Below are 72,089 nucleotides of genomic sequence, written 5' to 3'. Positions count from 1 at the left end.
AATTTTATTGTTTTTTTTTTTTTCCTAAAAAAAAAAAAAAAAAAAAAAAACAGTCACTCAATGTGAAGTTTGAAGGGTTTTTGGGGCAATTGGCCCTAGACCAATTCTTTACCCTAAACTTAACTAGACACGGGTATTGTAGATATTGCGAAAACTAGATAGTAACCTCTGCTATGTGTGGAAGTCATTTAATGTTGTGAATCCAACGTTAAAGTTGTTAAAATTGCTTACGATACTACATTATTCCCCCTTTGTCTACTTTCGACATGTGTAAGTTTTAAAACTGTTTAATCATTTAAAGATAGATTTAAGTCAATATTTTTCCGATTTAGGAGCATTTTAGATAAAAAGTTACTTACGTAGGTTTGCTAGGAAGGTTCTCTACAACAGAGCCTTCCTGAGAGGTCTGCTGCTTTAAGATGACGGCTGTTTACTAACGCATCTAGTTCTTTACACATGTTGCTAATGCTGCCGTGTCTGCCATTTGCATCAAGTTCTATAATATGTGATATCTACCATAGCATCATGTGGGCGTAGTTTGAAGGCTATCGGCTATAGTCAGGAATATTGGAGCCACCAAGCATCGCGTTTGCAACAGCGTCACAACTCCCTCTCCTCCTCACCACTCCTGCTCTGCTCTCTCGTCTCCGTGAGTCCGTCTCTCTACAAACTTTTCTCGCGTCATTCAACCAACATAGTAACGCACACCAAGAACAGAAAAGTAATTAATTAGATTACTCACTACTGAAAAAAATAACGCCGTTATTAACAACTCTGCATATATTGCACTACCCTCCCCACACAATCCCATCATGGTGCTGGTAATGGCTGCCAGTTGGGAACCTGGCAGCCACAGTAATAGGGTGGTAGGTGGGTCCCACACTTTTTCTCTATGGCATGGCTCCTGGGGCATGGCCTCCCCTCTGTCTGGGCTGCCGGCTGCGGGAGCAGGGGGAGGTAGGGGCTCCGCTCTCACGTCCCCCCGCGGCGGCTCCTCAGCGCTCTCCTGCCTCCGCCTTCCCCTCCGTTCTCTGCTTGGGTATCCGCCCTGCGCTCCGTAGCGGGTTTCTGGTTTTCTGGGTTTCTGATGTCGCCTGCTCCGGCGGGGAACCCTGCCCTGCCCTGGGCTTGGTGGGACCCTGGGGGTCCCGTGGCATGCTGTGCCGGTTGGGGGGCTGCGGCTGTTGCTTATAGGCCTTGGGCGTAGGATTGGTAGTGCGTCCCCTCTTCCCATCCCTGAAGGCCGGTTGATGGGAGCGCAGGTGGCCCGGGAGACCACCCTGGATCCTGGGGGGGGGGGGGGGGACGATGGCTCCTTTTCTGGGCTGTGAGAGTAGGAATGGGCTGCATTGCACCCCCATCAGCCCTCCCTCCCTCCCCGGGCTTGCTGGGTGGAGGCTGTGGCCATGGGTTGGTGCGCATGGTCTGTGTGGCTTTTGCATGTTTGGTGGGGCTCGCGTGCGGCTGCATGTGATTGGGCGCGCTCGGGCGGGGGGGCACGGTGCCAGATTGGCGGTGGGGTGGTGAAGGGACGGTTGCCAACGAGCTTACACTCACAAGGGATTCACACGATTACTGGGTTCTAGATTACTGAGCTGATTTGTGTCCACTCTACCTCTCCCAATTACTTAGCTCATAGACTCCCCCACCCCCTCCCCTTCTTTCCCTGGTCAACAGGCCCCCCACATGGTGTCAAACGGAAATACATCTAGCTGACGATAGCACCAACATATTAATAGTGTAGGCATTCAATGTATTTCTTGTTGTTGTTTGTGTTTCTTTTCTTGGGTTTCTTTTCTTCTGTTCCCCCGTAACCCATTCCTGTTCGCTGAATTGTTATTATAAACGAGGTATGTTGAATGGTCACAATGGGAGTACGTGATACTCTCAATGTGAAACATAAACTGTTCAGACCAACCTGACACTTAGACTTCCATTCTCCGTGTCAAACAGCTGAACAGGACAGAAATGTGAGAATTTCAAAAAAGGTTCAGATACTCTTTCACACCACTGTATATATTAGGGGTGTCACGATACACACAAATCACGGTTCGGTACGGGGGTCACGGTTCAATGCTGGTTCAGTAAAACAGGAAAAACAAAAATGCTTTTTTTATCTCAAAGTTTGTATTCTATCACTCTCTATATAGGTGAATTTTTAAAAAATAAATAAATTTTTTAAAAATGTAAAAAGTGTGACCAATGTTTTATTTTATTTTTTTAGACTGAAAAAATTAAATGTTCAATTCAATCAGTTAAGATAAACATCTTTAAAGTGAAAGATGTTTTAGAATGTATCATGCAATAACGTGTAGAATGGGGGATGCCCAGGACTTGAACTTTATTTATTCATCTTTGTTTACGTCATTTGCTGTTTCTGACTGTGTATCATATTGCCTCTGCAAAGTCCTTTGAGACAACCTTGTTGTGATTTAGGGCTGTACAAATAAAATTGAATTGAATTGAATTGAATTACAACATGAAAAGTAACGTCAGTTACTTTGCTGAGTAACTAATTAGTTTTACAATGTGGTAACTGAGTTACTAACTCAATTACCTTTTGAGAGAAGTAATTTGTAACTGTAACAAATTACCGTACTTTTATTGAAAGTAAAATTAACAATACTGGACATCTTTCTCAATCTGGTTACTGCATAATCTGGGTATCAGTATATGGACAGGCATGTGTTCAAACCAACATTCTCTATTGAAAGGAAGAAAAAGGGCTTTCTGAGGCAATAGAGAAAGGAAGAAAAAGGGCTTTCTGAGGCAATCTCAGTTACAATGTGAGTACTATGTGTACTCATCAGAGCATTGGTGGAGCATGCACAGAGTAGAAAAGTTTTACATTAATACTGTGAATTCCATTTAGTACCTCTAAGGGTGTGATTTCAGGTGTTTTACTTTCTTTGAATTTTGAGATAAATTGCCACCAAGTTGTGGCAAGGCGAAAACAATTAATCAGCGTGTCAAGTTGCAATCTTCTTTTTTCAGCCTTGAAGTAAAAGTGTAATCTACTCAAAGATGTGGAGATATGGGAAATTGGCTCTGTTATAAATGACATGCTGTCAGTACAGCTGTAAAGAAAAAAAGTTAAGTTGGTTTGAGCCTAGCTGTATAGTGCGAGTTAATGGTATCAGCTTCTGCATCTTTCATTGGTGAAATTGTCGCCATGGCGGCAGAGGCTATTTGTGTTTGCTGTTGCACCACACACTGTTACACTGCAGTAATTGCCAATCACTATGAATCAGATGTCAGGTGTGCCACAATTCATTTTTCACTTCCACTGCAGTTTGTCAAAAAAATTTCATCTACTAGAAATGTGTCTTTGTTCACTTATTCATCAATGCCAATAATGTATAGTGACAGGCAGAACAAGCCCACATGATGGCCAAAAGTACAATTAAATGGAGAGATGGTAAATGGAGAGTACTTATATAACGCTTTATCTACATTGTTACAATGCTCAAAGCGCTCTACATTAGCACACACATTTACCCATTCACACACGCGTTCACACACCAATGGTGCTGCAACCATGCAAGGCGCTGCCAACCCATTGGGGGCAAGTTAGGGTTCAGTGCCTTGCCCAAAGGCACTTCGACAGTGGCTAGTCATGGCCGGGAATCGAACTGCTGACCCTTTGGTCCCAGTTCAACGAAAGTGCGAAGAACAAGAATTCGCAGTTCAAAGAGTCCTTCAGACATCCCTGCCTTGTTTGAGATAATTTGCATCCTCTTTGCTCTGATTGGCCGTTAGCGGAGAAGGTGTGTCAGTCAGAAGCTTGCGTGCATTAACAATGTGTGTAGGACTTACACATCACAGATCACAATCCTATGAAAAACTTCGTTATTTAGCAATGTACAAAAATATTCAGTCACGTCCAGTGGTGTTACCAGGATGCCAGGTGTGGGTGGGCATTAGTCTTACCTAGGGGGGGCAAAAAATAAATAAAAAATAAAAAAAATAAATGATAAAGCTACAAAGCTGAAGTTGGTCGAAATCCAGCGTAGGGCTACTGCACCTTAAAACATGTTTTGTTTTCTCTTTGAGATAACAGCTGTTGTGATTTGGTCTAAACAAATAAAAGTTGACTTGATTTTATTTTAGAACACATCCATAACTGAACTGTATGGACATGCAGGTGACAATGTTTTTTTTTTTACGTAACCTATTGTGGATCCTCAATTTTATTATTATAATCATAGTTATTCTTTGTTCCGCAGCCCATTTGAGCTCAATTTGACCCCTTTAGAATGCTTCAAAATTCACCAAAATTGGCAGGCAGGTCAAGACAGGTGCAAGCTTTGATACCATGTAAAGACAAATTCCAAATACACTATGTAGCACCCCCTAGCAGTCATTCTTTGTCCCGCCGACGCTTTGAGCCCTACTTTGACCTGCTCAGGATGCTTTAAAACTCACCAAACTCGACAGCCAAGTGAACAATGGTGAAAACTTTGATAAAATGTAAAAAAAATACAAATAAAATAAAGATATGCGTGAATGTGTGTAGCGCCCCCTAGGAGCAAAACCAACATTTCATTTCTTTTTTTAAATTCTTTTTTTAAGGTGAATGATGAGGTAACAACGCAAAGGTTAAAACTTAGAACACATCAGTACTATATGAATGGAATACCATACGTGGTGCCCAGACTGCCGTTAGTACTACATCCAGTTTTCGTATGGTGGGCAGAGCTTGTCCGTGGGTGGGCACATCACCCCCCTTCCCATCCATCCCGCTCCCACCAACCGCATTTAGGGATGGGAAGAGGGGACGCACCACCAACCCCACGCCCAAAGCCCATGAGCCTCAGCCCCCCAACCAGCACAGCACGCCACGGGACCACCAGGGGCCCACCAAGCCCATCCGTCCGTCCGTCCGTCCCTCCGTCCATCCATCCATCCATCCATCCATCCATCCATCCATCCATCCATCCATCCATCCATCCATCCATCCATCCATCCATCCATCCATCCATCCATCCATCCATCCATCCATCCAACCATTGCTTAATCTGGGGTGATGAAAGTATTGCACTAAAACACAGCAATCACATTTTGCAAATATTTTATTATATACTGTATATACCACTGGCAGCAAGTGGCAACCTCCAGATGGCTCAGTGCTCAGCGCTCCTAATAGTAGTGGGCGTGATAAATGAATGAAGAGGGCAGGTACTTGCATAAATGTGACATCACGGAGTGATTTCATATCCTAGCGTCTGTACAGGGATTTTTCTTCCAAACGCGATTGCAATCATCTAGAAAAATACTTGAATAACACTCTTCAACCATCGAATGCATGAAACAGTTCAAAATATTGGAAACTGAGTACGGTGCCTCTTTAAGTTGTGTAGCCACCTATTGCCATTCATAAAAACACCACTACTGTGGAATTACTATGGCGATCAAATAGTGCCAAAAGAATTGAAGTGCCATCCACCCATCCATTATCAACCGCTTAATCCGGGGTCAGGTCGCAGGGACAGCAGCTTTAGATGGGAATCCAGACTTCCCTCTTCCCAGCCACTTCAACCAGCTCTTCCAGCAGGATCCCAAGGTGTTCCCAAGCTAGCCGAGAGACGTAGTCTCTCCAGTGTGTCCTGGGTCATCCCCGGGGCCTCTCGCCGGTGGGAAATGCCTGGAACACCTCCAGGGAGGCGTCCAGGAGGCATCCGAACCAGATGCCCGGGGCATCTTAACGTGGAGGCGTAGCAGCTCGACCATGGTTCCCTCCCGAATGACCAAGCTTCTCACCCTATCCCTAAGGGAGAGCCCGGACAAGTCCCAGGTCCAGAAATTAGTGACTTCATTCTGACTCAACTCATGTGACCCGACCCACCTACCTCTGCTACAAAAGGTAAAATCCAAAGTGCCTGCTTTAAAGTTATTGCACAAGCTCGATGCCCTTTTGGAGCAAACATTCCGTCCCCAAAACTGGCACTTAATAACCCGACTAGCTGAATGAAGAAGGGCATGCTTCTAAATGTCATTCCAAGCTCAAGGCAAAAAGCTGCGTTGCGCGACAATCAAGGACGTGCCAGTAGTCAGGATTGTCTGTTAGCGCTACTGTGTGAATGCAAATGCATAATTAATCTCAAATGCGAGGACACACATCTGTTATTGTGAAGCCATTTTGCCAGTAGTGGGCAGAGAGAACCTGCTGCCAATATGCTAGTTTTGTGTGTGTATTTGTGGGTGCCAAGGAGAAAGCAGAAGACATTTTATGGATGTGGCCCAATATGTGTCCCACACACAATTTTAAACTATTCCTAGATGTTGTCTGTCAAACACCAACATTTATTGTAGATGACATCTCCTCATTTCAAATTTGAGGAAATTCAAGATTGTAAAATATGAAAAAAGAACAGTCAAAGAAGGTCAAGCATGTTTGCCTTTCAACAAAAAAAGGTGTATATACATATATATATATATATATATATATATTAGTGCTGTCAAACAATTAAAAAATGTAATCGAGTTAATCATATGTCAATTGTGTGATAATCATGATTAATCACATTTCCCTCGGGATGAATAAAGTTGCTCTTCAGGAAAAAAAATCTAGGAAAATACTATAATTGACTTAAAAATTGTTTTAAGATGAAATGTATGACGTGTGAATGAATTAATAATTAACCAAATAAAGTTTTAAAATTTTATTTAACAACTCAGCTCGTATAAAATAAAAAATAAAATAAATTGTATTATACAGCAAAGAGTTTTAACAGATTAAAGTGCCTCAGACTAACAATGTGGCTCAAGTACCGTTTGGCATATTACCCCAAATTGACTCCCAATTTAAAAAGCATACAAGCGCAATACAGTTACATTAGCTAGTATTTCAAAAAATGTGTAAACAACTTGTCTGTTAAATTCAACATTTGAAAACAAATAAAATCCAGCACTTGCAGTTTTACACTATATGGCCTGAAAGCTGTGTGAGATGATTTTTTTTTTTTTTTTTTAAACAATTTTCACACACTTAACTGAAAAACATTACACTAAACTGTGTGTAAAGGTGTTTAGAAAATTAAGTTAGCCATACTCTTATTATTAATTTTTTTTAACCAATTTCTCAGGCAAACTAGCTTGTTGACATTTTCAGATAACAGAGCAGATCTTTTCTTTTGAACAATGTCCCCTGTCAAAGAAAATAGTCTCTCGCAAGGAGGCAGGTGTGACCAGATACTTTTTTTGCAAGGTGGGCCAGCTTACTGTGGGCACTATTGTGCGCAGCCCACCACTGTAGTGGACATGAGTCCATGCTGGCACTGCCTTGTACCTGTCTAGTGGTTTGTCATTGGTTGTTGCTGTTTGTTGTCATTGGATTTTCAAGGCCCTCGTCTTCGACTATGTTAATGGGTCTACACTCTACAGTCTCTGGCTACCCATGTAGCGATAGCAGTAGTCAACCTACTTGGTTTCTTTTTTTTGGCAAGTCCGAGTCCGCACTCTGCCAGTGAAGCTTGATGACAGCGGCTTGTTCCTGCAGTGTTAGCATCATTGCTAACACTAGCGAAGATGTGCCTTGCCCGAAGGTGGTACTTTAGGCTGGTTGAGCTTCGATCCGAAGGACAGTTCATCACAGCAGTATGTGCACACAACTTTGGTTTTATCGAGGTTTCCATTAGGCAGCTTTTTAAAACGGAATTTGGTCATCATCCTCACTCATCATGGCTGGCTGCATTATGTCCTGCATTGCCGCGCGGAGAATGTAAACATCAGCATCTGGGACTACGGGAGGCAGTTGTGGCCAAACTTAGTGTGAGCGGTAAATTGCGTTATTTTTTTTTAATGCGTTAATATTTCCAGATTAATCATGGTCGTTAACGCGTTATTTTTGACATGCCTAATATATATATATATATATATATATATATATATATATATATATATATATATATATATATATATATATATATATATATGGCGGAAAACATGCAGTTGACTTAAAGTTCCACTCTGAGACCCCCAATTTGACCAGATTTCAAAATTGTCCAATATGCATGTGTGATACATCATTGGAAAGCTTAAAAACTCCATTTTCTGAGGGAAGAAAAAGTTTGAACAGGAGGGCTTTTTTTTTTTTTAAAGAAAAATGTTTTTTAAACAGCAAAACCCTATCTGGAGGCGAGAGCACACAAAAGCAGAATTACAGACGCCATGACTTTAACAAGATATTATCGCGGACTTACCTTGTTTCAATCCAAAAACTCTATGTAGCATGTATCACTGAGTGTCAAGACACAGTCGTGAATGCCCACAGCCGGATTTGGGGGGGATTTTATAGGTGAAACATGGCAATATAACAAGGGTCGCGATGCAGAAATCGCAGACATCAAGGAGTGGTCGAGATTTTCTTTTTCATATAATTACCCCTTTAAACGTTTTTTTTTTTTTTTCTTTGTTTGGATCAATTATTTATCATCTAACATGTCTGAGAAAATGCGACTGTAACAAAAAAAAAAATGCAATTAAGCAATAGTTATGAGGTAGATATCCGTGACTTTTTTACAGACGTTCATTTGTTTAAATGTTTAAAATATGCAAGTGAATAATTTTTTAAAGTCGTTTTTTTTTTATATTATATATTATTATATATTATGTATTAGACATCAAATAATGATTCTAACATAAAAATGACATTTTGAATAATAAATATAATTACTTACCTTCTTTTTATGGCTAGGTTGAAACAAAAGCGGTTGCGCGACGTCTGTAAACGGGGGTTTTCAGAGTAAAACGGACAAATTAAAATAGTTCGGGGGCTTAATGCGCCACAAATCTGCTATGGCAGCATATAGACATATTGTTCTATCAAACACAACAGTTGTTTTGGCTTAAGATACTACAGTTTCTTTTAAAGAGGAGTGCAAGAGCAGAAACTGATTTTTCAGTCTTGTCTGTGTTTTCCGCCATATATATATTACATACAGTATATCTATATAATGACAGTGTGTGTAGACCGGTACTACTCAAATAGTTGGGTGCGCCCCAGCCCCCAAGGGAGTGGAGAGTGATTTGACCTCGGGGAACATACTTTTTTGCAGTACAAGAATAAAGTTTAATTGCACATTCACTCATTGGGTGGCAGTGGCGCTCTCATTTTCAGAATGTGAGCAGTATTATTAAAACAAACAAGAGCACACAGAAAAGCGCGCTGGAGATATGAAGAGCTAAGATGAGGTAATATGATGAAGCGTAAGTAGCGTTAAGCTTTTGGCTTTGACTTTTAATACAACAGGAGACGAGGAAAGACCAGTCTGTTTACTGTGTCTAAAAATGTTTGCAGCGGACAGCAGGAAGCCAAATCAAGTCTGTCTGTGTTACATCAGTTAACCAGTGAGCACTGTTGGCATCATATAAGTTGGCATACCATGTCACTCAGTGCAAAATAACCCCACACCATATCAAAGAAGCCGGTACTGCCTGCACCAAAAATAAAAACTGTCCCTCTGTCCAATGACGCTGTCTTTTTTGTTCTATTATTTTTCGTTATTTCGGTGAAATTTTTTGGCATATTGTCCTCATGTGCTAATGTTGCTAATCAATTTGAATTCATTATCATTTATTTATTTATTCATGTATTTATTTATTTATTTTATTAAATGTTATTTTTCAGTATCAAATAGTCAAAAAATGTACCTTGAGTTATTTTTACAGTTTGGATTTGACTTTTTTTTTAATTATTATTATTGTTCAGGCAAATCGATGCGCTAAGTCTTTTCTGTTCCCCCCCCAAAAAATTAATAAAGTTATACTGTATTTTAAGTTGATGTATATTACTTTTCTCTTTAATACAGTGGTACCTCGATATACGATCACATCGACATAACATCCTTTCGACATCCGACATAAAATGCTACTCATCATTTCTCTCGACATATGACAACATGCTCGAAATACGACGATGTATGACAGCGTCACAATTTCATTGTTTTCCCTCAAGATGGACGCATGGCGGATTTTCTTGTGAAAGAAATCAACATGGGTCTCAAGAAGGTTAGTGTAGGTGGTGAAAAAAGGAAAAAGGTGACGCTTACAATTTAAATTGTCAAGCTTCACAGGTAGTGTGGACTCAAGTACAGGGAAAAGAAAGAGTTGAGGCAGACCAGGAGTGGAAAATGATTTAATTAAGTATCAACCAATATTGTGGGGATCCACAAAACACAGAAACAAACAAAACTCAGGTCACTAACAAATGCTTGATATCAAAAACTTACCTCGTGGAGCACAAGGGCTTTAACGGTGAAAACTACTGGGAAAAGACGCTGACGTGCACATGGACACTGACAATGACGCAAAAAGGTGTGAAAAGAAACTGGGAGATTATATACACACAGACAAGGGGTAACTAGACAATGAGGAACAGGTGGGTGACACAGAAGGATGCAGATTGGAGGATACACTAGGGGCAGGTACAACAGGTGAAATCAATGGGCAATTACAGGGACACACTAGGAGGGAACACAAACCCAGAAAAGAAAAGAAAAGAGAAATTAAGATGGAACTGATAGGAAAAATATAAACATGGTGTGCGCATCAGTGAACTGGCTCGACAATACAGCCGGAAAATGTTTATGATCTCGGTGGTCCTCCTCCTACCTCCGTTTGCCAGTCTTTATGAGTTAAGGTGACAATTATTATTATTGTAATAAAAAATAAAATAAAATTGCCAGCTTTGTTAGGTTTTTAATCATTTGTTTCAGAATTTCTGCAACACAACACGTCTACTGTCCGCCATAGCCGACGCCAACAACAACATGAAAGGAGAGAGTAAAAAATGTTACTGCACCTCTCTTACTCTGTCTTCAATCACATGGTGCGTTCAGGAACAGCATGCAAAAACCGTCACATTACCCTATTCAGTACATTATTATTATTTATATTATTATTAATATTATTTGTATTTATGCTATATTTGTTTTGCTATGTGTAATTGCTATTTGTAATTGTTCCAGCAGTATTAATGAAGGATTTAGCATAGGGTTTTGAGCTGTGGAACAAATTATAATGTATTCTTATGGGAAAATTCCGCCCGATATACGCAGAGGTGTACTTATAATAATAATAATACTTCTAAAGACAAATGATATTATTTTCAGTGGCGGAAGAAAGTTTGGGGGAGGTGTTTACGTCTTCCTTGGTGTAACAGAAAATCATTGAGAAGCATCCACTGGACACACTGCAATCTATGTACTTGTGCCTCAATTTGAACAAAAAAAAAAAAAGTACTTTTGTTCATACTCTAGAGCTATTCGCTTCCCACATTCTTGGCAAAAGAGCTGACTTTAGTTGTAAAGGACTCAAAAAAAAAAAAAAAAACTCAATCTCCAGTCGTCATAGAAACAAAAGCAGAATCACCGTTGGTCAATACAAAAATCAAACAGCATATTTCCTTCATCCCATCTGTGCATCTGTGGTACTTTGTGCATAGTAGACAGTTAAGAGAGGCACAAAGGTTCTGGCCTACATTGGTCAGCCTATGTGGTCATTCTCTTGTGCAGGCTGCAACTTGCCGCGGGTCTTAGAGACACAAAGTGGTGCTGGAAGAAAATGATTTATCTCCTTACCAATATGGGTCAATGGCAAGTTATTTTTGCGTCAGAACATGAAGGTTTGGTCTTTTGCTTTCTTTACAATGTAGAAAGCCTTTCTTTTCCTTTTTTTTTTTTACCATCTGTGGCTTTGTATTGTAGCAATTGTGTGGTTCAAATCCTTTGTCTAATGAAATTTATTTACAAAGGGGGCCTCTACTGAAAAACAATCACAGTACAAACACTCTAACCACTCTTTCCTTGTGTGTGTCTTGCAAATTGTTAATTAAAGATATTCGTGCAAATAGCATTGTGTCACTGAAGTGTTCACTGGACTGTCAATCATAATTGTTTTTCAGTCGCTTATTGTATATCTTATTAAAACATTAGTGACTTAGTTAAATGTTATACATTGCTGTTCAGTAACACTCCAGCATTTGATGCCAACTGCCGAAAAATGCTTATCATTTCTTACAGCAATCCACCCAGAAGTGGGTAAAGTAGCCCAAAATACTATTCTAGTAAGAGTAGCAGTCCTTCAAAATAATATTACCATTATATTCAGACTATAAACCACTGCTTTTTTCGTTCATTTTTAATCCTGCGGTTTATAGTCCAGTGCGGCTTATTTGTTGATTTATTTGGGTTAATAATTAACACTTTATTAGATAGCAGCGTCATAAGTCTGTCATAATTATGACATGACACTATCATGGGCATTAATGAATGCTTATAACAGATGTTATTAAGTGTCATCCAGCTAATTATGTCACTAACTCCATTTATGTCCAGCTTGGATCTTTTACATCCATTTAAAAGTGAGATGATTTGCCGGATGACACTAAATGACATCTGTTATAGGCATTCATTACTGCTCATGACAGTGTCATGTCATAATTATGACAGTCTTATGGTGCCACTGTCATACAAAATGCTACCACATACCATAACTAGCAATTAATGAAACAACTGGTGCAGTAACTGAAGAAATAATATGCACAGAACATTAATTTTGATTGTTATTTATATCTGTAGCAGTGCAATGCATGCTAGGAGGCATGTTGGACAACAACAGTGTTGACATCAGGTGGCAGCAGAGGTTCACTGTCTCCCCCAAGGGAGCAGTGATGGCCAAATGAAGCTTCTTGAAGCACTGATGCTTTGCACCCAATTGCCTCAAAGCTCCATGGTGGTTTGTTTGGTCTTATGACAGTCGTACGATGCCGCTGTCTAAGAAAGTGGTACCGGGTAATATCTGTTGGTGTAAATATCCCATAATACAGTGAGAACAGAGAGTCCAGTGCGACTTATCTATGAACAAATGCCGTTTTTGTGTTAAATTTGGTGGGTGGAGGCTTGTAGTCAGGTGTGCCTTATGGTGCAAAAATTACGGTACTCTAGTAAAAGTAGGCATCCAAAAAAAATTACTTAGGTACAAGTAAAAATGTATTCACTGAAATGATTACTCAAGTAATGAGTAACTGCTAACAATGTCTGACATATCTTCATACAATGGAATATTTTTTTCTCAGTACAAAGTCATCTAAATGAACTGGTATTATTATACTGTACTATAACCTATTCCGTGACCATAATAGGCCAAAAAAGAAAAACAAAAACAAAAAAAACACAAAAATCATTGAATTCCGACTAGAAAATTCTACAAAAATGAAACATCACGGAAAAAACAAATTTCCTACCATGAAATCAAACCGATTATATCTCCGGTTTACCCTGGTCTGTTGGTGCTAAGACTCAGTCTAAAGGTTAAGCTCCGCGCTTTCGGGCTACAGTGAGTTTATGTCAAATAGTTTATTTTTACCTGTGCTTTGAAGACGCCACGTGATTGAACAGACCGGTGTAACCAAAGGACGTCCGACTGCAAGCTGGTGTGTGGTCATGTCACTGTATTGTTACATGTGAATAATATAATACAGTCACATGATTATTGTTCAGACGTCCCACTGGTGAAGCTGGAAGAACAACTGTGGGCAACTCTGGCAAAAATAAAAATAAAAATCTAATATGTAGAATAAAGAGGGAAAATGTAGCAACTCTAGTGTAGCCTAAAGTAGCGGAGTAAAAGTAGTGTTTCCACTTCACAAATCTAGTGAGTAAAAGTAAAAATGTATGATGTGGTAAAACTGCTATTTGATGTACGTTTTTCCTCCGAAAGTTACACAAGTAAATGTAACGGATTAAATGTAATGTGTTACTACCCACATCTAAATCCACTACTATGCGCAAATGAGAGGAGCAGTATTCCAACCCAAAAAGTGAAAAAAACAAGGGTGTAGGTTTGCATAGCTACTGTAGAGACATAACACTACCAACTTTTCAGGATGCTCAAATTGTCCCCACCATCATTTAAGCAACCTTATTTGCATTATAAAATGAATTCAGTTATATACTGTAGATCATTTAGATTCTCTTCCCATACTGTATATTTCAAGGACAGAATAGACCCAACAGTTATTAAGTGAATAATTTTCATTATGTTCAGACTTAAATGTATCCATTTTCACTTGTCCTCAAACGCACGTTTGATTGGCTGATGACATGACCCCAACATCCCGCCTTCTCCGCCCCCTTCAAAGAGGAGGGATAAAACCATTTTTGAGGGGCCAGAAGCAGCTACTGTAAGTAATGTAAAAAGACATCAATGTTGTGGAGGTGATAAAACACCACTAATTTTGCTACTGAAAGTCAGATCTGTAGAATAACATTAAACTGTGTAACCTTCAAAACTACTGTGGTCAGGCCAGCTTCCACACGGAACATCAAAGTCAAGCCAGCCAGCTGGATTATTATTTGCATTAAGTGCATTACGGTAATGCAACATGGTAGCTTTAGAGTGCCTTAAGCAACCTTATTTGCATTATAAAATGAATTCAGTTATATACTGTAGATCATTTAGATTCTCTTCCCATACTGTATATTTCAAGGACAGAATAGACCCAACAGTTATTAAGTGAATAATTTTCATTATGTTCAGACTTAAATGTATCCATTTTCACTTGTCCTCAAACGCACGTTTGATTGGCTGATGACATGACCCCAACATCCCCACCTTCTCCGCCCCCTTCAAAGAGGAGAAAAATAAAAATAAAAAAAACGAGGAGCTAGCAAAGAATGGGCCCATTTCAGGGGGCCACTGACATTAAGGTGAACATGAACTGACATGAAAAAAAAAAATCTGTGAAATCAAATCTCGCATCAGAATTTCATGACTGTACTTTGGTTAGAGTCTTGAAGTAGTCTAGTATGCCTCATGTCAAGTCAATAAAGATTTATTTTGCCTTGATCATTAAGCCTATCAGTTAATTAGGTTCATATTCGTGCGAAATGTTGCCCTGACACTTGCTCAATAATCTTTTTGGTCCTATAAATGTAAATGTGTACATGCAGGTTATGCTGTTATACAGTATAGTCCCTACCAATCTTGAGACAAAACCTACGCTCTTGGAAAAAATGCGGACTCAATGAGGAACAGATTATCGTTTTTTTGTTTGTTTGTTTGTTTAGTTTATTATTTTAATACAATTTAACAATGCGACAGTACCGAATACGACTTAAAAATCCGCAAAAAGCTAACAAATAACATGAATTTGTTAAAAGGCTTGGGTTTACTGAATACACCGTGGATGAAAACCATGCCCCACTTGTCAAAAAAATGTGAAAACACCTCAAAGAGAGCCATGCACAATCTCATCTGCTGACTATTATTTAGGAGTTTTGACCTTCTGTTCAAAGATTTAACAAATGGCTGAGTGGAGCTCACAGTCTGACAGCATATGAATGTCCAATGATCCGCGATGAATATTTAATGGGATCCTGCCTGCAACATCTCTGCTATAAACGATCATCGCACCCCACGCATACACTCTCAGATTTCAGTCTTGGTACACAGACAACCTCGATTATACGCACCACTGGAGAGTCCTCGGCATATGAAACGTCTCAACTGATGGCACTGAAGGACGAATACATTGTTGAACCCCTCACTTTTCTTTACTTGATATAATTTGAACTCACGAAATACTCTGTCGCAACAGATTTGCACACGTTAAGGCTGGAGTTAAATGGTGAGTCATCGCACTGTTCAACAGTGTTCGGAATTCACTGGAAATAAAACGACAGGATGAGCGCAGCCATTTGACAGCACTTCCTCATTAGGGTTGCGGGGAAACGGAGCCTTAACTGACTGACAGAAACGGGGTGTAGCTAGCGTCAGAGTTCTGACCTTTTATCATCAGGTCGGGTTGCGGGAAAACCTGTTTTAGCGTTCACCTTTGAGTGATAATTATATTGATTTTAATCACATAATGAATAAAATGTATTATATAAGTGGGGGTTTGTTTGTTTGTTTCATTTGCGTATTTGTGAGTTTGTTTCTACGGTGGAACCAATATGCAGTTGTGGGGATACCAATTATTTATGCATTGCTACCAGCGAGTCAATAAGGTTGTCTTTAAATGTTGTTGTTTTAACTATTAGAAGATGAGTTTTTCCCTCCCTCTGTTATATGTAGCAAATAGAGGACCAAATTTACACTTTTCTGCTTGTAATTTAGTAAGTGCTTACAGTAACTAACTTAAGTAACTTGTAGTTTCTGTGCTATCTTTAGCATACTACCATGTTAGCCTGCTAGCAGGCCTCTTTAGCGAATCTAAGCAAGTCTGTAAAGCAAATGCAAGTTATACCGTAATTTTGGACTACAAGGCACACCTGACTGTCCACACTGTATTATGGGATATTTACACCAAAACATATTAACCGTTAACACTTTATTTGACAGCTGTTCATAAGACCGTCATAATTATGACATGAGAATGTCATAAGCATTAATGAATGCTTATGACAGATGTCATTTTGTGTCATCCGGCAAATTACTTAACTTTTGAATGGATGTAAAACATTCGAGCTGGACATATATGGAGGTAGTGACAAAATTTCCCGGTGGACACTTCTCTCTCAGCAGCTTCCTTCTCGATTTTTGCTGGTTATAAAGTTCAGTTTAATGTCATGATAACTCTAATGAGGTTGGACTTTCAATTCAATTCAATTCAATTCAATTTTATTTGTACAGCCCTTGATCACAACAGTGTTGTCTCAAAAGGCTTTGCAGAGGCAATATGATACACAATCAGAAACAGCAAATGAAGCAACAAAGATGAATAAATAAATTCAAGTCCTGGGTTTCCCCCATCCTTAGACCCTCCATGTCGGCAAGGAAAAACTCCAAAAACTCCTGAGTCTTCGGGAGAAAAATGAGAAACCTTGGAGAGTACCACAGTCAGGAGAGATCCACTCCCAGGACGGATAGACAGGAAGCCCCAGGACCGCTAATAGGAATTAGCAGGCGAAGTTACAGTCCGTAAGATGCAGTGGAGTAAAGGAACAAGAAGCGATCCATCTAGCCAGATGAGACGGGGGTAGCAACGAGGACGTCCATCCAGCGTGAGGTCCGGAAAGTCAGGAGGCTGCAGCTGAAAAATAGCTCCTCCCCAGTGGGGAGGGGGGAAAGGGGGCACCGGGTGACTATTGATGAAGAGACTAGACAACTAGATATTAACATTGGAAAATAGAAATAAAGTAAGATAAGTGGTAGATAGAGTGAGAAAAAGGAGATAGAACTCAGTGGCTGTACTTCCCCCAGCTTTATAGCTTCTAGTGCAGCTTAGACTAAACTTTGAGTCTACTCCGACTTCAACTAGCCTGACCATAAGCTTTGTTGAATAGGAACGTTTTCAATCTAATCTTAAATGTGCAGACTGTCTCGGCTTCTTTAATATTAGCTGGAAGCTGATTCCATAAAACAGGGGCTTGGTGGCTAAAGGCTCTAGCTCCGACTGTACTTTTAGAAACCATGGGAACTACCAGTAGACCTGCATTCTGAGAGCAGAGTGTTCTGTTGGGGCGGTATGGAACCAGAGCATCGGTGAGATAAGATGGCCCCAACCCATTAATGGTCTTAAATGTAAGAAGGAGGATTTTAAATTTAATACTAATTCTAAACTATAAGAAGTAAGAATGTCCCGATCCAATCAAGTGATCGGAAATCAGGTCGATCGCACAATAAAAGGATCATAATCGCGTGAAAGGGTTCTGGTTTTTAATTTAAAAAACTATATGTTTTTCTGCGTCATGCTCACAGGTGGGTCGAGTAGCCAAAGATTTTACTCAAGTATGAGTAGCGTTACTTCAAAATAATAGTACTCAAGTAAAGGTAAAAGTAGTCATCCAGAAAATGTACTCAAGTACAAGTAAAAAATATTTTGTCAGAATACTCAAGTAATGAGTAACAGTTTGTGAGTAACAGCTTACGCTGTCTGATTTTTTTTTTTTTTAAACAACGGTACTGTTATTATTACATTGTACTATAACCTATTTCATAACCACATTAAGGCAAACCAATACAAAAAAAAATTATATATATATATATATATATATATATATATTACATATACATATACATATATACATATATATGTTAGGGGTGTCAAACGATTAAAAATTTTAATCGAGTTAATTACAGCTTAAAAATTAATTAATCGTAATTAATCGCAATTAATCGCAATTCAAACCACCTATAAAATATGCCATATTTTTCTGTAAATTATTGTTGGAATGGAAAGGTAAGACACAAGATGGATATATACATTCAACATACGGTACATAAGTACTATATTTGTTTATTATAACAATAAATCAAGAAGATAGCATTAACATTATTACCATTCTGTTAAAGCGATCCATGGATAGAAAGACTTCTTTTAAGATAGTTTTTAAAAGAAAAATGTTAGTACAAGTTATATAAATTTTATATTAAAACCCCTCTTAATGTTTTCGTTTTAATAAAATTTGTAAAATTTTCAATCAAAATATAAACTAGTAGCCCGCCATTGTTGATGTCAATAATTACTTACACAATGCTCATGGGTGCTGAAGCCTATAAAATCAGTCGCACCCAAGCGCCAGCAGAGGGCGGCAAAACTCCATAAAACACAACAAGTGAGCGTTTCCCTGTACTGTCATTTAAATCTGTCTGAGCGGGGCATCTGCGTTAATTGTGTCAAATATTTTAACGTGATTAATTAAAAAAAAATAATTAATGCCCATTAACGTGATAATTTTGACAGCCCTAATATATATATATATATATATATATATAATTTAAAATTGAAGCATTATTCATCCAGAGAGCATAAGTGCCCTCTAGAGGAAAAAACACATTTCCTATTATGAAATTAAAAGGATCATATCTCCGGTTTACCGTGTTCAATCAGTGCCAAATAAAAACTGGGAAATAGATTAAAATCCGCGCTTTCGAGTCATGTTAACGGCCACGCTCTATGTCAAATACCTATTTTTTTACGGTGCTTTAAAGATGCCATGTGATTGAACAGGCCAGCGTGATCACAGAATAGCAATCCTGAGTCTGATTGGTATAATGGAGTCATGTGATTATTATTGTGACATCTCATTGGTGAAACCAGTAGAGCCACTGTTGGCGTCTCTGGCAAGAAAAAAAAGTAAAAATCTAATAGATTAAAGAGGAAAAATGTAATGAGTAGTGTAGCCCAAAAGCAGTGGAGTAAGAGTAATGTTTTTTAGTCACAAATCTACTCAAGTAAAAGTAAAAAGTATGGCATCTTAAAACTACTCTCAGAAACACATTTTTCTCAAAAAGTTACTCAAGTAAATGGAATGGAATGTAAATGTAAAGTGTTACTACCCACCTCTGGTCATGCTTGTACAGCCTCTCACTCTCCCTCCTGCTGCTTTTCCTGGTCAGCAGTGCACTGGAGTTTGCTTGTTGAAGTTAACGATAATTGACATCTTGCCAGAGAAGCTTGGTAGCGCTACCCTGAAAGCCGCCGGATGTGTCAATCATCATTTAGCTCGTTAAACACCAGCGGTAGTGTGCTATGGCAACTCATTGTGTGCGTGTAAGTGAGCGGCTGTTCTCAGCAACATGAGTGGATTTGAGTGGACTCACTTAATGAAACATTTTAAAAAAGACTAGCTTTATGTATTTATTTATTTATTTAATAGGGCCAGTGCACTTTGATGAACATCTAAAAGATGTACTGTAAATATGCCAGATTGTAGCAAAAATGCTAATTTACATCCGCAGTTCTTAGGCAGATAACACAAAGACACAAAAAAGACAAAAAAAGGAAAAAAAAGATTACAATAAAGCAACACAGTACCATGGGTTACTAAGAACTTAAAAGTCAGTGGTTGCAGGACTGGTTACTTTCAACCACTGCTGGAGCTGAGTTTTGAAGGTTCATATTGTGGGATACTCCCTGTTGGCGAGTGGTAAACTGTTCCCTATTTTACTGGCCTTTACAGAGAGATAATTGTGAACGAAGGCTGTTTTTCTGATTGGGACCTCACAGTTCCCTCTAGAGGAGGCCCTGGTCCTGAGACCGCTGTGAGCCCTTTAAAGTCCGACATAGGAGGTGGGGCGAGTCCATGTAAAACCTTGTATATTACACAAGCCGTTTGAAAAAAAATTAAATTCTCAAGGCTCAATAAAGAGTAATTTTTTAAAATGGTACAAACATGGAATGACATTGGTTTTCTGGCAAAGTCCTTTAACGATTTCTTGTAGAGTGATTCTACAGTGGGGAGAACAAGTATTTGATACACTGCCGATTTTGCTGTTTTTCCCACTTGCAAAGCATGGAGAGGTCTGTAATTTGTATCATAAGTTCTCTTCAACTGTGAGAGACGGAAGCTAATACAAAAAAACAGAAAATCATGTTGTATGATTTTTAAATAATAAATTTGCATTTAATTGCATGAAATAAGTATTTGATACATCACAAAAATCGAACTTAATATTTGGTACAGAAACCTTTGTTTGCTATTACAGATACCAAACGTTTCCTGTAGTCCTTGACAAGGTTTGCACACACTGCAGCAGGGATTTTGGCCCACTCCTCCATGCAGATCTTCTCCAGAGCCTTCAGGTTTCGGGGCTGCTGCCGAGCAACACAGACTTTCAGCTCCCTCCATTGATTTTTTATCGGGTTCAGATCTGATGACTGGCTAGGCCACTCCAGGACCTTAAGATGCTTCTTACCGAGCCACTTTTTAGTTGCCTTGGCTGTGTGCTTTGGGTCGTTGTCATGCTGGAAGACCCAGCCACGACTCATCTTCAGGGCTCTCACTGAAGGAAGGAGGTTGTCAGCCAAGATCTGGCGATACATAGCCCCATCCATCCTCCCCCAATACGGTGCAGTCATCCTGTGCCCTTGGCAGCGAAGCAGCCCCAAAAAATGATATTTCCTCCTCCATGTTTCACGGTTGGGATGGTGTTCTTGGGGTTGTACTCATCCTTCTTTTTCCTCCAAACACGACGAGCCGAGTTTAGACCAAAAAGTTCAATTTTGGTCTCATCCGACCACATGACCTTCTCCCATTGCTCCTCTGGATCATTCAGATGGTCAGTGGCAAACTTCAGTCATGTCTGGACATGCACTAGCTTCAGCAGCGGGACCTTGCGTGCGCTGTAGGATTTTAATCCATGACGGCGTAATGTGTTACCGATGGTTTTCTTCAAGGCTGTGGTTCCAGGTCTCATCAGGTCATTGACCAGGTCCTGCCGTGTAGTTCTGGGCTGATCCCTCACCCTCCTCATGATCAGTGATGCCCCACGAGGTGAGATCTTGCATGGAGCCCCAGAACGAGGCAGATTGACCGTCAACTTGAACTTCTTCCGTTTTCTAATAATCGCTCCAACAGTTGTTACCTTCTCACCAAGCTGCTTGCTTATTTTCCTGTAGCCCATCCCAGCCTTGTGCAGGTCTATTATGTTATCCCTGATGTCCTTACACAGCTCTTTGGTCTTGGCCATTGTGAAGAGGTTGGAGTTTGTTTGTTTGAGCATGTGAACAGGTGTCTTTTATACAGGTAACAAGTTCAAACAGGTGCAGTTACTTCCGGTAATGAGTGGAGGACAGGAGGGGTTGTCAAAAAAGAACTCAGAGCCGAAATATTTACTAGTTGGTAATGTATCAAATACTTACAAATTTATTATTTAAAAATCATAAAATGTGATTTTCTGGATTTTTGTATTAGATTCCGTCCCTCACAGTTGAAGAGAATTTATGATACAAATTACAGACCTCTACATGGCTTGCAAGTGGGAAAACCAGCAAAATCGGCAGTGTATCAAATACTTGTTCTCATAACATTGACGTCTTTTTATACTACTTAGAGTGGCTGCTGCTGCTGGCCTAAAAAGAACCTCTGATATCCTTTCTTTTGGAAGGGGGTGGAGGCGGCATGTTGTCGACATGTTGTATTTCTGTCAGGGCTGTGTGAGTGTGCATGTGTGGTGGGGGGGATGGCATCAAGTCATCAATCAATCAAACGTGCATTTGAGGGTAAAAAAAAAAAGGGCTGGCACATTCAGTTCGTGAAAAGGAATAAATGTAAGTCGGAACATAATGAAAATAATTTACTTAATAATGCTAGGTAATTTGACAACATATCGGAAGACAATCTAAATTACTTATTTAAATGAACGAATTACCAGTATACAGTGGGGCAAATACTGTAAGTATTTAGTCAACCACCAATTGTGCAAGTTGTCCTACTTTAAAAGATTGGAGAGGCCTGTAATTGTCAACATGGGTAAACCTCAACCATGAGCGACAGAATGTGGAAAACAGAAAATCACATTGTTTGCTTTTTAAAGAATTTATTTGCAAATCATGGTGGAAAATAAGTATTTGGTCAATAAAAAAAGTTCATCTCAATATTTTGTTATGTACCCTTTGTTGGCAATAACAGAGGCCAAACGTGTTCTGTAACTCTTCACAAGCTTTTCACACACTGTTGCTGGTATTTTGGCCCAATCCTCCATGCAGATGTCCTACATAGCAGTGATGTTTTGGGGCTGTCGTTGGCCAACACAGACTTTCAACTCCCTACACAGATTTTCTATGGGGTTGAGATCTGGAGACTGGCTAGGCCGCTCCAGGACCTTGAAATGCTTTTTACGAAGCCACTCCTTTGTTGCCCTGGCTGTGTGTTTGGGATCATTGTCATGCTGAAAGACCCAGTCAAGTCTCAGCTTCAATGCCGTTGCTGATGGAAGGAGATTTTCACTCAAAATCTCTCGATACATGGCCCCATTCATTCGTTCCTTTACACAGATCAGTCGTCCTGGTCCCTTTGCAGAAAAACAGCCCCTAAACATGATGTTTCCACCACCATGCTTTGCAGTGGGTATGGTGTTCTTCGGATGCAATTCAGTATTTTTTCTCTTCCAAAGACGAGAACCTGTGTTTCTACCAAAAGGTTCTAACTTGGTTTCATCTGACCATAATACATTCTCCCAGTCCTCTCCTGGATCATCCAAATGCTCTCTAGCGAACCGCAGACGGGCCTGGACTACTGGTCTACATTCTTCAGCAGGGGGACACGTCTGGCAGTGCAGGATTTTGAGTACCTGGCGGCGCATTGTGTTAGTGATAGTAGCCTTTGTTACTGTGGTCCCAGGTCTCTGTAGGTCATTCACTAGGTCCCCCCATGTGGTTCTAGGATTTTTGCTCACCGTTCTTGTTATCATTTTGACACCACGGGGTGAGATCTTGCATGGAGCCCCAGATCGAGGGAGATTATCAGTGGTCTTGTATGTCTTCCATTTTCTAATAATTGCTCCCACAGTTGATTTCTTTACACCAAGCGTTTTACCTATTGCAGATTCAGTCTTCCCAGCCCAGTGCAGGTCTACAATTTTGTCTCTGGTGTCCTTCGACAGCTCTTTGGTCTTGGCCATAGTGGAGTTTGGAGTGTGACTGACTGAGGTTGTGAACAGGTGTTTTTTATACCGATAATGAGTTAAAACAGGTGCCATTAATACAGGTAACGAGTGGAGCCTCGTTAGACCTCGTTAGAAGAAGTTAGATCTCTTTGACAGCCACAAATCTTGCCTGTTTGTAGGTGACCAAATACTTACTTTCCACTCTAATTTGGAAATAAATTCTTTAAAAATCAAACAATGTGATTTTCTGTTTTTTTTTTTTTTTTTCACATTCTGTCCATCATGGTTGAGGTTTACCCATGTTGACAATTACAGGCCTCTCTAATCTTTTCAAGTAGGAGAACTTTCACAATTGGTGGTTCACTAAATACTTATTTGGCCCACTGTATATTGAAAATAAGGTTGCTTGAAAGTTGGTGGGAACAATTTGAGCATCCTGAAAAGCTGCTAGTTGTTATTTCCCTACCATCCCTATGCAAACCTACGCCCTTGGTTAATATTTCATAGCACCTTTAAAGTTTTCCTGCTTAACACCACTGGAGTTGAGGCAGGAGCGCAGTGTTGTATGATAAGGGTAAGTCGATGCTATATGCTAAACAATAAAGTAGAAAGCAGTCTTTTACTGACAAAGGCCCAGTTTTACTGCAGATCTGGGACATTATAGATTAACGACTGAGAGACAGTGCTTTTCCGTGCAATTGTTAATCCCCCCACCACCTTACTAACATCACTCACTCAACCTGATTCTCCTCATTTCCCTTCCTCACAAGACGCTTTCTCTAACCCAACTTTAATTAGTTTCAGTGGGCGCTGCGGGAAAAAGTTGGTGCTCCTTCAGGTGATAAAACACGAGCTGCCACCGAGCTTAGTCGGGGTTAAAAGAGTTTAGGTCGAGTGTGGACTCCTGAGACCTTTTGATCAAACCGTAGAGGAAAGTAATGAGAAGGAAATGAAAGTCATGGCGGAGGGAAGAAAGGATTAAAAAGACGCAAAGTCAAACGTTTGCATCTTTGTTGGCACACACGACATTCTGACAAATGTTGGAAATAATGGAAAAGGTTCTGTATCGTTTTTGTTTGTTGCAATAATAAGTAATAAAGTAGATTGAATATTTTAATGTTTAATCCCCTTTGATTTTAATATAGTAAAATGACTTTTACCAACTATTTCATAACAGTCAACAATGTTATCTTTTTCAAGCAGACAATCATAGTATTTCATTTCACTGTACATGATGCACCAGCAGCTCAGTTGTGTTCCACTGCACTACATCTCCTTTTAAAACCTCATATTTAATTGGCAAAGACTGCCCATGATTAGCATATGCAAACATGTTTTGCATTGGCTCTTTGTAGCCAGTTACATCATTCTTAAAGGACGGTAATAACAAGCGGGGGCCTTGTCACAATGTGACATAAACTTACAAATCTTCAGGGATCCTATTAAACACCGCTGTCCCAACATTAGGTACACATCTAATGAGATCTAAAAAAGCAGCAGAATTAAAAATTCTGTCTTTGGACGGATATTCACGCAACAATGTTGTAATATTTTCTTATAATTTTTCCGACACTTCATGTAAAATACAACAAGTGTAGGGTACTTGAAATGAATGATCCAATGACTGAATCGGACATTTTCTATGGCGAATCCTTGAAATTTCTTCAAATTTTGATGCTTTGCTCTACTTAATTTACTATAGTTTGTAAAGACAAACATTCCATTGAAAGAGACTGTCATAATATTGACCGTGATTTCACCAAAATGGCTGCTTCAAATCAAAACACCCATTTTCTAGTTAAATTTCATGCATGGTATCTAGAGACTTTCGTGCATCCTGTTACAATGAATGTGTCCACCAATTTACAAATCAAATGGTGATACTGATATTGTTGGCTATTTACAGTAGTATGAAAAAGTATCTGAACCTTTTGAAATTTCTCACATTTCTGCATAAAATCACCATCAAATGTGAGCTGGTCTTTCTCAAAATCACACAGATGAAAAAAACAGTGTCTAGTTTAACTGAAACCACCCATACATTTATAGGTTTTCATATTTTAATGAGGATAGCATGCAAACAATGACAAAAGGGGGGGAAATAAGTAAGTGAACCCTCTGCCTAAAGAGACTTAAAGGGCAATTGACACCAATTTTTACGATATAAAACCATCTCTAAAAGTCTGGATGTTCATCAATCGAGAGTCAGAGAAGTTGTCTACAAATGGAGAGAGTTTGGCACTGATGCTTCTCTCCCAAGGAGTGGCCGTCCACCAAAGATGACGGCAAGAGTTCAACGCAGAATAGTCAGAGAGATAAAAAAGAACCCTATAGTGTCTGCTAAAGACTTACAGAAATCACTGGCACAGTCCAATATCTCTGTGCACACATCACCTATATGTAAAATTATGGCCAAGAATGGTGTTCATGGGAGGTCTCTACGGAGGAAGCCACTGCTGCCAAATAAAAACACTGTTGCTCGTTTAATGTTCGCAAAAAGGCACTTGGACACTCCACGGAATTTTTGGCAAAATATTTCACAACGTCATGTGTGGAAGAGAAATGGAACAGCTCACCAACATCAACACATCATCTCCACTGTGAAGCATGGTGGAGGGAATGTCATGATTCAGGGCTGTTTTGCTCCCTCAGGGCCTGGACAACCTCCAATCATTAATGGAATTCAAAAGTTTTGCAGGAAAACCTGAGGCTGTCTGTCAGACAGTTGAAGCTAAAAAGAGGATAGATGGTGCAACAAGACAATGATCCAAAACACAGACGTAAATCAACTTCAGAAAGGTTTCAGAAGAACAAAATACATGTTCTGGAGTTGCCAAGTCAAACTCCAGACTTGAACCCCATTGAGATGCTGTGGCATGACCTAAAGACAGCAATTAATGCCAGACCTTCCAGGAGTCTGACTGAACTACAGCAGTTTTGTAGTGAAGAATGCACCAAGAATAGTTCTGATCGATGTGCCAGACTGATCTGCCGCCACAGGAAGCCTCTAGTTGAAGTTATTGCTGCCAAAGGAGGGGGCACAAAATTTAAATGTCATGGTTTACTTGCTTATTTTCCCCCATTTTATCAACTCAAACGGCAGAAAGCTCAAGGTCTCATCATCTCACGAGAAACTAACATGTGCTGGAAATTCGCCTCTTTTTGTATGTGAAACCACATCTTACAGTCGGGCTTTTAAAGTCACCAATTATTTTTCTTAGCAGGTCTAGCTTACGTTACGTTGCAGGTCTAACCCGGGTAACACACCAGCAGTGTTGTCACGGATTACTTAAAAAAGTAATTTAATTACTGATTACTGATTACACCTCAAAAAAGTAATCTAGTTACTTTACTGATTACTTTATTATCAAAGTAACTAAGTTACTTTAAAAGTAACTTATCAGTTACTTTTTACCATTTTTTTCCCTTTTACTGCCTCAACATAAAAATAACAGAAAAATGTCATCACGTGTAATCGCAGAGATTTTCACATAAGGCTTAATCTTTCAGTTAGCGGGGGTTTAATTAGTCGACCACCATTGACTCGCCCTTGCTTAGCCATTTCGGAGCCCTAAAACTAACAACTACCTGACAAACTGCACAAAATTTGTTGAAATCAAGTCCAACGACTAATTAAACCCCCGCTGACTCCAAGATAAAGCCTAATGTAAAAAATTCTGAACTTCCCCTTTGAAATAAAGACCAAGCCGTTAAAATGTTGTTTCTAAAAGTTGTAAAGCAATAAAACAAACAACAAAAATTAATGAAATGAACAAAAATCCTACAACGTAAAGTTTTCATAATGGGTCAAAATCATTTTTCGAACAGATCATGTGACTTGCACCTTGGAGACTGTCCTTTGCTTTGCTTAGCCAAAACTACACCAGAGGAGGCAAGATGGATATTTAGAATTTCTTTAAACCTAAGCTTTCAAACGCTGCCAACATGGCTAAAACTTTGGAGACACTTCAAAGGTGGATACTTTGAAGAATGTAGAAAACAAAACCTGTTTTCAGTTATTTCACTTTTTTTTTGGGATTCCACATGTTCGTTCATAGTTTTGATGTCTTCAGTGAGAATATATAATAGTAGTGAAAATCTATAAAACGCAAAATGTGTGTCCAAACTTTTGACTTTCGTTTCAGTCTTCAACATGCTTCTCCCCCCAGTCCCACAAATGTAATACTCCGCCTATGATTACAAACTCTAACTATAAAATGTACATAATTACACATATTGTAAAGGCTGGTTACAAACTGTAGAAGAGCTGGCTGTCTCGTTACCTGTCGGCTTTTTTTTCCGAGTATACAGCTGTCGACAGTCTTCCTGAGCCAGCGCAGAGTTTGCAACGCACAGAGATATTTTTGTCATCTTTACTGGACGGATATGTGAAGTAATGGCTGTATCTCCAGTGAGCAAATGCAGCCGTTTGTTGTATCTCTCCGGCTCCTATCTCTCCTTCTCCTTTACTGTTAGCATCCTGATAGCTAGCAGGCTATGTTGTTGACCGCCATGGCAGACGGCGCGCGCACAGGCAGCACGGTATTACACGTGACCCGTTTTTTTCCCTCCCGATGAGACGTGAAGTCACTCCCAAACTCAAGCGCAGTATTTTCTTTTCAAATGCTCTGCGTACATGACTACAATATTCTTCATCCTACATACAGTATGAGGCAACAACAAAATAGTAACGCACAGGCACCGAGCAAACTAATTTTAATCAGATTACTGGCCTGGAAAAATGAACGCGTTAGATTGCTCGTTACTGAAAGAAAGTAATCAGATTACAGTAACGCGTTACTGACAACACAGCACACCAGGCACTTCTATGGCGCGTCAGCGATGCCGTCACGTCAACGCACCACTGAGGCTCGCCCCCAATTTCCAAGAAACACAAGAAAGCCCACTCATCAGACCATAGGACATGTTTCCAGTCGTCCATGTGCTTTGTTGACATGTCTTCAGCAAACTGTTTGCGGGCTTTCTTGTCTTCAGAAGAGGTTTCCTCCTGGGGTGACAGCCATGCACACCAATTTGATGTAGAGTGCGGCATATGGTCTGAGCACCAAGAGGCTGACCCCCCGTCTTCAATCTTTGCAGCAATGCTGACAGCACTCCTGTAATGAGTCACATGACATTTTGGAGGGAAAATGACAAGCAGTACTCAATTTGGACATTTAGGGATGTACGTCGTTTCTAAAGGGTGTACTCACTTTTGTTGCCATGGGTTTAGATATTAATGGCTATATTTTAAGTTATTTTGAGGGGAATATAAATCAACTATTTTATAAGCTGCACACAGACTACTTTTCATTGTGTCAAATTGTCATTTTGTCAGTTTTGTCCCATGAGAAGATATACTTAAATATCTGCCGAAATGCGAGGGGTGTACTCACTTTTGTGATACACTGTAATATCTTTTGGGGAGAAAATCAGGTTGCACCCTGGACTAATTTCCAATGATTTCCAATGAAGCTTCGCACTCACCTTCTCACATCATGATCTTAGTCTAAGGATATCTGATTCTGTGTGCATTTCCCAATTGGACCACTAATTTCTTCATCATCTAATTTATTTTTCGATGAAAATCTTGTTGAGTGTGACTAGGGCCATCACACCCTTGGTGGTCACTAGCATTGGAAAACCGACGTTTTCCCCGATGTGTGAAACATTCCGACAACTAATTTTTCCGATGAAGCTTCTTCTGATGCATTCGGCGTTTGGTGAGAAAACCATTACAGCTTTTCTTCTACTCTCTGTTCTACTCCCCTAGCGCACGACTAACAGAATGCCACTTGAAATGTGACAGCTTGTATTTGTTTACTAGGAAACACCACGACAACGGAGGAATGAAATATACCAGTGAGCAATGCATCATCAATCTTGATTATTTTGTTTAAGCTATGCGAGCAGTAAGACAGCATTTACTGATACAATTTGCCTGTGTTTCAACACACATTTATCACATTATTTTTGGTCTTTCACAGAATGTCCCATCTGTCATGAAATATAGGTTCATATGATGGTGAAGCTCGATAGGAATAATCATCAATTTACAGTCAAAGGACAAATACATGGCCAAGGGCATCATTTAATGAAAATTTCCTTTTTTGGCTTTCATTTCAGAATCCTCAGTGATGATAACCCTGTTTAAAAAAAAAAGTTTGTTTGAGCTTTAATAGCTTGCTCAGCTTTCTGGATGAATGAAAATGAGAGTATATTTCATCATTAGCGTTTCTGAACACCATAACGATTTTATGGTCCAATCATTTCACAATTTGAGAACACTTAGTTTTAGGAAATCATGTCTAAATAATGATGTCTAAATAATGCTTGCTGCAAAGGAACTGTTAGAAATTTCATCCAATTAAGCAGTGAACAAGCACTTACCTTCAGCCATAAAATTAGCAACCAGAGTAGCTACTGTTACATATGAGCGATTTCTGGACTTAAAGCAACAGTAGGTAACTTCGCAACCTTCATAAAAAAAAATTTTTTTTTTAATCATAACGTTTGTGATGATATGTCGACTGACAACTAGTTGAATGACACCTCTTTTAGCGGGTCTATGAGGGGGCTATATCGCTTTCACCAGCACTAATTAACTTTTGGGATGGTGGCGAGAACCCTGCCACACAAAAAACTACAAATGTGCTGACTGCTTTACGGCATATGTCACCTTCCCCATTCCCCATCATAAAGACGGAAGTCGATGCGAACGCTTTCGTCCGAATTCTGCAAAGATGAAAAAAAGAGAAGCTACCAGGTAGAGATAAAACAATAAATTGATTAATCGACAACTAATAAATTAGAAAATTATTCGACAATTATTTTGATAAACAATTAATCGTTTAGGACCTTCTTCACCTTAAACTTGTCTAAATTCTTGAAATTATAACATATAAATATTAGGGCTGTCAAAATTATCGCGTTAACGCGCGGTAATTAATTTTTTAAATTAATCACGTTAAAATATTTGATGCAATTAACGCACATGTCCCGCTCAGAAAGTATTCTGCCTTTTGGTAAATTTTACAGCAAGACTTTGTGCTGTCCAACAGCGAACTCTTGTGGTCGCTTTGCGACATGGTTTATTGTTTTCTTTCCAGTTCATTATGGCTGCACGACGTCTCGGGCTGTTAATGTTGTGCTTGTATGATCCTTGGACAAGATTTGTCCGTAAGTATGGTTGTTGTAAAGAATGTACATTTTATGTTAGTAAGCGAAATGTTATATTTTTTGTATGAGACGCTTTTTGTTTATGTTTAGTGAACCTGTATAGCGTGCTAAGCTAACGTTGTTGCTAATGCAATGCTTGTGTACTTTTTTTTTGTAGTTTTACGACGGTCTAAAGAGCACAATGGTTTGAGGCCATTTTATTAATAAATCAGATGAAAAAGGAAGAAGTCTAATTATTAAGGCGTCGTTCACTAGCTGTCTAGCTTTGGAAAAAGTAGACGCTTCGGAGTGAGGACAGCATAGACAGATTTAAATGACAGTAGAGTGAAATGCCCACTACAGTCCTTTTGTACCGTATGTTGAATGTATATATTCATCTTGTGTCTTATCTTTCCATTCCAACAATTTATTTCACAGAATATATATATAATTTACAGAAAAATATGGCATATTTTATAGATGGTTTGAATTGCGATTAATTGCGATTAATTACGATTAATTAATTTTTAAGCTGTAATTAACTCGATTAAAATTTTTAATCGTTTGACAGCCCTAATAAATATATAACTTAAAATATATAACTTCTCAGTTGTAAATAATAACAGATTTCTTCATTACATTTTTGTTAAGTCAAAGTAGGACATGAACAAAAATTCACATTTTTGCCAATTTTCGTACACCTTGCTGTCTAAACTAGTTTCTTAATAAGGCCACAACAACTAATCAATTAAATCAAATAATAAATTAGTTCCCAACGAATTTGAAAACTAATACAGTTGTAGAGTTGTACAGTTAGGTACAGAAGCTGTAATAAAATATTATTTTTGAAGGAAACAGTCATCCATTTTGTCTTCCTTGTTACTTATAACATGCCTAAAGGCTGATTTATTCTTCTGCGTAGGGGTGACGGCAGACCCGATTCACGACCCTACGCCATAGCCTGACATGCACCTCCACAAAATCCTGACTACACGTCACGTCAACGCGTGGTGACGTGACGTCAATGGACTGTGATTGGTCTGCTCAGACTGTTGTTTCCCGTTCAGCGGGAAATCACCGCCATTTGCAAACATTCTTGCGCTACGCTCCAAAATGATGTCAAAAGAGTTGTTTTGATGTTTAATTTTCAACAACAGACAGATTACAGACTTCATACATCATCACTGATTGTGAGTGCCTTGGTGCTTTTATGATAATGTGTTTACCATCAAGGCTTCGAACGCAGTTTGGGAAGTTCTGCTATGGCTTCCCACTGGCTGGTTGTAGGACACGGCAGAAAATCAGGTTGGAGGGCTGTCCACAATCCTTTGCAGACCTCGTAAAAAAACGCTTGACACAATGCTCGAAGTCAGTTTGAAGCTAGCCGCCGCGTTGTCTGGTGCAACAGCAAAGGCTGTATACGCCGCAGTAGGTCATCAAACCGGTCTGTTAACATGCGAAAGTGCATTTCTGCCTCAACATTTGTATGGTCAAAATTTGTTGTTCAATGTTAATGAGCTGAAGATCCACATACAAGCGTCCCATAACCGTTGCCATTGTTGTCTAACCGGAAGAAAACTAAAGGAATTCGACAAAAGTCCCCCAAAACCATGCAAACACAACGCCACACCCCTCTAGTGGCTTGGCAGTGAATTACAGAGCTAATAACTTCGAATGCTTATTGACGACAAAGGGTCTACGCCGTCGCTATGCCGTCACCGAAACACAGAAGCATAAATTAGGGTAAAAACATCTTCAAGGTAAATTGTGAAGGTAATTGAAAAAAGTGACATCTATCCGAATTATCGTTTAATTAATCAACAGATTAATCGATTATGAAAATAATCGTTGGTTGCAGCCCTACTACCAGGATACTCAGATACTCAATAAACATTGGCCTGGCTTTCACTCACTGGTGTGATTATCTACCCCCACCCCCAACCGAACGAGTTCGGGTAGGGTGGCGTGTTAGCCACACTAAGCAACACGGTTGCTAACCGTCATATGCTATTGTCTAGCCACAACTGGATTCATTACATTATCACTATTCATCCTGCATATAGCCGGAAATGTTTAACAGAAATGTTTAATCCATCTGCAGGTGACGGATCTGATAAATCTGATAAATCTGAGAACACTGGCACTAGCAGGATGAGGATCAATCTGGACAACGCTTTTACATGACAAAAATAAGGTAAGACATCATTAGACGCCTCAGTAGAGGTAAATTGCATCGTTTGCAACGTTTTCAGTGACAATGATGTACGGGGTATCTGCAAAAAATAAACTGCTGTGTTTCATTGTATACCCTAACCATATATAAAGCCCACGACAGCTCTAGATGCTAACTATCTCATCAAACACTCTCCTGCTCTCATCACTAGTGTTGTCACTAAACTAACTTGACACATGGACGCTACTCTTCTCATCCCATCTTTCCTGTTCATTTTGCTTTTGCTCTCCTTCTCATTAATGTTCCACTCGGGTTCAAATTGGAAGGGCAGAACCAATTAACTTTTTATATAGTTAAAGAGTGACACTGTGGAAGTCCAGCGGCATACCTACGTGACATCTCTGCCCTGCGACGTCAACAACAATAGTGACCTACTAGTTAAAATAATTTTGCAAATTTTATTAAAACAAAAACATTAAGAGGGGTTTTAATATCAAATTATTATAAATCGTACTAACATTATCTTTTAAGAACTATGTGTCTTTCTCTCCGTGGTACCCTTTTATATCTGGATGCCTCATTACAAATTGAAACAGGCCTTTATTTTGCAGCCGAATTTATCTTAATGTCCAGTAATGTGAAAAGAAACTTTTCAAGTATAATACAATCCACAAGTGACCAGAAGTTTGCTCCTTTTAATCATAAATTTCAAAGCTGCTGCTGTCAGGGTGACTGATTTTTGCTTTTGTTTTAATAAGACTTGCTGCAAATGCATGAAAACAACCACTTATGTCACTCTAACGGAAACCCTGCTAAAGAAAACAATAAAAGACGCATCAAAGATCATGTCTGAAGATGGTAAACAAAAACTGAATAGAAATAAGAGAAATACATAATTAAAAAATAAACAGGCTGAATAATAAGGATCTGACCAGACTACTGAAGCCTTGACAGGCAGGGAAATAATAGCAGGATCCGGGGTGGAAGTGATGAAAGTGTGGTACACATGTAAAATGATCAGCAAAATTGAATTTGAGCATCTTTCCTCTGTTCCATGTTCAGTCATCAAGGCCTAATCGTAGGATGGTCCAAAAATGATAGAAAAATGTACCTGTAAATGGTAAGATTCACAGAAACAATTTTTCCATGCCAAAGATCTTTTGGAAATATTTAATACGATCACTCTAGTCCTTGAACGGACAAACTGGAGCCATTTCTTGAATATTTAAAAAACAAAAAAACAAAACTGTTGCATATATTAAAAATTGATGAGTAGTTTAAAATGCCGCTAAAATATTCCAAAAAGAAACAAATATTAGGACTGAGAACTTCTGCAGGGAGCATTTTTGGAATCCAAAGAGCAGAAAAGAGCTTTTCTCTGGTGTACCATCTATTTAAATCCCAGTCCTTTTATGATGACAATGTGTTAAATTAGCATTTTTCATTGAACTGCAGCTCTGCTGTTTAGTTAATCATCGAGTATTGTCACAATTACAATTTGCATGATCGAGAATGTGTTCTCCATGCATTACATTGATGGTGTGCGCATGGTTCAGTAGAACAAAGACAGCTCGTTCTACACTCATGCTTCGTTTGGGAGATTTCTCGTAAGTAGATAGCAATCTGTCATATTCAAAGTGACAGTTAATTAGTTGTGCAATGACACACACACACACACACCATGCACACGTTGCTGGAAGGGATACGACAATGAATGCCGGCGACAAATGCGTACAATGTCTTAAGAATCTCACATTCTCTCACATTGCAGATTCTTGTAGTTAATGAACTCCACTCCGCTATATGATAGATTAAATAAATCAAGCTGTCAGTTCGTACATGTAAGGTAATATTCAATGTGTGATGAAATCATTGAATGCAGAAACATTCTAGCAGCCCCAAGTGTTATGTGTTATGCCTTGAGTTGAGTTTTGTTAGGATTTTGCCCCAGTGTTTCTTGTCCATGTGAATACCCATTGATTTCACCTGCTGTGGGCTGCTCCTTGTGTCTTGACCAATCCGCTGCCTCTTGATCCAACACCTGTGTCTCATTGTCTCGCTACCCCATGTGTGTAGTGATGTTCCCCATGTGCTGTCTGTCTTGTTCGGTCATTATCCAAGTGTTTACCCAGTGTCTAGTTCTCTGTCCAAGCCCTCGTTCCTCTTTAAGTAAGTTTTGGTAGCTTTGTTAGTACACGGTAGTGATGGTGAGAAGAAGTCTGGTGAGGCTTTGAACCACTTTAGCCAATTGGTTTGAGAAAGGGTTTGTTTTTCGAAGCGAGCACGGTACCACCTACTGGTTAAGTGTAATATCACAGTCAGTTGTCTCTCAACCACATGAGCGATTCGTTGATTTTTTTTTGTGTGTGTCTGTTAGGAAGGAATACATTTACAAAATAATGTTTTACCAAATCATCTATATGCATAGATTATCACATATGTATTGAAGGAATCTGACCTTTTAGCCAGATTGCCGGAATCACGCCAGCCGAACCCGCACTGGCGCAGCCCCAACGACCCGGGCCGACGAAATCCTGACGACCCCAGCAAAAAGGCCAAACGCCGCGCGTTCACCTTAGTCTTAACCCCTTGTACTGACTCCATTTTGAAAGCTGGTAAAAGGCTTCGAAGCACAAGTTGACAATTTATTCAGGTCGACAGCGATCAAACGGCAAGGCGAGGAGGCACACTCGTTCCAAGGTCACCATATCACAAGTCAACAAAAGGTTACCAAGAAAAATGACAACAATTAGTTAAACATGCATAAATAAAGGGTATGGTCATGACAAATAACAGTCTTGTGCTAAATGGAATATGAAATAATAAAAATGCATTTATTCGGGACCACATGCCAAAATTACTCCATCATGGTCAAAACTGTCGACTTCACCCTGATTGTCGCACCTCCCAAACGATATTTTATGCCAGTTAGTTAGTCCAGCTTTTGTCATTTCCCTGCCCCGGCTTCGGATAATCTAAACAAACCAAGAAGCGTGACAGCTAGCCGACATGCTAACCCGAATCGAGTGACGTCTCAAAGTTTTATTATTTTCTTTTCAAAGCGAAAAATCACACAAAACTAGCCCGGATCATATCACACGGTGGTGGGGTTGTCGATTGTCTTCGCCGATCGGCAACCCGCTCGGCGGCGAGCAAAATACAGCTCGACAGACTTGTTCCCCTGCTGTGGGCAGGAGAGCTAATTTGCCGGGGAAGCAGCTGGACAAACCGGCCGACATCGGAGGAGCGCGTAGCTGCCACATGGTCAACATGAATATGGCGTAAAATAATGCTTTACTACACGGCGAAAACATAAACAGAGAGCGCCGTGCAGTTGTTGTGCAGCTAAGATGGCAGGGTGTGTCTGAGGTATGTTTCCGTCCATGATCAAACGTAAGTAAATAGTCCTTTATTTAAAGAAAGTTTTTATTGTTTACTTTGTAATCGCTGTATTCGCGGCCATTTTTAACACCAAGTTGCAATTTCTGATGGGGTTGAAAATTTGACAGTGCACCGGGCACACGAAGAAGGCAATAACCCGAGTATAGCGCTCTCCCGGCGGAGGGGGCGAGGGGGGGGGTATAGGGTGGTTGCGACAAGACGCCGGTTTTGGTGGACAATCAGCCACAAAATGCAAGCCACCTCCGTATTTAAACAGGTGCCATGATCCCAGTATTTGACATAATACAAAATACGATGTTTTCTCTCTTTCTCGTAAGCCATTGGTCCCACAGTAGTAGGGCTTGTTTTGGCCAATATCCACCGGTGAATGGGAACCTTTTGAAACCCCCAAAAGGCTCACACGCCTCCCCCCTAGGGCAACAAAATTTCTCTGCAGCCGTTTGGCTGGCATGATGCGAAATATAAACGAATTAATCCGCAAAATCAGCTGAATCAGTAGTCTGATAGTTTCGTTTTCATGCTGCCGGTGCAATCGATAAGCCCCGTGCAACTATACCGTAATTGAGCATTAGAGGCAAACACCCGAGTACAAGCAAGATGAGGCAGGTGAACAAGATATTGACCAATGAAAACCAATAAAACCCTTGTACAATAGGTGGTAGGTGGCAGTATGCACATGATAGTTGCTTGCTATCCGCCATTAAGCTAGGTTTTGGAGTTTGTAAGCTTGTTAAGCTTCTGTTTACAGTGCAGTCAATTTTTCAATGACTTTTCTAGTTATTTCTTTGAATATTGACTTAGATCTCTGTATGTACACTATATTACATTTTTGCATCGGGAGAATTAAAAATTTTTTTTTTTACTTGTATAGTAAATTTTAAAGCAAGTACTTTTAAATATTTCTTTTCTTATATACTTCACTCACTTTTGAATTGATGTAAAAGATCCGGACTGGACAAAATGGAGTTAGTGACTAAATTTGCTTAATGACATCTGTCATACCCGTGACAGTGTCATGTCAAAATGATGATGGTCTTATTAAAGTCTTGTGATGCCGTTGTCAAAGTGTTACCTGTTAACTCAAATAAATCAAGAAAGAAGCCACACTGGCCTATAAGCCGCAGGGTTGAAAGTGGAGGGAAACGTAGGGGCTTATAGTCCGAAAGTTACGGTAAGAAAAAAATAAAATGGCCAAAAGATGGCCGAGATTCACCATTTTAAATTGTGCCAAGGCCAATTTGCGACTGCACAATGCATAGAAAACGAAAATCATGTTATAGGCAAAAAGTCAGATGTTTTGACATTTTACACTCAAGTATTCACAGAGTATGTGCTGTGTCAGTACTATAGAAGTCAATGTGGACCATTATTGAGTCATGTGAGATCTTGGTCGTATTACAAGGAAATTTAAGTGTAATATAAATCCTTATACATTGCGTATACAGAAAATGTCAGAGCCCCTTTATCATGTTACCTGAAAAATTTTAAGTCATGAAAATAAAGTCACTCTTAATATTCATCATTTTTGTGCTGATATATAATAAGCATTTCTTTTCCCTCTGTCAGCAGAAAGTAAATCTAACACACAGCCATTTTTATGCAAAATGAACTCGTGTCAGCGATGCTTCAAGGTAATATTTTGTAAAAGAACTTAATATAGACCCAGCCAAACATAGATGAATAAGAATTATATCAATTTACTGGTAATTCTTCACGGGTGACTGAATCAAAAGTGCAAGCTCAAGGTGCAAGGCTGGCGATGAGCGACGAATGCCAATGGGGCGAATGCGTATTGTACCACCTCAAAGTTGATGTAATCCTTGTCAAACATGGACGAAGCCAAAGATTGGAAGTATGTGAAATCAATGTCTTTAATGACAGGGAAATCAATAGTTTGTGTTTTCTGCATGGGCGGAGAAAAGGGCGGCCAATCAAATTTCTTGAATTTAACTTTGAGATTAGAGCAAAACAAAAGTCACTGACCTTCAAGTTTGGAGTACACATTTTGGTCCATCTTTATATTCACAGAGCAGCTACACAGCCACCGAAAAGAATGACATCCACACATTATTTTATTTGGATTTTTTTCCTTGGTAGTTTTGCATGTTATGCAAAAGCCAACTACCTAACTACTAAGTATTTTCCCCCGATTGCTAAATAAATTGTTTGGTCATGACAAATAACAGTCTTGTGCTATATGTAATATGAAATATTAAAAATACATTTATTCAGTACGACTTGGCTAAATTACTGCATAATGGTCAAAACTGCCGACTTCTTAAACCTCCCGAACGGTATTTTATGCCACCAGAGTTTGTATTGCTCGTCATTTCCCAGCGGGGACTCAGAAATGGAGGAAAGAGTGTAAACAAAAGAGGAATACTAGGCTATATGCTAACCCGAACTGAGTGGCTCGTCCAAGTCTCTTCGTCGCCTTTTGAAAATGAAAAATCCCACAAAACTAGCCCGACTCATGTCACATATAGCGGCGGGGGTGATAGCCTTCACTGATCGTCCAGCCCCCGGCGGCGGGCAAGTTTCGGCTCGTCGTCCCCCTGCTGCGTCCCTGGCAGGAGGGCTTGTCCCCGGGCTGAGGCATAGCTGAGGAAAGAACGCTGAAAATGGCGCATTCTCAGTGGACAAGTGAACATCAGAACGCGTGGCTGCCCAAGCCCAAGCCAAGGATAGTGCTTTCTTGGCGGGCACACGATGAGGCCCGAGAAGGCTAGAAGTCTCTACATAATCGAGAATCAAAGAAGAGAGCGTAAGGTGAGTGAGCCGGCCACTCCTGCCTTCTCGGTGGACATTGAGCATTGTCACCCACAAAATGCAAACCACCTCCTTATTAAAATGTGTACCATGATCACAGTATCTGACAAAATATAAAACACGTAGCTTACTCACTTGCTCATCCCTCCAATGGTCGCCCCATTGTCATATTTGTTTTGCCCATTCTTCGCGGAGAGCAAGATTTTTTGGAAACCCAGAAAGGCTCACACTACTCTCCATGGTGTACAGGGTGACCCAAAAAAAAGTTTACACTCAGTTGACTGGTTGTTTAAAAGCCATTGAAACATATCTAAATAGGTTGTCATGGTTAAGTGATACATTAAGGTCACTCAATGCAGCTGGTAATCTCTCGTCTCTACAATTCCTGTGCTTCTGCTGAAAATGAAAAAAACTTTAGCTGTACCTGAATTGCTGCGTGCCGGTCTGACACCTACTGAGATTCCAGCAAATCTGAGAATATCCAGATGTGCAGTCTACAAAGTTAAAAAGAAGCTGAAAGATACTGGAACAGCCTCACGAAAACCTGGGTCTGGAAGTGAAGATCTGTGCGGACCAAAAAGTTGATTGACAAGGTGATATGTGGCCACCCCAGAGTCCAGATCTCAATCCCCTGGATTATAGCATATGGGCAACTGTGGAGGACAGTGCCTGTAAGAAGCCACAAACTTCTGTGGCAGCCTTGGAGAGGTCCATTGTTAGATCTTGGGAAAAGATGACAGCATCCTACATAAAGAAGACCTGTCAAGCGTTCCGCAGGCGCCTGGAGGCTGTTGTGACACTTAAGGGAGGACACATTGAAAAATAGAGTGTACTGTACATGTTCTTTACAATAATGTATAATTTGTGATTCAATTCTAATTCTAAGATGAATAAACATGGCATTCAAGTTGTATTATGGCAGTGTAAACTTTTTTTTGGGTCACCCTGTAGCAACAAATGCCTGCAGCGCATTGGGCTGCCATGATGCCAAAAATTAATGAATTAATCCGCAAAATCAGCTGGATCCGCAGTCCTTTTGCATACAATTGTATGGCTGTATAGTGAAGATGATGTTAACATCACATTCCCTTCTTCCTCAATTCGAGACCGTGGCCAGAAGTCTCTCATTTTCATAGCGCGGGATTAAAAAAATTGAATAAATATATCGTTTGCTTCTGCACACATCTAAATGGTCCATTTCATTAGAGAGCATAAAATACCGCGTGTAATATGACATAAACATGCTTTTTTTGTGTGTCACAGGCACTTTAAAGACGCCACATGATTGAACAGGCCAGCCGGCGTGAAAATAGAACGGCAAACTTGAGTCTGATTGGTATAATGGAGTTATGTGATTGTTGTTGTGATGTCTCATTGGTGAAAATGGTAGAGGTAATGTTTCATCTTTGACAAAAAAAAAAAAAACATCACAGCTACTATTGATCATTCAAAATAGCCAATAAACATAATGCATCTAATTTCCTATTTACAACAAAACATTATACTATATAGTATATATACATATAGCTTCTTCAGCTTATTTATATCGACTTGAAGCTATTGATCATTTGAAAAAAAAAGTTCAAGGTCCAGTGGTCTCTTGTGTCCCTATCTGCTGTGTCACGCTTGAGTCTCCTCCGGTGATGCCTCACTGGATGCGCTCTCCCCTTGAGAAGCACTGACAGGTCATCTTTTCCAAACGGCCACTTCAGTGTCACTTGGAAATCAATGGCCGAGGGCGCTGCTTTCACGGCTGCCTCTGTGCGCTCTGAAACTTCTTGTTCATCAGTGTCAGTCACACTGACCAGCCAGCCTCTTCCTATTAACTTTAAAAAGGAGGCATGTTGTGCTTTTCTTTTTTAAAAGCGCACCAGGAATCAAGTTTCACATTTCTTATTTCTGCACCAAATTTATCAAGTTTTTTTGTTACACCTATTATCTTGTCTATCTTCCACACACAATATTAATCACAACTTATAGTATTTTCCACAAGCAGAGTTTTTTTTGTGTGTTTTCCATACAATTCCATGCCACGAAGGAAAACAGATTTATCTTTGTAGAGATATTTGTTCCCATGTATTTGTTCATTTTACTTGTGTTGCGATTTGACCTTTCAGCCAGATTGCCAGAATCCGGACAGCCTAACCAGGGATGGGAATTGATACGATTTTTATGATTCCGATTCCATTATCGATATTGCTTAACGATTCGATTCTTTATCGATTCTCTTATCGATTCTAATTTGGGGGAAAAGAACAAATGTTTTGTTTGATCAGAAGTCAATACCTTACAAACTCACAATGAGGTCAAAAGAGGCCCAAAGCCTCAATGTTAACTGTGGCAATAAGTGGCAAATGCACAAGAATGTGTAACATTTTACTGAAACATTTTTCTAATAGAAATAAAAGATACTGGTATATATTGCATATAGGTCGTTGTTCTGCCTTTGGCAATATGTGTTAAAGCAGGGGTCCCCAAACTTTTTCCTGTGAGGGGCACATAACTTTTCCCTTCTCTGTTGTAACAGAAAAAGTGTGACGATTGCAGGAGTGCCTAAATGTAAAAAAGTATTGTTTTTCAGAAAGCCACAATCAAATAACCCTTTCTGGATTCTTCATGGAACAAAAGTACATAAAATAAAAATGATAATATGATATAATATAATATAATATAATATAATATAATATAATATAATATAATATAATATAATATAATATAATATAATATAATATAATATAATAATATAATATAATATAATATAATATAATATAATATAATATAATAACACTATTAATTAAATAGATAATAACCAAATAACCCTCTCTGAGTTATTCACAGAAAAAGGCCAGGAAATAAATAACACTATTGAGAAGTTAAAAAAAAATAAAAATCGAAATGCTCTCTGGTATTGTTCAGGGGGCCGGACCAATTGTGGAGGCGGGCCGTAGTTTGGGGACCCCTGAGTTAAAGTGTATTATTTACCATTATATTAAAATGCATGCCTTTTAGGTTTTTATGGTACTTTCACGCTCAAGTGGAGGCGCCCTTGCGCAATAAGTAAGCTCTGGGAGCTGCAAGTAGCAGCCCATACTATATTTTTTACCTTTCACGTCCTGAAATTTATTTCGTAACAAGAGGCAATATTTTCCCCGCTGAGGTGTATCGCAACCTGAAAATTCTGTATGTAGACACGTTCGTAAGCAGAGGTACCACTGCATAGGCATATTTGAAAGCATTAATAGCATCAAGGTTTAATATTAAGGAGAACATAACACTGATTGAACATTGTTCCAATATCAATAATAATTGAATTAACATGCCGATTTTGTATAGATTTTAACATTGGAACAATATTAATCCAGGGTGCAAAAGTGATGACAAATCAACATCGGCTGTCAATATTGATTCAATGATATAAAATCGACAGCGGAATGTTGATTCACCATCTTTTCACTGTCCGCTCTTTTCACATATTTCAATCTTTTCAAAACTCATTTAAGCAAGACATTTTGAGAAAATAACCATTGCAGCTCCAAAATTTCCGAAACAAGTCAGAATCCTTCTCTTAATTCATACATTTTCACAACAAGATTCACAAATTAACAACTTCTACATCTTTGTCTCCTTCCACATTTCTAGACGGACTCATTATTTTGAATTAAATCTTGGAAACTATTAATCAAACTCCTGAAATCGCGGCATTTTTCACTAGTTCACATTATCCATGACTAGATTCATAGAGTCAGTTAACAAATTAACATTATACATTTGGATAGTTTTTTTTTTGTTTTGTTTTGTTTAGTTTTTTTTTTTTTTTACATTTAAACATCATATTATACCACTTTAGTATATTTTCTAGCATTTACAGTGGGGCAAATAAGTATTTAGCTAACCACTAATTGTGCAAGTTCTCCCACTTGAAAATATTACAGAGGGCTGTAATTGTCAACATGGGTAAACCTTAACCATGAGAGACAGAATGTAGGGGGAAAAAACTGAAAATCACATTGTTTGATTTTTAAAGAATTTATTTGCAAATCATTGTGGAAAATAAGTATTTGGTCTATACAAAAAGTTCATCTCAATACTTTGTTATGTACTCTTTGTTGGCAATAACGGAGGCCAAACGTTTTCTGTAACTCTTCACAAGCTTTTCACACACTGTGGGAATGGGCCAAAATACCAGCGTATTTTGGCCCATTCCTCCATGCAGATCTCCTCTAGAGCAGTGATGTTTTTAGGCTGTCGTTGGGCAACACGGACAACACGGAATGGGCCAAAATACCACCATGATTTGCAAAGAAATTATTTAAAAATCAAACAATGTGATTTTCTGGGGGGGGGTTTCCACATTCTGTCTCTCATGGTTGAGGTTTAACAATGTTGACAATTACAGGCCTCTAATATTTTCAAGTGGGAGAACTTGCATAATTAGTGGTTGACTAAATACTTATTTGCCCCACTGTAAATGCTAGAAAATGTACTAAAATGGTATAATGTGGTGATGTTTAAATGTAAAAAAAAAAAAAAGTTTTTAAAACTATCAAAGTGAAGTCCACTGTCATCTCTTCAGCATTCACATGCAAATTCTACAGAAATGTCATATTGTAATTTAAATTATTCGAGTTTTTGGTGTTTTATGCACATATTCCTTATCAGACTCAGATAGAAACCTGATGCTGTTCTCACTTCCCCTGTCCCGACAGCTTCTCCACTCGGCTTGTCCGTCTGTCACTTAGCCCTCCTGCCCGGGGCTGTCTTGTCAGACAGTTATTGCAAAGCGCTGCTGCTAGCTCACTCATTAACGGTGTCCATTTTCACTGAGCGAGATGTATGACCCTAAAGACACCGTACTGCATATTGACAAAATGGCTCCTCTGCCACATTGCACAATATAAGCTGTATTATTTTTCCTCCTACATTTTAGTTAATGACACAAGATGTGAATATAGCAACAATTTTCACACCGTACTTATCTTCACACCTAATGATATCCATAGCTGTCTGTCATAAATGGTGATGGTGTTTAATGTAACATAACAACTAATATTAATTATATGCTGTGCTTGCCACACATTCAAATAAAATATAAAATAGAATTATCCATTTGAATAAGTCTGTCTAAATAAGGCTAGGGACCCCACAGTGGTCAAGTGGGCAGGTGGGATGGTAAATTGGTTGGATGAAGAAGACCTGAGGGTTAGAGTGGGTGGGAACGTATAATAGAGGAGGTTGGTAGGATACTGAGGGACTAAGTGATTTAAGGCCCTGAAGGTTAGAAGGAGGATTTTGTAGATGATATAGAACTTTGGATTGGCAGACCGGGATGGTGGTTTCCCTTTTTAGGAAGGAAGACCGAGAGTGTGTGCCAATTATAGAGGAATCACACTTCTCAGACTCCCTGGTAAAGTCAATTCAGAAGTGCTGGAAAGGAGGGTGGGTCGGGAGGTCGAATCTTGGATTCAGGAGGTGCAGTGTGGTTTTCGTCCTGGCCGAAAATCACCAATAGTAGACCAGCTCTACACCCTTAGCAGGGTCCTCGAAGGGTGCATGGGAGTTCGCCCAACCGGTCTACATGTGTTTTGTGGATTTGGAGAAGGCTTTCTATCTCGTCCCTCGGAGAGTCCTGTGGGGGGTGCTTCTGGAGTACGTGGTACCGAGCCCCCTTGTAAGGGCTGTTCAGACCCTGTATGACTGGTATCAGAGTATGGTCCGCATTGCCTGCAGTAAGTCGGATTCGTTCCCAGTGAAGTTTGGACTCTGTCAAGGTTGCCCTTTGCCACTGATTCTGTTCATAACTTTTATGGAAAAAAATTTCTAGGCGCAGCCGAGGAATTGAGGGGGTCCAGTTTGGTGGCCTCAGCATTGCATCTCTGCTTTATGCAGACGATGTGGTGCTGTTGGCTTCATCAAGCTGTGATCTCGCACTCTCAATAGAGCAGTTCACAGACGAGTGTGAAGCGGTTGGGATGAAGATCAGCAACTCCGAATCCGACAATTAGCCATCAGTCGGAAAAGGGAGGCGTGCCCTTTCCGGGTCGGGGATGAGTCAGTGGAGGAGTTTAAGTATCTTGGGGTCTTGTGAGTGAGGGTCGGAGGGAGTGGGAGATCGACAGGTGGATCAGTGCAGAGTCTGCAGTCATGAGGACTCTGTACAGGTGGTGGAAAAGGAGCTGAGCCAAAAGGCGAAGTTGATCTCACCTATGGTTGCCCTCACCTATGGTCTCGAGCTGCCGAAATGAGTTTCCCCTGCATCATCCTTTTAAAATATAGGGTGAGAAGCTCGGTCATCCGGGAGGGACTTAGGTCCTAGCCGCTAGTCCTCCGCATTGAGAGGAGCCAGCTGAGGTGGCAAGGTTATCTGGTTCGGATGCCTCCCTGGAGACGTGTTCAAGGAATGTCCCACCAGTGGGAGGCCCCGGGGACCTACCAGGACACGTATGGAGAGACTATGTCTCTCGGATGGCCTAGGAATGCCTTAAGATCGTGCCGGAGGTTCTGGTTGAAGTGGCTGGGGAGAGGGAAGCTTGGGTTTCCCTGCTAAATATGCTGCCCCCACCACCCAACCCCCGAATTAGCAGTAGAGGGAGGATGGATGGATGGATGGATGGATGGATGGATGGATGGATGGATGGATGGATGGACGGACGGACGGATGGATGGATGGACGGACGGACGGACGGACGGACGGATGGATGGATGGACGGCCGGACGGACTGACGGATGGATATATCTGACCAAAGTGAATGGGATAGATGATCAATGAAAGGGGTCCAAGAACAGTGCCTTGGGGAAAGGTGAGAAAGATGGGATGGAAAAGATTTTTACTGAATAAACTGAGTGCAGCCAGAGAAGTATTAAATGAATGAATTGAGGGATATGTTGGGGATGCCAAGGGAAGATAGGTAATGAATGATATTTTAACCATTTCAAATGTTACCCATTGTGGCTTTATAAAATTCCAGGCCTTCTGCATTGTTTCAATGTTCAAGGAAAACAAAAATCCCCAGACACCACTGTTGGACACGAAATTTTAGATGGATCAGTCAGTCACAACAGGATGCAGAAAAAACCTCAACAATGCGGAAATTGCAGTGCCATTGTGTCATTTTGATTCAATGCAGTCAATGTCTTGACGGATGAATAGCGCTACAGCAAAGCTTTGATTTTACCAAGTCAAATTGCATGATCTATTAAAACCTGTGTGAAATTATAACGCAGGATAGAAAAGTATTATACAGTTCTAGCTATTTGTAAACAAGCAGGAAATTATGAATGTTTTAGGTCAAGGTTAGTCTGGAGACCTTTATGAATAAATGATGGTAGCTTTTAAAAGTGCAAGAGAGGCTACATGTGAAAGAGACAGACTGTCATTTTCTCTTTGACCTATCACTATATAAAGGTCCACGAGAAGAAAATAACATAATATACTCTGGTATAGTTTAGTATGGTAGGCTATGCATTAATATCATTGAGGGAATGTATCGTTTTAACTATTGAGTGGTAGTGTGCTGCCTCAATCCAGAACGGATCGAGAATCGAGAACAGAAGGAAGCGCACGTCAATTTTTCTTTTTTTTTTTTTTTTTTGGGGGGGGGGTGTTTAAGTGACTTTTATAAGGTCATAGAATTAAAATCCTCCTGTAGTGTTGAACAAACAGTCGCTGAGTCGTCTCTCGTTGACAAGTGGATAGATCTGACGTTTATTGCACAAATGATAATGCTGGAGCTGGACGGATCCATCGAGCCACGTTGTAAAAGTGACACTCACGCCGCATGCTTGGCTGGAGTTCAAGCACCAACGCTTCGTCTCGTGTCAGTGACGGGGAGCTCTGCCTGTGCATAACATGGATTTCCTTTTTTATATTAAACAAAAAGGTAGTATAGATCAACTTACAATAAAGTGTAACTTTATGAACATTGTTTTGTTTGTAACAGATAAAATTCATTCATTCATTTTCCATGCCGCTTTTCCTCACGAGGGTCGCGGAGGTGCTGGAGCCTATCCCAGTAAAAGCAAAAATCAAATTGCCTGGATTGAATTAAAAAAAAGTCGCATCTAAACTAAAAATACAGTAAAGGTACATTTTTTGACCATTTGATACTGAAAAATAAAATTGAATAATACATTTTTAGACACAGTAAACAGACTGGTCTTTCCTCGTCTCAAAACAAATGTTATTTTGAAACAGTGTTCTGCCAAAATATCCTACACAGCGAAATGTCTTACCAATGCCCAGTGTGCTTGCATACGCATGACTACATCAGTTAAAAGCAGCGAGTACTGTACGTATTATGTTCATTTTTATTAAGTCTCTTGTTGCTTTTCCATTGCCTCAAAATACTTTTGGCATGTTTTCTTGTGGTCGCTTTAAAGCAGAGTGTTCATCAGTTGACCACATTAGTAGTGGTATACTTGAACCACCCTTATTTGATATTATTACGTTTTAGTATTTTCTCAAGGCATTTTAGTACGTTCTTCCTGAGCTAAAAGTGCACAGTAGTACTTAGGGTGTCGAATTCGCCATTGGTAGATTTTTTGGCTGTACAACGACGTTAACAAGGAACATTTGTAACAGACAAAAATTCTTAAGAACAAGAAGTTTCTTGTCTTTGCCAGTGACTGTAGCTGGAGGGGAGCGAGCCATCATTAAAATGAAAATAATAAAAAACTACCTACGCTCCACCATATCACAGGGCAGGCTTAACAACCTACCTATGCTCTCTATTGAGCGTGAGTTTGCTCAAAAACTGGATTTCACTGATGTTATAAATGACTTTGCTGTAAAAAAAAAAAAATTCAGGCGCATCACTGTTTGAGGGCTTGATAACCCCATAGATGTGGAGGGGGCAGGCACAGGATGATTAGTTATACTGTCTTGTTGCTTAGCAGGCGGGCATAGCACTCTCAGTTGTATAGTTTTGTAGCCTACATGGGACAATAGATGGAAATTGTTTGTTTATATTATGTCACATCACATTATGGTCCGTTAAATTTAACTGCCCATCTCAAATTAAATAATTTAAAAATTTAGACTGTCATTGCTTGCAAAGCGTTAAAAGTACTGCGTATGTTGTCGTGACAAGCCGGTGGCAGGGGTGGGCTGGGGGGGGCCCTATAATGGGCCCCTGCCAGTCTGTTGACTGCCCTGGCTAGCACTGTTGTAAAATCTCGGCGAGAAAATGATATCGTCAGCTAGCCAAGCGTGAAGCTTGGTTTATATTTTATTGAACAAATGATATAGGACATTTTTAACTGAAGCCACTCTTGGCCAGTCATAGAGCGGTTGTGACAACCGTGGCTGAGTTGCGTCACATAAAATGAACCGGGGCTCATTTTCTTTAAAAGCCGGACAAATGGCGTCTGGCTAATGGGTTGTCCCGGACACCAGACACATCACTGAAAAGTCTGACTCTGTCAACTTGTAGACTCTTTCACTGCCATGTCTTTGTTTATAAGGCCATTCTTTGCCTGCATCCGTCTTACTTGGGGAATTATCCCACTCAAACAAGCACTGGGAGTCAAAACATTCGGTCTCAGGACTTGTTTTACTGAGTGGACCAAGGGTCTGCACTGCATTTGGTAGCAGGGCATTCAGCTATGCTGCCCCTTCTGCACGGAAAGTAGAGGTTAGATCGGGCCTAAAAAAAAATCCAGCCTGACCCGGCCCGCGGGTATTAAAGCCCGACCCGGCCCGATCAATTAACTTGATTTGCAGGCCTGAGCCCAAAAAACCCCAAAATGTTTTGTTTTATTTGTAGGTGCGAGCCCGAAACCCCCCCCAAAAAATGTTGTTTTATTTGTAGGCCCGAGCCTGAAACCCCCCCAAATTTTATGATTTATTTGTGAGCACTCAGGCGAAGATGGAAATGCGGGGATGCAATGCGTGGTTGCGTTTTGTGTCATCACATTTGTGACGATGCCTGTGCATAATGATAACAAATTAAAGCCTGTCTTTTGTAACAAATTCTCCTAGTTAAACAAGACTGTAAAATGCATATTCAATAAACATTTATATGTTTTATATTTGTGTGTCTGTTCTATCAGGCGGATCGTTGATTCAACATTTATTTTACCGTAATTTCCCGAATATAAGGCGCACTCGTGTATAACGCGCACCCCAAATTTACTTGTAAAATCTAGGGGAAATTATTGTACCTGTTTATCACACGCACCCTAAGAATACAAGAAAACAGAGCTCGTGTAAAGATACAGAAATGTAATTTTACTGACTGGTGAAACACAGCACAAGCATAGCACATTGGTAGTTGAAAACATTACCATAAACTGACAATATTTACGGTAATAATATGATTTGACAACTTCTCCAACTTACCGGAGTCTAGGAGAAAACAAAGCAGATGTGACTTTCCTTTTAAAGGCTGCTGTATAACTGGCTCGTTTCATCATGATGAATAAATTTTTCGTCCATGGACTGATCGGTAAAATGAAAGTGAGAACGTAAGTCGAAAATCCATGAGAGCTCATCGCTGTCAACATGTCAGTAACAATAGGAACTATTGTTATCTGGGTTTGAGTTTCCCGAGGCACAGATATAGTTGACGGACACAGGAAGTCTGTGTGCTTACGTTTGTTAGGGTCCGAGTTGCGGAGCTGCAATAAACGTTGACTCAAATGAGTTCAAGAAACTAAATTCTGTGCTTTATGAAGAGTGAAAAAAGCAGAATTTAACACAGACGAAATCATTCAGCTGATTAGAGTGAAGTATTACCGAAACAAAATGGTGACGTCACGTACCGTAATGGTCGGCAACGGGTCGCCACATACGTTTCTTCATCACAACATGGCTGTGTCAATAAAAAAAAATCAGTTTATATATATATGCAATATATATATATATATATATATATATTTATTAGGGGTGTCAAACGATTAAAATTTTTAAACGCGTTATTTACAGCTTAAAAATTAATGAATCGTAATTAATCGCAATTAATCGCAATTCAAACCATCTCTAAAATATGCCATATTTTTCTGTAAATTATTGTTGGAATGGAAAGATAAGACACACGACGGATATATACATACAACATACTGTACATAAGTACTGTATTTGTTTATTGTAACAATAAATCCACAAATGCCATTATTAACATTCTTTCTGTTAAAGTGATCCACGGATAGAAAGACTTGTAGTTCTTAAAAGATAATTGTTATAGTTACAAGTTATAGTAATTTTATATTAAAACCCCTCTTCATGTTTTTGTTTTAATAAAATTTGTAAAATTTTCAATCAAAAGTAGAGTTAATATAATAATAAGAAGAATAAAAATAACAATAATAGAAATAGAGTGACCAAAGTCTAAGTTTTACGTGTATTTTGAATAGCTATTTTGATATGGAATGCCAGTTCATTTTGCACTGTTGTTTAACTGTGTGTCAGAATAGGGCCTCATTACTATAGACTGAAGTGCTTTTCTTTTTGTGAACATTATTTTTTTCTTTGGAAAGATAGGAAGATTATTTTTGTTGTGCTTTCACTAAACAATACTTATGTTTGTTGTGAAGGAGAAGCTTATGCCAATAAACGGCGCGGTCCACAGAACGCCTGTGTCCACTCGCCTTTACTGTATAACATACTATATCTGTACATATCTTACCCAAAATACAACAAGAGACACATAACTGCAACTAAAAGAAGGAAAACTTACCGAAATATGTGTGGAGCACAAATAGCAATTTGCATTGCATTGTAAATACAGCATAAACGTCTCACAACTACTAATTCTCCCACGTTTAGAAGAAATAACATGATTATGGAACGGCGCTGCCCCCAAGCGGCCGGTGGCATTCTCTTTACTCTTAATGTCCATAAACGGCCTCATTGTAATCTACTTGAGGCAATGTGCGAGCGGGTCATTTAGTGCATACGTTAATTGCGTCAAATATTTTAACGTGATTAATTTAAAAAATTAATTAACGCCCGTTAACGCGATAATTTTGACAGACATATAGACAGACATATATATTTCTGTCTCCATCCATGTACCCGTTTATAATGCGCACCATGATTTTACAAGTTGATTTTGGGGGGGGGAAAGTGCGTCATATTCGGGAAATTACGGTAATCCCCTCGAGTTGGCAGGAAAAAAACCGAAAAAAGTTCTTAATGTTTAAATCGTTTACTTATTTTTATGATCATTATAAATGCATTTACACAACAAAATAACGCTGGAAAAGTTTGTTAAATATATTTTTCATATGAGAGCAAAACGCCACATTCGTTCACATTCAGTGAAGCCGACACATGTTTTTGTATAGCATCTTCAACAATCAATTTGAAGCCTTTCCATACCTTACTCCTACTGGTGCATGTTTGCCTTTTCAACTCCCCCGTCTTTAGTTTGTTTTTCACTTCTTAATGCTCCATATCGAAGAGGAAATACCAGGGTGTGGACTCGCAGAGGGCGCCAGGGTGGGAGGGGTAGATTAAAAAGAGGGCGGGGCAAGTATTATAACAAGTATTCCTTAGTTTAATATTCATACATCTACATATAAATACATTTTTTTTAAATTAGCGAGAGACAAGTCTGGCCCGTAAATAATTGACATTTTGGGCCCGACCCAGCCCGAAATTCGGGTCGTGTCGGGTTCCGGCTTAAGATCTTACCTCTAACTGAAAGAGCTGCAAAAAAACCCTAAAATTACAGTAAGCCTGTCTTTGCCAAGACCAGTGTTGTTTTCGTTAACGACGACGGACGACAACAACAAAAACATTTCGTCAACAATTTTTTCATGACGATGATGTAACAATGATGAGCTGAACACGCGTCCTGGATGACTTTAACGTGATGAAAAGATTGACAATTTATGTCTGACGAGCCGAGAACAAGATGAAAATGCGTCATCATACCTGTCATATGTTCAAAATGCGCGACATTTGATTGTTGTGCACGTTGTTTTTTTTGTGGTAAAAATACTACAAATCTGAAGAGGCACCTCAGAGTTTGACACGCTGATACTTATGCGAAGGTAAATTGTTCCAATTAAGGACTCTCTTGTCAAAGAGATTTTTAATCTCAACAAGACTCTTTCCAGGTTAAACATAGGTTAAAAAAAAAAGAAAAAAAAAAAGTACATATTAAATTATATTATCAAAAAATATTCATACAAATTGAAAAATCTAATCAATTATAATGAGAATAAATAAAGCAAATAATAAATAATGAAAACCATGAAAACACATTGTGTCTGGAGCAGCCATGAATAATGAACAGAATACCAACAGTACAAGCGAGTGCCTTAAAAGAACTACATAAATAAAACTAACTTGATTTGACACATTATGTAAATAAAGAATGCGAGTTCTGCACAAATGACAATACACCACTTGATAAGGCATCTGTTGTTCTTTTGAGAACAGGATATTTTTGCCGCGTAATTGCAACGGTAACGCAATGTGCCCACACTGGAGAGCATTCCAGCTGCTGACTCCTTGAAACAAATTGACACACTGACAAACAGACGAGCACGCACGATGAGTTTAAAGCTCATTCTCAACAGCTGGAGACATCTTGTCAACTCACTCAATGTATTTATCCTCTTTGTGATTATAATGTTTGTCATCTTTGAGGCTTTTGAAGGTAACAGTCTACATTATTTACTTCAACTAGACTAGTTTTTGTGTTCCACTTCACAGTGCTCCTTTACAATATCTTGTCTTTTAAACCATCATTTATTTTTGTTTTGACTGTAGTGTTCAGCGGTGTATGGACTTATCATTCAAAAAGAGGCTCCCAGTAGACGTGTTACACCAAAGGCTATGATTTTTCACTCGCGCTCATAAATGGTTATCTCTATAATCATATTCATTGTAACAGATTTGGACGTTGATCCTTCTACAGTGTATCACTACAGTGAGTACACCGTTCGCATTTCTGCAGATATTTAAGTATATCTTTTCATGGGACAACACTGACAAAATGACACTTTGACACAATGAAAAGTAGTCTGTGTGCAGCTTATATAATAGAGTTAATTTATTTTCCCCTCAAAATAAGAGGAAGAAGAGGCTTCCTCCTTGGGGACAGCCAAGCACACCAATTTGATGTAGAGTGCGCCGTACGGTCTGAGCACTAACAGGCTGACCCCCCCGCCTCTTCAATCTCTGCAGCAATCCTGACAGCACTACTGTTACGAGTCACATGACATTTTGGAGGTAAAATGACAAGCAGTACTCAATTTGCACATTTAGGGATGTACGTAGTTTCTATGGGGTGTACTCACTCTCCTTGCCAGGGGTTTAGATATTAATGGCTATATTTTGAGTTATTTTGAGTGGAAAATAAATTAACTCAATTATATAAGCTGACACAGACTACTTTTCATTGTGTCAAAGCGTCATTTTGTCAGTGTTGTCCCATGAAAAGATATACTTAAATATCTGCAGAAATGCGATGGGCAGAGGTTGCGCTAGACTTTTTCGTTGTCTGTCATTTTGACTGACAGTGTCATAAAAATCCGGTCATAATCTATTTTTACCTGTCACTTACATTTTTAAAATGATAATAATGACATATTCAATAGTATTTAGTTTTCATTCATTTTTAATTAATATTCTGTCCGAACAAGCTTAACAAGAGGCAAACAGACAGCGGAGTGCACCAATCAGCGACGGGCAGACGTGCCGTTAGCAAAGCGACGAGGGCAGGACGAGGGACTCGCGCGCGGAAGTAAACATACGAGGAGAGCGGAGTTTATTCAACATGGCTAGCGCGAGACAGACTGTTGTCAATGACTCGTGTCGATGTGCTTTAGCTCACTTAAAACTGAATTTACCGCGGATTGGAACATATTCTCGGCTCTCCACCTCTCTTCGCCATCCGTGTTGTTGTAAAGACGACTTTCGGCGCGCAAGAGTGACGTTGCTCGTGAAGAACACGCCACGCAAATAAACAAATCTGATTTGTCGATTGATTTTGTACTTACTCGAGAGGCCGTTAATGGGCTGGGTCCCACACTTTTCTCTCAGTGTTTGAAAAATACATGGAGAACAGTCTGGCCGTGCCAGGCAAACACTCAGTTGCCTTGACATTTTTCCGAGTAAGGCCAACGACGTAATGCATCAAGAGAGACAATAGCTAATTAATATGCTCACTCGCCACCCTGTGGTCTGGGGTGTGAATTGCAACCTGTCAAAATGACAGATGGACTTCAATTTTTTCCGTCACCGTTTTAAAAAACCGGTCAACGACGGAAAATATTCGGTTAACGTGACCCCTGGTGATGGGTGTACTCACTTTTGTGATACACTGTACCTGTTGGTTTGAGACAGCTCCTTGGAATGATTCTAAATGAGCAAATTACAGAACAATGTAATATTGACGTGATTTCAAAGCAGATACCATGTGAGCATATATTACTGTGTCGGCCTATTAGCATTCCTCGCACGCGCTGTTTGTAGCCTTGGACGTCAATATGAGGTTCGGCTAACAAATGGCACTGATTCAAGTGTTTATAGCTGCAAAGCTTGGATATTGACTGCTCGTCATATACAGCAGGGAATTGTGTACTGACTGGGCTTCTGTGCTTGAACAACCATAAATAAAGATATGGGCAAACATTGAGCATGTTTACATGCAGCCAATAACCCTTTTATAATCAAGTTTTTGGCAGTCACATGGTTCTGAATATGCTTACATTTAGTTGTTGTTGTTGTTGTTTTTAACCCAAATGCTTCCCCTGAGATAACCCTAGGGCATAGACTTCATAAGGATATTGATGGGTCAGAGTCAATCTTCACCGCGCCACGCCTTGAAATAGGGGGCCATCCCACAATCCGCTTCAGTTATTCGCAGTCTGGCACAGTGACACATGCAGCAATACAACGCCAGATTCAGGTCGAAAAAGTACAAAAGCTGTACAGCATACAAACAGGAAGGATTGTCTCAGGAGTGATTTGTTTGAGAATCTTTAGGTAATTATTATATTTTTCGTTTTTTCACAAAAATTTTCAACGTAAAAAACACTTTGCCGTATGACTGAATAGCATCATTGTTAACATGGTTATGAATATGCTTGCATTTAGTTGTTGTTGTTTTTGTTTTTTAACCCAAATGCTGCCCCTGGGATAACCCTAGGGCATAAACTTCATAATGATATTGATGGGTCAGATTCAATCATCACTGCGCCACGCCTTCAAATAGGAGGCCATCCCACAATCCGCTTCAGTTATTCGGAGTCGGTCGCAGCGAAACATGCAGCGATCCAACAACAGATTTAGGTTGAAAAAGTACAAAAGTTGTACCGCATACAAACAGGAAGGATTGTCTCAGGAGTGGGTTGTTCGAGGATTCAAGGTACTTATTTTTCATTTTTTCACAAAAATTTTCAACGTAAAAAGCATTTTGTTGTATGGCTGAATAGCATCATTCTTCGACATATTTACGTAAAATAAATGCTAACTGCACGTTTTTTTGCTTTTAACCAAGAATCAAGACTATTTTACGTCCATAGCTAGAAAAGAATTCAGGTATTTAAGCATTTATTCACAAGAATTTTCACCGGAAAAGCTCTGTTTACATATGGCGGCCGCCATATTGACTAACAAACTAGCATCGTACTTCGACATATTTACGTAAAATAAATGCTAACCGCACGTTTTTTTGCTTTTAACCAAGAATCGAGACTGTTTAACATCCATATCTTTAAGGAATTCTGGGATTTAAGCATTTATTCACAAGAATTTTCACTAGAAAAGTTCTGTTTACATAAGGCGGCCGCCACATTGACTAACAGACTAGCATTGTACTTCGACATATTTACATAAAATAAATGCTAACTGAACTGTTTTTTTTTTGCTTTCAACCAAGAATCAAGAGTGTTTTGCGTCCATATTTATAAAGAATTCAGGGATTCAAGCATTTATTTGCAAGAATTTCCAACGAAAAAAAGCTTTTGTCTGTGATTCCACTCGGTCGGCTTTGACGGCCACGCCAAAAATGCCTGCCCCCTATTAATCGGCCCTGCGCCTCATGTCATTATCAAGTCTATGCCTAGGGTGACATCCTCAAACATCCTCTTTTACTTGGACGTGTCCACTTTTTACATCCTGTCCGGGGCGTCAGTGGGGTTTTATAAATTCATGAGCAGATTTTCATATTTTTTCACGAGACCAGTTAGCATGTGTTTGAAATTGACTGACTCTTTGCATAGAATACTACGATACTGTGCTGCCTGTGACATGTTACCAGAGAGTCTGCCAAGTGGTGGGTTCAGTTGTGCTCAGTAACAATGAAAACCGATTTCAGATATAATGCCAGCATTGTCACCATTTAAAAATGAAATAAAAACACCTGATCTGAAAACCATCTACATGTGCGTTATGTGCGCCGTCACATCAGTACAATCTTATGTGATTCCTCTGAGCAACGGGTCGTTTTAGTAGATGGTAGGTTAGTGTTCTCATTTTTGTGGTACTGTAAATCCACAATTTTGAATAAAATTCTGGCCAAGGTTGGTGAATTGTAGTACACCTGACTACCTCCATACTCAAAGCTATGCATTTTTGCTGTCCCGATATTTAGAAAAATGAATTAAAAGTCCTACATATGTATTTTAATCTGGTTACAGTTCTTATTTTCTTGTGGTACTGTAAATCCACAATTTTGAATACATGCTAGACAAGGATGGTGAATGAATATCAGTAGTGGGGCTCTGACTACTCACATACTCAAAACTATGCATTTTTATTGTACCAAAATTTTGAAAATTTAAATCAAAAGTCCTACATGCATACTTTGATCAGGTTATAATTCTCATTTTTGTGGTAATGTAAATCAACAGTCCAGATTAAATTCTGGCCTAGGTTGGAGAATATTAGTAGTGGACCTCTCTGACTACTCGCATACTCAGAACTATACATTTTTACAGTACCAATATTTACAAATTTTGATTTAAATGTGTACATTGATTGGGTTACAGTTCTCTAATGTTTACTCATGTTATAGTTTATTGTATCAATTACCTGTTTGCACTAAAATCACTGCATGCTTTAAAATCACTACAGTGTTGTAATTATTATCTATTATAATATATAGGATAATTAAGGGTTTATTGTTTACTATATGATTACTGCCCAAAACAAATTCTGTTTGTTTTTTTGTTTTTTTCATTAGGCACAGGTACAAGTCCTTGTTTTGTTGACTGGATGGCTTCCAACACCGCCCATGAAGCGGGCCAGTGTTTCAATGACTCCCGGGCCACTACCCCGCCCCAGTCCACCCCTGAGAGGCACACTTGAAATATATTTAAGTGATAAGGCATCTTTGATATGGAGGACCAGGAGTGCAAAAAAATAAATAAATAAATACACAGCTAAATACATTAATAAATGTGTCGTTAAAATGTTTCAATTTCAATATTGATTTATTTAATTCAATATTTATTCATTTCTATTTTTCATTTATTTCAGTTTTTTTTTAATTTATCTAAGCATTCATTTATTAACTCCAATATACTGTTTATTTATTTATTTCAACATGTATATATTTATTTCGATTTTTATTTATTTATTTCACTTTTTATTCATTTCATCAATAACTATTGAAATAAATAGATAAAAATGAATAAATAAATTATATATATAAATCATATATATACATATACGTATATATATAAATAAATAAAAAATCGTTGTCTCGCCCACCCGGGCGGTCCCGATCACTACTGGCACCACTGTTGCCTTCACTCCCCACATTTTCTCCAATTCTTCCTTCAACCCTTGATATTTATCCAGCTTTTAATGTTCCTTTTTCCTGATGTTGCTATCGCTCGGGATTGCTACATCTATCACTGCTGTCTTCTGATGTTTATCCACCACCACTATGTCAGACTGGTTGGCCATCACCAGTTTGTCTGTCTGGATCTGGAAGTCCCACAGGATCTTGGCTCGGTTGTTCTCGACCACCTTTGGAGGTGTCGCCCACCTTGACTTCGGGGTCTCCAGTCTCTACTCGGCACAGATGTTCCTGTACACTATGCCTGCTACCTGGTTATGTCGTTCCATGTATGCCTTGCCTGCCAGCATCTTACAACCTGCTGTGATGTGCTGGGCTGTTTCAGGGGCCTCTTTGCACAGCCTGCACCTGGGGTCCTGTCTGGTGCGATAGACCCCAGCCACTATTGATCTTGTGTTTAGGGCCTGTTCTTGTGCTGCCAATTATATATTATATGTACATATATATATATATAAGAATAAATAAAATGGAAATAAATGTTGAAATAATTTAATAAAAATTAAAATAGAAATAAATGTTGAAATAATTTAATAAAAATTTAAATAAATGAATAAAAAGTTAATACATGAATTCAAATTGAAATATATGAATAAAAATTAAAATAAATATAAATTGAAATGAATAAATATGAATTGAAATAAATGTTGAAATAAATAAATAATGATGAAATAATGAAATTGAAGCATTTTAATGACAAATTTAATAATGTATTTAATTAGTATTTATTTAATTTTTTTTCTCCTGGTTTTACATACTTTGAGCGAACTTTGAGTAAAATTTGAGTATCTCAAGGCCGGGCCGAGTGTCCTTTTTTTGTATCTCAAGGCCGGGCCGAGTGTCCTTTTTTTGGGGGGAAATAAAAATATAGCTACCCTAGTTAACCCACTTCTAACCCGAATAGCTGGTCATTAGAGGTGTAATGGTGCGCAAAAGTCACAGTTCGGTTCATATCTCAGTATGCGGGTCACGGTTCGGTACAACAGGGCAAGTAAAAAGGCTTTTTTATCACAGCATTTTAAAGTTTGTTCTATTGGCTAAAACTAAAATGAGTTCATTTATTCATGAAATGGCCATGATATTTCAACGGTCAATAAAAAACATGTTTTTTGGAAATAAAACTGTTCTCAATGGAGAAGTAGAGATTTTCCCATTTTAAAAAACGATTTGCGCGTGCAAATTTGTTTTTTGATTCCATGTTCATCATCAGCCAATCATGAGACCAGTTTCCAGTCTTCATCCGGGTTTCCACAGCTCTGTAAACCATGGCCTGATTTAATATTTATGCGATGGCGAAGACCCTACAATGGTAAGGACTGGGACAGCTTGATTTACAAGAAGACATCATCACATTCTCTGATTTACAATGCTGTACACTAGCATGTGCAAATAGATCATTCCAAATGTCTAAGAAAAAACTGACTAATGTTGGCTGAATGTAAGCATGGCCAATATTCGGTGGCTGTGAATTTGAATTTTGATACTCAGGAGTTTTAAGCATGCAGTTTTGAAAGAGCAGCATTGCTCCTTTAAGTCATGGGCAGACGTAGGAAAAGTACGCTAAATTTTGGATGAGCCATACTAGACTCCAAAGCGCAGGGTTCAATGTGGGGGGAATTAGCGTTTTATAGTCTGAAAATTACGGTAATTTGTATTCGAGTATCAACACTTCTCCATACTTAACTGTGATTCAAACAACAGAAAGAAGGAATCGTCATTGTCCCTCTTTTTCTTTTTTTATAGGCTGGCACAAGAAACATGGATAAAGCTAAAGCATTGAACCTTTGACCTGAAGTAGCCTCGGTGATACAACAGTTTCCTGGATGGGCAGTGTCACCGTTAAAGTCTCGTCTGTGTTAAACCAGCACATGTCAAGCCTCCAAACTCCAGCATTCATTTATTCAGAGCTCCACCGGCATCCTCAAATGTCCCCGTCTCTCTGCGTCAAGCTCAAAAGACACTTGGGGCGTCCTGTGATGTGGAGCAGAATGCTGATGTCGGCTTGCTTGATGTCATCCGAGTAGTTTAGCATGCTGGCTAGCTTTTTAGTATCTTTAGTGATAGCTGCAAACCTTTGTTGACTGCTATTTCCTGTCAGTGTGATTCCATCCTTCAATCTAATGTTTTTGACATCTGCGTTACACATGGTTAATGATATTACATACTAAACACCCAGATTACCAGGCAGTCTCAAGAACCTCGTCATTGTTTGTTGATATAACTGCATTCATTGTCTTTAACTTTAATCTTCGCAGTTTAAATTTTAACTCTGACAGAACTAATTAGAAAAAAAGGCCATTATTTAAAATGCATTATTTGATTTTGATGCTAATGATATTGTGCAATTGTTCTTGTACAGTATTGTATAGTACAGTGGACCCTCATACTACGAGCACAACTCGTTCCATGACCAAGCTCGTAATGTGAATGTATGCAGTGTTGTTAATCTTCTTAAAAAAGTAATTGATTACAGTTACAAATTACTTGTCCCAAAAAGTAATTGAGTTAGTAACCAAGTTACCTGAATGAAAGAGTAATTAGTTACTTGGCAAAGTAACTGGTGTTACCTTTCATGTTTTTTTTTGTTTTTTTTTCCATTTAAGAAAAAAAAAAGTTCATAGGTTTTTTGGGACAATTCTTCCTAGCCCAATTCTTTACCCTAAACTTAACTTGACATAGGGGTATTGTGTATATTGCGAACTAGATAGTAACCTTCGCTATGTTTAGAAGTCATTTAATGTTGTGAATCAACCTTTAAACTTGTTAGAATTGCTCCAGTTAATGAATTAGTTCCCTTCTGTCTACTTTATACGTGTGAAAGTTTTAAAAATGTTTCATCATTTAAAGATAGATTCAAGTCAAGATTTTGCCAATTTAGGAGTATTTTAGATATAAAGTTACTTAGGTTCGCTAGGAAGGTTCTCTACAACAGAGCCTTCCTTAGAAGTCTACTGCTTTAAGATGTCGGCTGTTTACTGATGTTGCCGAGTCATTTCGCATCTACTTGTATATACATGTGATATCTAGCGTAGCATCATGTGGCCGTTGTTTGGAGGCTGTCGGCTACAGTCAGGTATTATTGTATTGGAGCCACCTAGCCTAGCATCGCGTTTGCAACGGCCGAACGGCGTCACAACTACCTTTCTTCCTTCCCACTCCGGCTCTACTCTCTCCGTGTCTCTCAGTTTCTCGCGTCAATCAACCAACGTAGTAACGTAAAGTAACGCACGCCTTTACATTCTCTGAAACGTTAACAGCGTTGCAAAGATGAGAAAAGTAATTAATTAGATTACCTAATACTGAAAAAAAATAACGCCGCTAGTGACGCTGTTATACTCTAACTACGTTATTGACAACACTGAATGTATGCATATGAGCAGACCCGGCGGCATGGGCGTGCATTAGGGGGCCTGGCCCGCCCTGAGAGACTGCTGTGCCCGCCCTAGCTCGATTAGACTGTACTGTGTCGGAGAGGACGAACCCTCTATTCCAGTGTTTTTCAACCAATTGTGCCGCCACCGTGAGAGATCGTCAGGTGTGTCGCGAGAAATTATTCAATGTCGCTTTTTTTTTTAAACATTGTCGGGCAAAGTTGCAGTTGGAAGGAAGGAGTAGGCAAAAACTTCTCGGTTGTGTGCAGATGGCATTGCTCATGTTGTGTTCAAGAACTGCTCGAATTTCTAGCCATCAGCCACCTTGCTCTCCACAACAATGTGGACCCCAGCACGTCTACTGTTCATCATTTGGCTTGTCAAGTGTCGATATACACAAAAGTGTCCTTTCCATTTTATCCATATGTGATGACCGTCAACCCTCCCTCTGTGTTTTATTCCAACACATTATCGAGGACAGTAAGGTGGGTGATGGCTAGAAATCCGAGCAGTTCTTAAACGCGACACGAGCAGCTATCTAGCACCATGGCACCATACAAGCTTAAAAGTCATCTCCAAATGAACGCCCGTCGCTTCAGAACTATTTTGTTCGCCTTCGTGAAAACACAGAGAAATGGGCAACTTTTTTGAGAAAAACTGCAAAGGTAAATAAGAAAGCCCTGAAAGCCAGTTACTTTGTTGCTAAATCCAAAAAGTCCCAAACTGTGGCAGAGACAAGAATACTAACTGTCTGCATAGCTATTGTCAGCGAGATGTCCAGCCCTGATGTGCTTAAAGACAATGCTCAAGTCCCCCTGTCTGATAATTTTGAGTTTTTCAAGCCTAACTGCTAAAAAAAATTAAAAATAAAATCAGAGAGACTGAGAGCTGTTGAAGAAGATTCCTGCCAGTTTTTTGGCTTTGTGTTCATCTTAACAGGCTCAAGTTTCACACTGAGTAAGTATAAATACTGAAAAATTATTTTATAATTAAATATACTGTATAGAAAGTAATTTTGGTACACTTTGGAGTGGTGTGCCCCGAAATTTTTTCCAATGTAAAAACGTCCCGTGACTCAGAAAAGGTTGAGAAACACTGCTCCTATCCTATCTTGATCTGTCGTCATTCAATTCAACCAATCTGAGCAACGAATGAAGGCAATTTCTAGCCAATCACAGATAAGGGGGGGCGGGCCGAGTCGCCGGCCATTGGGTACTGCCATTGGGTAGGGATTGCTTTGGTTAAAGAAATGGCGATTGAGCGGCTCCTCCGTTGCTAATTCAAATTGGAATGGACATCCGTGTTTTGTTTTTTAAGAAACTAAAGACAAACTCAAGCCATGACAAAGACGCGGTCAAAAGTCAAGATGAAGGGATAGCGCTGCCACCTCCTGCAGTTCCACATACTGACACCATCATCAGAAAATATATCGGGTAAAAACGGTGTGCCCCCCCCCCCCAAAAAAATGTAATGCCCGCCTTGTAATTTCTTTCTGCTGGGTCTGCGTATCAGGAATGTATTCTTCTCATTAGAAATCACTGAATTGCAATGAATGCCTGCAACACTTCTCATGTTATGCCTAAATAATAATTCAAGGCATCATTTCTAAGACTGACTAATCTGACAAATAATTTAAAAGTATAAAAACAATGTTATTTATATAGAAACACAACCAGCCAGATTTGTTTTGGTGGGGGGGGGGGGGGGGGGACCTCCAAATACCACTGAAATGCAGAGAAAACTGCTTTTGGCACAGTTACACCTCTAACACACACACAAAAACAACTGGTTTTACACATGCATTAGGCTACTGCATTATACTTACTATCACAAGGCAAACATGAGAAACGGATTTTTATTCAAAATTGTATTTTTCAATGATTTGCAAAATAACAACAGTAACCCAACCTCTATCTCCTAATTTTTGTTTTCTCTCATTTCCCCACATCTAAATGCAAAACCTCAATTTTAGTTTTTTAAGAACAAAGGATGTGCAATAAAATTGAAAATAATTTTAACATTTCCTCATTTTTTTAAATAGATAGACAGAAGTAAACATTCACAAAAATATATAAAGGTGACTTGTATTATGCACAGTGAAGTGGAATATATTTTGAAGATAACATAAACATTGACTGTTTGAAATTATAAGGAAATAAATAGGTAGCCTAAGATAAATGAACAAAAATAAGTCCAAAGTGCACATTGACATGAAAGATGTTCTGAACCTCCCCCATCAAAGCAAATAGAATTAAATAAATAAGCCTCTTCAAATGTTTCCTTTTACTTAAAGATTGGATCAATTTTCTGTTGCATTACCCTTTTTTTTTGCATTAATTCAACAAGCTTGTTCTTTTTTTTTTTTTTTTTTTTTTTTGCTTTTCCAGAAAACGTGCATTTAAACCTATCAGCGCTAACTATCTTTTCTGATCACATGTCAGCATGTCAGCCAATTGAACAGACAACAGAATCCACGCGCACATCAACACAACTGCTGTTAAAAATTAAAAATGTAGCCTTCCTTTGGGTAAAACACTACTGCTTTTGTCCACAAGCATCTCTAAAGTGCATCCGTGGGTTGAGCAATTATGGGGGAAAAAAATCTAAATTGGGATTAACTAAGATTTTTACTTCCATTATGATTAATGTATGATTATCTGAAAAAATGTCTGCATAAGCTGCAAATAAAAAATATTTTTTAAAAAACGTAGAAAATAAATAAGTACCGTTTAATTAATAGATGAAATTGACTTATAGGTATTTGGTATCAAAAGTGTAAAGTCGCAAAATGCTCTAGCCTTCTTTCCTTCTAAACCAGGCCTTTTTCAAGAAGAAAAGCATCAGTATGAGTTTTTTTTTTCCTTTTTTGACACCTTCCTGTGAAATACAGAATGAGACTTCTCTCTCGAAGCAGCTTCTTGCTCATATTTTTCTGGTTCTATAGTTTCCGGCAGAGTTCACTACATTTATCACAGTGTAATTAACTTAACAGTAGAAATCCCAAACAGGATGATACTAGCAACTTTACACAGTTTAATGTTATGCTAACTCTGATGCGGGTCGGACTTTCAGTAGCAAAATTAGTGGTGTATTTCCCATCTCAACAACATTAACATCTTTTTACATTACTTACATTGGCTGCTGCTGGCCGAAAATAAAAAATTAATATCCCTCCAATATGAAGGGGGCGGAGGAGGCAGCATGTGAGGGTCATCAGCCAATCGAACGTGCATTTGAGGGGGGAAAAAAACTGGACCGGCAGTGGCACATTCAGCAAGTGAAAAGGGGTAAATGTAAGTCTGATCATTATAAAAATACAGGTCCTTCTAAAAAAATTTGCATATTGTGATAAAGTTAATTATTTTCTGTAATGTACTGAACTACTTCAGTTGTGTGTAATAATTCTAAAATATATGAAAGTCTAATGTTTATCAGTACATTATAGAAAATAATGAACTTTATCACAATATGCTAATTGTTTTAGAAGGACTAGTAATTAACTTAATAATGGTAGGGTCAAGTCTATCCTTACAAATATAACACGCACCCAAATTTTAGCATCAATAAATATTTTATCTGTGCTTCTGTTTGTTTTTGCTTTTACTCTTTTATTCTTAGTTTTTTATTTATTTATTTTTTGTTAATGTGCACTTTGAGATTTGTTTTTCAAATGTAAAGTGCGTTATAAATAAAATGTATTATTATTATTATTAGAAGAAGAAGAAGAATACAAGAATACAGAGCTCGTGTACAGATACAGAAATGTCATTTTACTGACTGGTGAAACACAGCACAAGCATAGCACATTGGTAGTTTAAAACATTACCGTAAACTGACAATATGTAACTTCTTCAACTTACCAGAATCCAGGAGAAAACAAAACAGATGTGACTTTTCTTTTAAAGGATGCTGTTTAACTTGCTCGTTTCATCATGATGAATAAATGTTTCTTCCATGGATTGATAGGGTAAAATAAAAGTGGTGATTTAGGTCGGAAATCAGAAGAGCGCATCGCTGTTGACTAGAATGTAACAATAGGAATGTTTGTTATTTGGATTTGAGTTTCCCGAGGGACAGATATAGTTGACGGACACAAAGTCTGTGTTGTGTTACATTTGTTACGGTCCGAGTTACGGAGCTGCAATAAACATGGACTCAAATGAGTTCAAGAAACGAAATTATGTGCTTTATGAAGAGTGAAAAAAGCAGAATTTAACACAGACGAAATCATTCGACCAATCAGAGTGAAGTATTACCGTGTAGCGAGTCATGACAGAATTCACCGGCGGAACTTGTTGGCACAAGTTGTATAGTTCCCAGGAGGAGGTATTTTGTTGAGGGAACAGCTGGAAAGATAGTTATATTCCGCGGGTTGCATGTGAGACAGACATTGCTACCGTATTTTGTTGCAGCCTAAATGTCAATAAAGCAACGCGGATTAGCTCTGTTGTTGATACTCCGCCTCCGCCTCCTTCCCTAGCTCGCCACAACCGAAACAAAATGGTGACGTCACGTACTGTAATGGTCGACAACGGATCTATATATATATATATATATATATATATATATATATATATATATATATATATATAATGCGCACCATGATTTTACAAGTTGATTTTGGGGAAAAAAAGTGCGCGTTATATTCGGGAAATTACGGGACATTCATTAATGCTCATGGCAGTGTCATGTCATAATTTTGATGGTCTTTTGATCATCTTATGGTGCCACTGTCATATTAACTGTTACCAAATACCATAACTGCAATTAAGGAAACAACTGGAAAAGTAACTGAAGAAATAATTAGCACAGAACATGAATTTTGATTGTTATTCACTTACTATCTTCAATGCTGCAGTGCATGCTAGGAGGCATGTTGGATGACAAAAGTGTTTACAGCAGGTGGCAGCAGAGGTGTACTGTCTCCCTCAAGGGAGCAGTGATAACCAAATGATGCTTCTTGAAGCAATGAACCAATTGGCTGCAAAGCATCATGGTGGTTCATTTCGTCTTATGACAGTCTTATGACACCGCTGTCAAATAAAGTGTTATTGGTTAATATCTTTAGGTGTATATATCCCGTAGTACAGTGAGGACCGCTGCACCTTATAGTCCAGTGCGGCTTATCTATGAACAAATAACGTTTTCGTATTATAATTTTGTGGGTGGCGACATATAGTCAGATGGGCCTTATCGTCTGAAAATTACAGTATATTTATTCCCATTTATTTGTTCATTTTACTTGATCCGTTCATTTCTATATTGTTTGTCTTTTTCACTTTATCACTACATCATGGGTTGACATGGGGTCCTGCCTAATCACATTTGGAATTTTTAAAAAAGGGCCTATTCGCATTTGGAATAACAAAAAGTGTATGCATTGGAAGGTGAGAGCAGATCTTTTTGAAGGCACCTAGGTCACTCGAGGACATTTGCCCTGGCTGGCCAACGCTTAATGCAGTACTTCTCAAATAGTGGGGCGCGCCCCCCTGGGGGGGCACAGAGCGATGCCAGGGGGGGCGCATGTGACCTCGGGAAACATGCATTTTTTGTTTTTTTGCCGTACTGGAATAAAGTGTACTTGCACATCCACTCAGTAGGTGGTAGTGGCGCTCTCATTTTCAGAGTGCGCGCAGTATTTTTGAACTAAGGAAGAGCACTCAGCACACACACAATACAGAGTGCCACCGCCGTTTTCGAAAGCCGTTTTCCGACCGGACTCACTCACGCAGCGACCCACTGTCTCGTCCGGTTCTCACGTCGCTGCCCGAGAAGTGCCATTTTCGGCTTGGGATCGTCACGACGACCGCCCTCACCTACGGTTCTACCTCGGCCGCCGAGAATGCGCTTTTTTCGTGCCGTTTGCCTTTTAGCTTTGACTTTTAATATAGTGGGTGATGAGGAAAGACCACTGTTTACTGTGTCTAAAAATAATTATAGCGGACAGCCAGAAGCCAAATCAATTAAGACACCACTTAAAGACATTAGACCCCAATCTCATTGATAAGCCGCTTGATTGTTTTTCAGTGAAAACGTGCCGAATATTGCCAACAATCGTCCTGCTTTGTCAGTTGCCACGTTTACATGGAGCCAAATATTCCAATTACAATCGGAATATTTGTTCAAACCGAATAAATGTGTTCCATATAAACACCTCATTCGGAATGAACAGGCCCAAACCGAATGGAATTTCATTCCGATTCACAGGGGTGGAATATTCCTTTTCCCAAACCGATTAGAAGTAAAATTATATCATGTAAACAGGGAAGCGGAATGGTGTCTGGTTGCGTTCTTTCTGCGCATGCTCCGTACTGACGTGGTGACGTCACTCGGTGACGTAAGTAACGTCACTTGCAATATGGCTTCCAAGCACACGCACAGCGCACCCACACAACTTTTTAAATGAACGGCGTATCATTCTGAAGTTTTGTTTCCACTCGAAAAGTTAAAACAGCAGCTGATCTGACGATCGAGCTCCATGTTTTGCAACGTGACGCTTTGTTTTGATTAATCTGCGCATGTCAGACGGCAGTTGTCAAACGTCCTTTCGGAATAAAGGCAGTCACATGTAAACGCTGGATCGGAATAGATGAAGTGACATGTAAACAGCTGATGTGAAATTTCCATTCGGAATGATTTGAATCGGTATGAATAAAAGTCAGCATGTAAACGTGGCTAGTGTTATATCAGTAATCCAGTGAGCATTGTTAGCATGCTCATTGCAAAATAACTCCACACCATTCCAAAGGAGGTAAATACTGTGAGCCGCAAAAATAAAAGCTGTCCTGTCCAAGGACACTCTTTTTTTTTTTTTCTTTTATTCAGTTTTGTTTTTTCGGTCAAATTTTTTGCCATATTGTCCTCATGAGTGAATGTTTCTAATCCATTTTAATTTGTTATTATTTACTGATTTTATTAAATTTTATTTTTCTGTATGGTCAAAAATGTACCTTGAGTGTATTTTTTACAGTTTGGATGTGACTTTTTTTCTAAATTCAGGCAAATTGATGCACATCAAGTCTTCTCTGTTACAAACAAAACAATGTTAATAAAGTTATACTTTATTATAAGTTGATCTATGTTACTTTTTCTCTTTATTAGAAAAGAAAGGACACAATGTTAGGCAGATGTGTATTTATAATAGTAATTTTATAGACAAATGATACTATTTACAGTGGCGGCAGAGAGTTTGGGGGGGCGCAAAACATTTACGTCTTCCTTGGGAGGGCGTGACAGAAAATAATTGAGAAGCACTGGCTTAATGGTTCTTTTCTTAGTAAATGTATTAAGCTTAGGTGATATTTGCTTTGTTTTTGTTCCTGAATTGTTCATCTCCCTGTTCATTTAGAGAATTAAAGAACCTGTGAGAAAGAAAATCTTTTTTTTTTTTCGTCTTCACTTCCATCAAAAATTGTATTACATTAATAAAAATAATGTACTGCAGCAATATGAATTTATTACCCAAACAAGAAATTTAAAACTTTGCTTTTTAGAATTGTATACTACAGTCGCTTCTTGAACACACACACAAACTCTTAATTACAGATCTATTTTTACGTGAACTTGAGACTGTTTTATTCTTCTAGTGGAATAATAGCACCCAAGTGACCAATTTAGAAGAGGAATTGGTTTGCAAGAGCAGTGGCTGAAGCTCCACACTAATTTCACACACACTATATTTATCCCGAATCTCTTCGCCCTTTTGGCCTTCACATCAGTATGCAAACGATGAGTTGAGCATGGCTAAAGTTGACGGAGTGCTCAATAAATATTCAATTTACGGCAGCATGAAGGCATAATCAGACCTAGAGTATATTGTGATGGGAGTGAGGGTACACAGGGTAGGTGGCGGAAATGGGATTATTTATTCCACAAAAAAAAAAAAACAATCACGCAGGTCTTTGTGATCTACACACTCAATATGAATTCAGTCTGCCTCCTCACCATTGTCATGATTTCAAAAGAGGGCAACTGAGCCACTGAAGAGAAGTAATTCAACATTTTCGTTGTTAGTTTTTTAGTGGGGTTGACAGGAAGTGAGGAGGTCAGCTGAATGCAGCTGACAACTTGCACCACAAGCAGTTTTCCACATCGGCACAATTTGACACGACTGAATTCAGAGAAAGATTGTAAAGTGCGTATGAATAATCAACTTTTCCTTGGACTTGCTTAACCCGCCTTTTGAGAATAAGATGTGACAAATATGTCGTAATTTTTTGATGCCAGGGAGCATAGACAAGACCAAGGCAACACATTATACCACTTGTTGTCAATAAATTCTAGAGTGGTATGAAAAAGTATCTAAGCCTTTTGGAATTTCTCACATTTCTGCATAAAATCACCATTAAATGTGAGCTGATCTTTGTCAAAATCACACAGATGAAAAAAACAATGTCTGCTTTAACTAAAACCACCCAAACATTTATAGGTTTTCATATTTTAATAAGGATAGTATGCAAACAATGTCTGGCACATCAATCAGGACTATTCTTGGCACATTCTTCTCTACAAAACTGCTGTAGTTCAGTTAGATTCCTGGGATTTCATGCATGAATGAGTCTTTTGGTCTCGCCACAGCATCTCAATGGGGTTCAAGTCTGGACTTGGCCACTCCAGAACCTATATTTTTGTCATTCTGAAGTTGATTTACTTCTGTGTTTTGGATCATTGTCTTGTTGAACCATGCATCCACTTTTTAGCTTCAAATCTCTGACAGAGGGCCTCAGGTGTTCCTGCAAAACATCCTGATAAATTTTTGAATTGATGTTTCTATTAATGATTGCAAGTTGTCCAGGCCCTGAGGAAGCAAAACAGCACCAAATCATGACGCTCCCTCCACCACGCTTCACGGTGGGGATGAGGTGTTGATGTAAGTGAGCTGTTCCATTTTTCCTCCACACATGACGCTGTGTGTTACTCCCACACAATTCAATTTTGGTTTCATCAGTCCACAAAATATTTTGCCAAAACTTCTGTGGAGTGTCCAACTGCCTTTTTGCGAATATTAAACAAGAAACATTGTTGTTGTTTTTTTTGTTTTTGTTTTTTAGACAGCAGTGGCTTCCCATGAGCACCATTCTTGGCCATAGTTCTACATATAGTTGATGTGAGCACAGAGATATTGGACTGTGCCAGTGACTTCTGTAAGTCTTTAGCAGACACTCTATGGTTCTTTCTTACCTTTCTGAATATTCTACACTGAACTCTTGGCGTCATCTTTGGTGGACGGCCACTCCTTTGGAGACAAGCAACAGTGCCAAACTCTCTCCATTTGGAGACAACTTGGGAAATAACATAAGGTGTTAAGACAATGATCAATTGCCACCTTGCTTCCCCACATTACTTCCCATGATATTTCTAATCATAGGGAGAGGGACTGCAAGTCTTTAACCAATTAATAAAAGGTTCCAAAGGCTGCCAAAGTTCACTCTACTCGTTTTGCGCTGCCTTTTATTTCTCTATATAGGTAAAACGGCGTCATTACAGATTGAGCGCGACAATGAGTGAGAGGGTCATGCAGCGCATGCATTAATTGCGTTAAATATTTTAACGTGACACTTTTTTTTTTTAATTAATTGCCGCCGTTATCGGGATAAATTTGATAACCCTACCTTAAGCCTAAAGACTCTGGATGAGTGTAACATATTATGTCTGTGATGTTAAATACAATTAGAAAACAATTTAATTAAAATATATGTATTTATATTAAAAACAGGCATGGCCGATATTTTTTTGCCGATTCCGATACTTTGAAAATGACGTGATCGGATCCGATCGATCGGCATCCCAATCGATCGGGACATCTCTAGTAAAAATTGGTTTCAATTGCTCTTTACATCTCCTTAGGCAGAGGGTTCACTCACCTATTTTCCATCCTTCTGTCATTGTTTGCATGCTATCCTCATTAAAATATGAAAACAGATAAATGTCTGGGTGGTTTTAGTTAAAGCAGACACTCTTTTTACATATGTGTGATTTTGACAAAGCTCAGATCACATTTGAGATTTTTTGCAGCGACGCGAGAAATTCCTAAAGGTTCAGATACTTTTTCATACCACTGTACATCACCGCCACAGTTACATTTTGTGCATTGTTATGTGAGTCTTTGAGTGAGAAGTGGCCAGTGTAGTCAAAAATCACTCTCACAACTTGTTTGTGGCTTAATAATCACCTGAGTATTTGGCCTTGATGACCTCAAGGCTGGAACTAGGAAAAAAAGAGAAATCAGTGTATTTAATCTTTAGGCCTATATTAAGGAAATCCATGCAGCACATATACTGTAGTTTATAATAATGATAATACAAGTCCCATTGAAAGCTGAACATCAATGAAGGTTGGCCATGGCAATCACGTATTCTTGTCACTCGAGTACTACGATACAACATACAGGCTTTATTGGTGGTAGGCCAAGGGCGTAGGTTTGCATAGGAATAGTAGGGACATAACACTACCAACATTTCAGGATTCTCTAATTGTCCCCACCAACTTTTAAGCAACCTAATTTTCATTATATAATGTGTTCAGTTATACTGGTCATTTAGCCTTTCCATATGTTGTAAGGATAGAATTGACTAAAGCTGGGAAAAAATATCGTCTGGCGATATATCGCGATCCTTTATGTCCCAGTACCAAGTATCGATACTTTTTTCTGAGTGTCGATACTTTAGATATTTCTAATGCAGGGTTTCCCTTGGATATTTTTGAAACTGTGGCGATGTGCTGCATCGGAGTCGGACAGCTTCATTATGTTGTGCTAGGGCAAAATTGCTTCATATCATGACAAATGAGATTTTTTTCTTTCACATTTTTTTCCCTAAGATGAACAATGACAAAGAGTTATTTCAAATATATAATTAGCCGGGCTAATGTCGTAGCTCTCAGCTACGGCACATGTAAGTAAAATGCATAGCTGATTACAGCTACATTACCCAACGTAATAATGCTGCTTTTTTTCTCGTAGCAATAGTACAACTTAAATCACGCAGTGAACAATATTACTCCTTCTGTTAACGGACCCATTTCAAGGCGTAGGAGAAAATTCTAATAGCCTTGTAAAGAGTTTTACTCGTTTCAGTGAGAAGGTAAATAGTTTTTGCTGTTGTTCATGAACTACATAACCACACAAACGCG

The 72,089-nt window shown here is 39.1% G+C and overlaps 1 long non-coding RNA gene across 1 annotated transcript; it reads left to right on the top strand.

The window, feature by feature from the left end:
• Nucleotides 1-30,257: 30,257 nt before the first annotated feature.
• LOC130927297 (uncharacterized) lies at nucleotides 30,258-59,585 on the top strand. Its single transcript, XR_009066388.1, has 4 exons — nucleotides 30,258-30,510; nucleotides 32,591-32,683; nucleotides 58,799-58,897; nucleotides 59,332-59,585. It is a non-coding gene; the product is annotated as an uncharacterized LOC130927297 (long non-coding RNA).
• Nucleotides 59,586-72,089: the final 12,504 nt, after the last annotated feature.

This window comes from Corythoichthys intestinalis, chromosome 12 (assembly GCF_030265065.1).
Source record: "Corythoichthys intestinalis isolate RoL2023-P3 chromosome 12, ASM3026506v1, whole genome shotgun sequence".
Classification (NCBI taxonomy): domain Eukaryota; kingdom Metazoa; phylum Chordata; class Actinopteri; order Syngnathiformes; family Syngnathidae; genus Corythoichthys; species Corythoichthys intestinalis.
This window is presented reverse-complemented; position numbering and strand designations above follow the sequence as displayed.